The following is a 72,089-nucleotide window of genomic DNA, read 5'->3' on the forward strand; positions in this document are numbered from 1 at the left end:
TATAAATTCCACAGTTTTCATCACATGCACATCTACCCTCTGGCTAAAAAGCCCCTTCTTTCCCAAATGCACCTCATTCTGCTTCTTCTCCTCCTCCTCCTCTTCTTCACAAAGTGCCAGTAACATCTGCCCTAGCACACTCCATTTTTCTCCTTGTTTGTATTCACACTGATGATGAAGTCTGACTTCTCTTCCACCTCTCTAAAGTTCATTCCTACTTTCAGCTTTTCCCCCTGTACTTTGGAGAACAGTTATTGTTGTCTAAGACAGCCTCAGTCAAGCATGACTACATCTTGCCTTTCTTCAGCTGTTGATTTTTAAGAGTCTCTAAATTCCTTCCTCTGAGAGACAAGAGTGTGTCACTGATTCAGAAAAATTGAGCAAGCTAGCTTATTTAACTTTTCACCATGTCACTCTCTTTCATACAAAAAATAAAAACCCTTTTGAGAACATGAAATAAGAAGAATTGTACTGGAGAAATGTAATACTACTACATGATACATATATGTATCATATATGTATCATATATGATACATATACATATGATGTATGTATACATAACCTTTTAGCCAATATTAAAAAAAAAAAAAAAAAAAAAAAAAAAAAAAACCAAAAACACTTGTAATTGTTCCCTCAATAAATATGTGAGAAAATCAGAGTGTTTACTCTAATGGCTTTCCTTTATACAGTAAGATGACAGTAGTTCAATTTTGTGTTAAAGAATTAGGACTTACCAAGCCAACTTCATTATTTAAAACAAAGCTACAGAATTACTAATGCCTTTAAAACTACACTTCATATAAGCATTCCAAACTTTACTGGCAGCTATACAGGTCTGAGTCACTATACATTTCACATATCATTAGATGGGCATATAGCCATAGGACAATTGAACAAGTTAATTACAACTTCTTTTTTTTTTTTTTTTTTCCCCTACAGTTTTGTGAATCTAATAGATTATTGCAAAGTTTCATCAAGATATTTTTCCTGCACTTCACAGTATACATTATACATATAATAATACTACAATCCTGAATTGTGCAACAATTTAATTGACTTATAAAATCTCTGTATGACAAAGGAAATATTACTGTTTGTTCTAAATAAAGTATTAACAGATAGATTTCCTCTAATAAATCAGCTTTTAAATTATTGTAAACTACAGCCATAATTAAATATTAAGAATATAGTGATTTCATACAATACAAGAGATAACTGAAAAGGCTTCCTTTAAAATCAACATTTCCTAGACTGTACTTAATAGCAAAAATACTACAGTACGATGCATTGGTGAAGATCTGGTTGCTAGTAGTTGTACTATGATATTGAATATCATCTTACTGCTGTTATTTATTTTCTAGACAAGAAGAAGGCATTAATAATATTGTTAACAAAATTGTTGTCTTTTACATCTTTTACTTCCAGTTCTTACATCTACTTATCTGGATTTCTTGCCTAATTATGGTAAAGGTATTGGGTGTGTAAAAATTGTTAGAAACAAAAAATGCTACGACAACAGTATTTCAAACATGACCTAAAAATGTCATAAATAAATATTGCAATGAATGTAATCGCTGAAAAATGTGTTTTTCATAGGATCAAAGAATAGTTTGGGTTGGAAGGGACCTTTAAAGGTCGTCTTGTCCAAATCCCTGCCATGGGCAAGTACAACTTCAAATAGATTAGAAGACTCAGAACTGTGGCCAACTTGACGTTGAATGTTTCCAGGGATGAGACATTTACCTCTCTGGGCAACTAGTGCCAGTTTTTTACCACACTTATTGTAAAAAGCTTCTCCCTTATATGTAATCTAAATAAACCTTATTTTAGTTTAAAACTATTATCCTTTGTCCTATAGTAACACGCTCTCTTAAGAAGTTTGTTCCCTTCTTTCGTAAGAGGCCCCCATTTAATACTGAAATATGATCTATTCAGTGTTTTCTCTTCTGGCAGCTGAACAACCTCAACTCTCCCCTTTTCCTCACAGGAAGGAAGTTCCACCCCTCTAATCAGTTTTGCAGTCCTCTACTGGACCTGCCCAAATAAGTCCATGTATTTTACTGAGAATTCCAGAACTGGTTACAATAGTCCAGGTGCAATCTCACCAGAGAGGAGTAAAGAGGGAGAATCACTTCTCTCAACGTGCTAGTCACGCTTTTTTTCATGAAACCCAGAATGCAGATACACACTATTGGCTCATTTCCAGCTTCTCCTTGACCAGTACTCCCAAGTCCTTCTTGGTAGGGCTGCTTTCAATCCCTTCATCCCTAGCCTGTATCTATACCTGGGGTTTCCCCTGCTCAGGGACAGGATCTTGTACTTAGCCTTTTTAAAGGTTATAACATTCCCATAGATTCAATTCTCAAGCTTGTCCAAGTCCCACTGGATGCCAGGTGGAATGCATTACTGGACCTGATGGTCATCAACACCAGTGAGCTAATTGGTGACATCATCTATTGCCTGTCTTAAGTTTTCCTCCAGAATACCTTCTGGGTGCCTGTAGATAGCAGAATCCACTCCAGGAGTCTCATGGATTGCCTACAGCACTATGAAGATTTTTTTGGTAGAAGCCTCAGACAAGGTATTTTAACAACGTGAAGGTCTCCTGAAAAAGAGGCAAAGAAAAATCCCTGCTTCTATCATGCTGAGAAAGATAGTATATTGGAAATTAGTAAGAGTATGAAAATTACTGTTTCAATTAATGTTTCCATGGCATGGTGGCTGGAAATAAGGATCAGTAAGGTCCCTTCCAATCATAGCATCATTAGAATACTACCTTAACTAAAACTGTTAATATGAGTACAATTTTAAATATCTTAAACCTTGTGTACTTGTTAATTCAGAAGTGTTTTAAAGCCAACTTACTAGATAGGCTGCAATTTTTATCATGTAAGACAATTCTTTTTTCATCTGCAACACTTGGCTAATGCATCTGAAGAAAAAAAAAGTCAAAGAAAATCTAGAATTGTTTTCTTCTTTTTATCTCTTTATTTAACATTTAGGTTCAATTGTGATAGATTAACATACTTTGAAAGAACTTAATTTCAAACTCTTTCCAGTTTCTGTGTGAAAATTATTATTTTTGCATTGAAACTAATGTATTAGAAAAAATATTCCAAAACAATGTAATTGAGGAAACAACAATTATTAAGGACCAGTCAACACAATGTGGTTCAAATCATTTCAGTTCTAAAGGGCAAGTGGTGTTTTGATAAAATGCAATTTAAGATGAGCACATGTCTGAAATATTTTCATTCATTTTTGGCTTAACATGAAGTTTCACTTTAGAAATGACTGGCAAGGTCAACATTAGGGGTTGGACAATATATGTTAAATCTATCACCTGGATACGAAAAATGAGTATCAAACAAAATTCATTCAAACAAAATTCATTCAGTTCTGCCTTTGAAATGATCAGAAATTAATGTCAATTTGATTTAGGGTATTAGTACCTCAAACTATATGAAAAAAAGTATTTATCAGTGTCTAATGACAACAGGCAGCTTCTAAAAAATATGTAATTTTCAATCGCACTGATAAGTATCTCTTTGTTCTAAACATGAATTACAGAAAACAACATGGAAATTCACAACTCTTCAGATCTTGTACTTGATCTTCATACTGATGTCAGCAAAGAATAAGTCCTTCTATACCCCTTGCAAATCTTCTACCACATAGAAATATATTAAAACTCAGTTAAATGAATGGAAATGAATTTGTGAACACTGCAGCCTCTCCGAAGAGCACTAACAATCAACTTCATGAACATTTCAATAAAGAAAATACCAGATGATTTTCAAAGATAACTGACATATCCTTGCTTTAAAACAGAGAGGTGGAATGTAAAAGATGCAAGCTTTTATCTCTGAGAATACCTTTCTGAATTTAAGAGTGCTTATTATTCCCTGTGGAAAGTCAGACTCTTTCAATGTTCTCCATTGAATCACCAACAATTTAAGGCACGAAACCCATCTTGTCAGTAGAGTGCTAGTAACAAAATCTGTAATTTAGTTGTGCCTGTAGTTACTAGCAATCACAATTCACTAATTTCTGACTTTACTCCTGGTGATTTGTGATCCCTAATCATAGATTGGTTGTGTTCTGGAAATACTTTGTAAGTATTCTTGACTTTACACTGTCCAAAAATAACAGCATTGATTTGGTGCCTGGACCCATGCAGTTTGTCTGATTATTTTGGTGAAATTACATGTAACCATTAGAGACATATAAAAAAAGGTCAATACCCTCCAAAGAGCTAGTATGCCATTTCCTAAAGTGTGGATTCTGGACACTGAGATGACAGTTTTTAGAAAAGCTATTCTATCGGGGGAGATAGAAGTAGATCTCAAGCATAAGGTGTATACATTGCCGTGGCTTCAGGCACTCAGAGCATGCAAAATGTACAAGTTACCATATGTTCTATTGATCTACTGAGGAATAGGCTATGACTAGCTTTAATATCTCTTCAACTACCACTCTCCTCACAGTTCTATAGCTTGCCATTTCAAATATAAGTAATTTTGTTGTGGATAAGGATGAGGAACATGAGGATGTTCCACCATGTGCAATCATGCAATATATGCAATTTCCAGTAGAAGTCTTCTGAATCAGCAGAAAATGGAGTATAAAGAATATGTACACTCTCTTATTTCCTTTCTCTCATTTTCACTTGTAAACTTCTCCAGGGAAGTTTTACTTTAGGTGGATGATGTGCTGAAAGATGAGTAAGTCACACTGTTGAGAAGAGGCTTATTAATTATTGTTGTTTTAAACAATAAAGAATGTAATGATTTTACTGTGGGAATTTAGTAGGATGCTGTAATATAATTAGTCACTGTGTAAAAGATGATACGAAGTCCTCTTGTACCTGATTACATTTCCTACTTACCTCTCCAGGATAACCTGTTTTTAAAATCTTGAAGACTAAATCAAGTAGAAAACCAGTTTCTAGCATTCTGGATAACCAACAAGTTTTGAAAACCAAATCAGTTGAGTATCAGTTGATATTACTCTGGTATTTGATAGTGCTACAGACTGAGAATAACATGCTGACCTTTAGCTTTATGAATTAAGAAATTATGTTATAAAATGCTGCCACCTATCATTTGGATTATCATTTTTCCTCACAGTTCCTAGAGAATGGTGAATCTGGAAAATTTCAGTCCTTTAAACTCTAGGAAAGCACAATGACTTTGTAATCCAGCTTCACTGTGAAATATTTTGGGATGGAACTGCTAATAGCATGAGAGGCCAAAGGATGCCAGATTTAATGGCTGAGAAATAATTTCAAGGACTATGCATACTGAGGAAGACTAAAAACAAGAATTGTTCTTGTTAAACCCCACTGACGTTGCACAGTTCTGGTGACCCCAACAAAAGGAGGACATGGAACTGTTGGAGCAAGTTTAGAGGAAGGCTGTGGAGTTGATAAAGGGACAGGAGCACCTCCCCTATGAAGACAGGCTGGGGAAGTTGTATCTGTTTTGCCTGGAGAAGGCAGATGAAGACCTCATGGCAACCTTACAGTATCTGAAAGGGGCCTACAGGGAACTTGGAGAGGGACCCTTTAGCAGGAAGTATAGTGATGGGACAAGGACTAATGAGTACAAACTGAAAGAGGAGAAATTTAGGCTAGATATTAAAAAAAAAAATAAAAAAAAATCTCTAGGATTTTTTTTAAACCTAGGAGAGTGGATAGGCATGGAAACAGATTGCCAAGGAGGTTGTGGATATCCCAAGCATGGGAGTGTTGAGGGCCAGGCTGGAAAAGCCTTTGAGCAACCTATCGTAGTGGGTCAAACTACACATGGCAGAAGGGTTGAGTGAGAACAATCTTCACTTCTGATTGTTCTCTTGGAGAACAATCTAACCCAGTGATTCTATGTGTGAGAAAAGTCCTTTATAGTCTTCTTCCAGGTAAAAAGGAACAGGTCAAAAGAAAATGGACTCAGCTTTCACAAGGAAGGTTTATATTGGTTATCAATAAAATGTTGTTCACTGAAAGGGTGACCAGGCAGTGGCACAGGCTTCCAGGGAAAGTAGAATCACCATCCCTGGACTTGCTAAAAAAATATGTAGCTGTGACAGTTTGGAATATGCTTTAGCAGTAAACATGGCAATGTTGGGTTAAAAGTTGGACTTCATTCTCTTAGAGGTCTTTTCCAACCTCAACGAGTCTATGATTCAAAAAGTGATTTCTCATCACACATCCCAGCAAAGACCAGTTCTTTTGCCAAGCTCATGAGCTCACTGACAGCCTACATGTAGGCAAAGTATTCATAAACTGAAAAAGGGAAGACAAATATGGAGTGTTTGTCTGTATGGAACCGGTAAACAATAACAAAAGACAAATGATACCACTATGTATCAAGAAGCACACTTTAGGAGAGAAGTCTCACATGCATGAACTGAATGCTGATTACATCTCCCAGTAATCACAATGAAACATCATGTGGAGCTACTGACATTATCACAGAATCACAGAAAAACAGGAACATGGAATGGTTGAGATTGAAAGTAACCTCTGAAAGTCATCTGATCTAATATCTCTATTCAAGCAGGGCCACCTAGAGCCAGTTGGCCAGGCCCGTGATTTTTTGTTATCTCCAAGGTGAAAGACTACAACCTCTCTAGGCATCCAGTGCTCAGTCAACTCTCACTGTGAAGGCAATTTCTCAATTTCAGGGGAAACTCCCTGTGTTTCAGTTTGTGCCAATTACCTCTCATCCTGTCAGCAGGCACCTCTTAAAGCAGTCTAGCTTTACACTCACACTCAGGTATTTATATACATTAACAAGATCCCAGCTAAGGCTTCTAATCTTCAGGCTATGCAGCTTTAGCTCACTCAGCCTTTCTTTGGAGTGCTTGAGTCTACTACTTTTCTGGCCCTTCACTGGTCAGTCTCCAGAAGATCCATAGATTTTTTGTTCTGGGAAGTGCAGAATTCATCACATAACTACAGTTATAGCCTAAACAGTGCTGAATAAAGGCAATGCCCTCCCTTAACCTGCTGTCAATATTTTCCCTGTAAAAGACAAAAATGGTTCTAAAGACATCATTAGCCTTCTTTTTGACAAAGTCACATTAGTGACTAATGTCCACCAGGTCTCTGACAAAGTGCTCTGCCAAGCTTCTTTTTAGATCAGTGGGCCACAGAGAACCCTTTGATGTGTAAGACTCCATCCTCAGGTGCAGGACTTTGCATTTCCCCTTGTAAACCATCATGAGGTTCCAGAAAGCACATACCCTCAGCTGGTTGAAGTTTTTTGGGATGTCAGTATGACCCTATCAGCCGCTTCTTCCAGTTTTGCATCATCAGCAAATTTACTGAGGGTATAGTCTGCCCCATCATGTACATCGTTAGTGAAATTGTTAAATAATATTAGACCTAGTATGTACCTCTGATATATACCACTAATTGCAGGCCTCCAACTAGACTTTTTTACACTGATCAGAACCCTCCAGGCTCAGCCATTGCCAAGTTTTCATCTCACTTCACTTTCTGATTATCCAGCCCACACATAAACAGTTTGTCTATGAGGATCTTACAGGAGACGGCATCAAAGGTCTATAAAATGCCCTGCTCTCTCCCCTTGTCGACCAGGCCAGGCATTTCATTATAGCAGTTTATCAGGCTGGTCCAGTGTGACTTCCCCTTCAATCCATGCTGAGTATTCTTAGTCATCTTCTTGTTATACACAGGCCTAGAAATTTTTCTCATGTCTAGTTGTTCCATCTCCTTCCCAGCAACTGAGGTAAAGTTGATTGGTATGTTACTCCCTGGGTCCTCCTTCTTGCTCTTCTTCAAGATAGCAGAGACATTTGCTTTCTTTCAGTCTTCAGGCACTTATCTCAGGGCCATGATTGCCATGACTTATTAAAGACTATCAAGTGTGACCTCCCAATTCTGAGCAACTCCCTCAGCACTCATAGGTGCATCCCATAGTGGCCCATGGATTTATATATGTTCATTTTGTTTAAATATTACCTGACCTGAACCTAATCCATCAAGGGTGCATCTTTGCTCCAGGCTTTCCTCTAGTTTCTGAGTCTTTCTAGTAAAGATTGACACAAACATGACATTCAGTACCTCAGACTTTTTCATGTCTTATGTATCCAGGTCCCCTTTATCACTGAGCAACAGGTCCACACTTTTCCATCCTTCTTTTATTGCCTGTGTACTTGTAGAAGCCATTCTTGTTGTCTTTCCTGGCCAGATGCGATTTCATTTAGGCATTAGCTTTCCTGACTTTTGCTCTGGTTGCTTGAAAAATGTTCCTGCATTCCTCCTAGATCTAAAGGCACCCAACCTTGCTTTTGCCCCTTGCGTTCTTCTTTTTTTTTTTTTTTTTTTTTGTTTTGTTTTGTTTTGTTTTGTTTTGTTTAGGAGCTCTTTGTTCATCCATATCATTTTCCTGGTGTTTTTACCTAACTTCATGTTCATTGGGATGGTAGTCTCTTGAGCTGAACCTTGACAGGCTACTCTTCCCTCCAGGGCTTTATCTCATAAAACTTTTCTGAAGCTTCTCAGGCATGAGCTTGATATTGCCTACCTCACTGCCCCAGGAATCCTGAATTCCCACCATCTCATGGTCACTGCAACAAAGGCTGCCTGATCTTCGTATCCCAGATGAATACGTTCTTGTTAGTGATTATAAGGAGCAATAGACCACCTCTGCTTGTGTCACTCAAACAAGATTATCCTGAATGTAGTCCTGGGTTATCAGTGTCCTACTGTATTGTCACTCCACTAGATAGTGGGGTGTTTAAAGTCCCCCTTGAGTACCAAGGATTCCAGACATGAAGCTGTTCCTATATATCTATAGAGAGTCTCATCTGTCTTGTTCTTTTAGGTCATGCATCCTACAGCAGACAGACACTATAAAGCCATCTTTACCTGTCTTCTCTTCATAAATCCTCAACTGTAAATCCTAATTTGTCTCCTCACCCATTCCCAGGCAGCTTTCAGGACCTTTCAGTACCTTTCACCTGCTCTCATATATAGTACATTTTCCCTTTCCTATATTCACATTTTGGCCTTTGTAAAGAGTTTCTATCTCTCCATTGCAACACTCTGTTCATTAAATTCAATCCATTTCAAGTCCGTCACTGAAAGAGAAAGACTAACTGAAAGAGATGTCACAGACAGCCCAGAGCAGTTTCCAGGCATGACTAGTTTGTCTTGAATGTCAATAACTGATAACACACCACTGAGACCAGCGCAGACTTCCATGAACACTACTGGGATCGGGCATGAACAGCTGCAGTGCAGGAAAATGTCTGTACAGAAGATTTTATAAAATCAGTCTTCAGTTCTGAAAAAAAACCCCAAACAACCAAACTAAACAAATGAACAACAATAATAACAAAACTCACAACCCAAAGAAATGAAAGTACTGTAAAGTCAGTGTGGGTCAAGCTGCCAAGAGTGCAAGCTAAGCCTAACGATAAGAAAAGGAGTATTGCTGTGTATTATTTGGGTTTATATTGTATTTCATTTTTCTATTGGGTTTTGTAATGGTTTGTTCGGTATCCCCTGTTCCCCTGGAAAATATATCATCATGAGGTTTGTCCCTGCTCCTCTTCCCTTCCCATTCTCTCACACTGGAATATAATCCAACTCTGTTCCACTCCCACCTTATCCCTGACTGGGTAGTGGCTTGTCCCTGCCTCTAGCCCCTTCCCCCTGGATAAAAGCCAGGAAACCATGTAGAGTTTCCTCTTGGCTTAGGGAATGGGGAGTGGGACTGAGCTCTGGACCCTGCGGGGGCAGGACCACAGACTGAGTAAAGCCCTGATTCCCCCTGAATCAAGTGCAGACTCTTTCCTTTTGCCATCAACAGGGGCCTGCTCTCTCTAAAGGAAAATGTTCCCGCTGCTCTGGGATCTTTGGGACCCTAAGGAAAAAAAATCCTTCCAACTGTGATTTCTTTCTCAAGCTAGCTGAGGCAAAAATGGAGCCTGGGCTCCGAGAGAGAGAGAAAGAGAGAGAGATGCACCAAAGGAGAAGACCTATGAAGATTAATTTACCTAGGACCTATTAAAATGTGAGTCTGTGAAGACAGTTGTTAACTTCAGCACTATACCACTGATACTGGAATTTGTCCTGGCGGAATTACAGATGGGGACATTTGGAGAATGGCCAGCTCTGACAAGTGCTTAATTGCCATAAAAGTGTGATAACCATTATAAACCTGTTTGTACCTCACATGGCTAATAAGTCAGTACTTTTGTATGTGCTTGCACAAGAGAACAGTGTGTGGCGGAAACCAGTGCAAAAGAAAAAAATTAAAGACTTAAGGATATTTTAATCTTCACTTTCAGTTCAGGCACTTTCCTTTTAATGAAACCAGTTGTCTTGGACAATATGCCATTTTTATACAGTCTGGGAACTGCCTTGATTAAATTGGAGAGTAATAAAGTTATATCTACTTGTCTAGAAAAACCTTATGAGAGACCACTCACATATGTCAACAGTTTCAAGACTTGATTAGCAGCAGAGACTAGTTGACAGATTTTCTTGTCACAGTCCTTCACTATACTAGTAAAAAAATCAAAAGATGTTGTAGTGCATTAATTGGGGTTTTATTGTGTTTCATTTTTATATTGGGTTTTGTAAGGTTTTCTTCTGTATCCCCTGTTCCCCTTGGAAACTGTATCACGTGGTTTGTCCCTGCTCAGCTGTGCCCATCTTCCCACACTGGAATGTAACCCAACTCTGCTCCACTCCCACCTTGTCCCTGATTGGGCAGTGGCTCGTCTCTGCCTCTGGGCCCTGCCCCCTGGGTAAAAGCCCTGAGAGGAGGTGGGGCGGGCTCTTTGGCATCGGAATGTGGACCAGGATGGAGCTACTGGGCTCCGGACTCTGCAGGGGCAGGGCCCCTAAAAATAAAGCTGTGATTTCTCCCTGGAGCAAAGAGCAGACTCTCTGCCTTTTGCCATCGACGGTCGTCTGGATCTCTCAAAAGAACCACCACAAAAAGACATTTATGACAGGATGCTCTTAATATTTTTCATGCTAATACGTTCCACCAAGACACCTGCTGCTCAGGTGAGATGACCAAGAGCTAAGGAAATGGTGCTGTGTACGGAACTGATCATTATTTCATTAACTGTGATGGGTAAAATTTCAGTTTGTACTTCTTGATCTCCATGAACATAGTAAACACATCTGCAGCTTGCCATGTTCTGACAGAAAAGACCACTTTTCAGGATTACCTAATTACAAGTGTTTGTAAGAACACAAAGGCACTAGAATGCTGATCCAGATCTACATCTTGCTAAGTAGTATGATCACAGAGGTTTCATCTCTTCAAGGCCTGTAATATTGACACATGATGACACATGATGAACACATCCCAATACATGACACTTGTATTTTCTGTGTTGTCTGGTAGCCATATTTTCATCAGACTCCAAGAGTACGTCAAAGTGACTGCTTTTTCAAATCTTTGCTACTGCTACTCCTAAACCACTTTACATGACACTGTGAGCCAGGAATAGGTGGTACCTGATGAAACCTTATCAGGGACCAAATCTCCAAGCTATTCCATTTTCTTTAAACTGAAAGTCAGCTTTTTAAAATAAGAAAATGGATAATGTAAGGGTATGTGGAAAGAGTGTGTCTGCTCCTTGACCTATCCAGTCAGGGCCTTTCTCAGTACAATGAGAAGTAATGAGAAAGGGAGTCATGAGCAAGAACATACAGAGAAAAACCTGATGAAAAAATCATAAGGGAGGTAGTGATGAGAGCAAACCTGGGCAGCCACACTACTTGGTAAGGATATGTGAAGTGTGAGAATTCTCGTTTTTCAAGGTAACTTAGCACCTACTCCAATCTGGATCCTAAGAGCACAGAGAGACACAACATCCTGAGACAGAAAACCTGACCAGTTAGGATTATCAAAGACAATAATGAGAAATAAACCTGGTCAGTGGCATTTTTTGGTGGGCTGCCAAGACACTGCAGGTAAACTGTTGAAGACTAAACCTTAGGACCAGGATGTTGAAGGGGGATCTGAGGAATGATCCAAGTAAATGGATGAGGGGTAGGACAAGCAGGTAGGAACAAACCAGAGGGTAGAAGGAGATGTGTCCAAGTGGGTCAGCTGTAATATAGGCTTCATTCATATACTTGTCTGGCTGAACTCTGGGACTGATCAGCACAGTCTGTCCTATATTTTATATCTTCACATGAAATATTTTCTTCCTTCTCACTGAACTTTTTCTTTATCTCCCAGTGTAGAGATACTTACTTATATTCTGTAGGAATGTGTGGAGTAAGTGACCACAAGACTTGTATGTGTGAGTGAAATTTGGTACCAACTACTAGAGGCAGACTAGAGTCAGAGGCACGCAGGGGTTGTAGGCACACCTGGTCTGGTGTCTGCTACCAGAGCAAGTGGGAACTTTTAATCTCCAGCCACTGGGTGAGAATGCTATATGTTTCCTGAATGTCAGCAATGAGAGGACTGACATGAGTAGTAAGGTGGGTTGGAGGAGATGAGCTCCCAAGTTAGGTTTCCAACCCTAACTACTCTGTCATTCTGATTCTTTGAGGTTAGTAAGAGGTTCAATGCCAGCAGATGCTGTGGCACTACAGGCAAGCGTGCCAGGGGCTGGAACATGGTATCTTCCCCAAACTGTAAATGTACACTCACTGGCAAACCTCAAGTCAAACAGCCAATGGTCTGGAAGGCCACAGGTTTGGATCAGGGCTTCAGGCTGGTTGAGCTCTCTCCGAACACTCAAAACTACCTTTTCTGAAAAAGGTTATTACAGAGGTTGATTCAAATACCCATGCAGGTTAAGGTCTGCAAATAATTGAAATACATAAATAATTTAAAACATACAATAATGGCTCTTAATTTAAAGAATTACACAAGTGATTGTTTTACCTTTCAAAAATGTACAGTGCACATCTTTTGGGGAGGTCGGTTTTGCTTTTGAAATAGATAAGAACATGCACCTATGCTGAACCTTGATATTTTTCAAGTTCTTACAGAATCTTAGAATTAGATAGTACTTTGTGTATATGGCAGGGATATGGTAGCAAGGATATGTGTAGGGCTGCAAGGATGGTGTTGTGAAGGGACACCAGAAGCTTCCCCCATATCAGAGCTGACTGACTCCAGGGCTAGCCTGTGTCTGGCCAAAGGTGTGCTGATCTGTAGTGCTGACAGCTGGTGATAACATATTTAACATGGTGTGTCACAGTGTCCTAAAAGCGCTTACCAGCGCAGCCGCAGGCTAGCTCAGCGAGTTCCCACTGCGGCAACGTGGAATGGTCAGGGTGGCAGGCTAGGCAAGCCACCTCCTCCCTGTGGGGACTTGGATCCCCCACACCAGTGACGGGCACAGTGATGGTACGGCAACCACGGCAACCGAAGGAAAGACCAACTCTCCTGAGCAGGGTACAACTCGGTTTTATTGAGGGGAGAGGGAGCACGGAGCTCTGCACTCTCAGACCTGCTGCCCAGAAGAGCCCCCGAGAGCAGGCGTGCAGCAACTTTTAAGGGGGGGTGGAAACAGGGGTGGCGACAACCGGTCAGCCAATTACAGAACTTGGGGGTGTAACCGGGGGTGTAAACCACAGAACAGGGGACCAACCACAAAACGCTGGGAGGGGATTTCCAGGGCCCCAGCCTATCACTTGACGCCCTCCCTGGAGCTTTCCAGAAGCCAGGGAAGGGTCCTGGAGTGATAGACAGGGCGCCCAAGGGGGGAGAGAGGGGATTGACAACTTGGTATGAGGGGGAAGGGATGATTGACAGATAACGGACTGGGAGCACTTTCTGGTAAACAAGATTAAACCAATACAGAAATAGGGGGGTACAAGGAATGAACCATTACATAAAACGTGTATAAATTCACATAAAACAAATAAAACAAATTGCACACCACCACAATGGTGAAAACCACTGCAACAGCAGCTGTGAGAGAGGGCAGTGAATATATGTGACAGAAACAGCTTTGCAGACACCAAGCTCAGTGCAGAAGGAGGGGCATGTGGTGTAGATCCTGGGGAAGACTTTGCTGCAGCAGCTGTGCCCCTACAGCCAACAGAGATCCATGGGAGAGTAGAAATCTAACTGCAGCCCATGGAGGATTCTGTGGCAGAGTAAGTGCATACGATTCAAAGGAAGCATGCAGCTCAAGGAGAACTCAAGCTGGAGCATGATCTCCCGTGGAGAGGAGGCCATGCAGGAATAAGTTTTCTGGCAGGATCTGCGGTCCCATAAGGGACTCACATTAGAGCAGTCCAATGGCCTACGCTGGAGCAGTTCTTGAGGAACTGGAGCCTGCAAGAAGGACATATTGGAGAAGTCCATGAATACCTGTTTCCCATAGGTGGAACCCACAATGGAGCAGGGAAGAGAAGCAGACATGAAGTGTTATAAGCTGACTATAACCTGAATTCTGCATCCTCCTGCACAACTTCGGGTGGAAAATTTAAAAAGAAATAGTGGAACAAAGGCATTTTTAGATTGCTCATACTACTCATTATTCTACCTGGTTTCTTTTGAAGAAAATTAATTACCCCTAGTTAAGTCTGTTTCATTTATGACAGTTATTGCTGAATTTCCTCTCTGTCTTATCTTGATCTGTCACTCTGGTTTTTCTGAGTTTTTAAAAGCCTTTTGATTGTTCATAAAAATGGAGTCAGACCTTTTAGCTACTGTACAATATTAGGAGCAGTTTCTACCTTTTTCCTACATATGTAACATAAACAAATCTTTTGTTTTTCATTCTCTGTCCTTTGTTTGCATATTTCTAACTTGAAAACAATTGTAACTGATGGCTGGTCTGGCCAGTTGGCTAAGGGGTGATAACTCCAAAAGCCAATCCACTGCCAGACCCACAAATGTATAAAAAGTAAGAAATAAACAGGCAGAGAGCTCTCCACCTTGTTCTCAGCCTTGGCACAGCCCTGTGCTGGCACGGAGGAACTCTCTGCCCTGCGAAATTTCTCGTCTATGTGTGATTGCTTTGTGTATCCCTATCACACTTGATCCACAATTTTTTTTATTGTATTTTCTTCCTCTGTCCTCTTGAGAAGGGGGAATGATAGTGTTTATGGGCATGCAGCAAATAGCCAGGCTTAACTGACACAGCTGCTATTGCTGAGGCTTAAAGGGACCTCTAGAAATTCGCAGTCCAGCACTCTGGTCACTGAGATTGCACTACTCTCTGGATGTGTCAGGTTCTGTGTATCTCTAAGAATGAAGAATCCTCAGCTCCTCTGGATCATCAGTTCCAGTACTTGCCCATCAGGGGAAGAAAAAAAAAAAAACAAAAACAAAAACAAAAACAAAAACAAAACAAAACACCACCAAAAAACCAAAAAAAAAAAAAAAAAAAAAAACCCACAACCACACACACCACCCTAAACCAAACCAAACCAAACCAAAAATGGAAAAAAAAAATAAAATAAAAAAGTTTTCTTCTGTTTAGCTACAGTCCTGTATTTCAGTTTGTGTCCATTACCTGTGAAAAGTGTGTCCTTCTTCATTCCCTCCTATCAAATATTTTTACACATAGATAAGTGCCCAAGTCTTCTCTGCCCTGAGCACCTCCAGCTCCCACATTCTTGCATAATGCTTCAAGCCTTTAAAAGACACATAGATGTGTCTCATCAGGGCTGAATAGAGAGGACAAGATCACCCACCTTAACCTGCTGTCAATACTTTTCATAATGGAGCTCAGGACACTATTTGCCTTCACTGGCATATTATTTCCTGACATGGCATGACATTGCCAGCTTATGGTCAGTTTGTTATTGACCAAGACCTCAGGTTCTCTCCTGTATGGTGTCCTTTTTTCCCAGGAGAAAAGAAGACCACAACAGTTTCACAACCCTGTATAGACTGAAAAGCAATAGAATTTGGTCATTTGGATGATAAAAAAATTATGCTCAGAGATTCACTAAACTGGAAATTAAAGAGCAATATATTCATGTTGTCCTAGATAAAGCTCCCCATGCTCCATATTTTGTGTCCTTTTTTCTCCTTTCATAGGAGAAATTAGATTCATATTTAGGTTGTGTTTGCCAAGTGTCCACAAATATCTGTCAGAAAATGGTTTCAGCTTAGAAACCCAAAACAGACCCTTATAATATTATTTTTACAGTAGGTAGACTAAGTATTGAAGATAAAAATTCTATAATTGGACATGGCTAAATCTTTCCCTTGCAGACAGAAAAGAAGCCACTCATCATTGCCACGCATAAGGAACACAAATTGTTTTATGGCAAGAAATATAAAGGAAAAAAAAGAAAGAAGAAAGAGTGTCAGAAAAATAACTTTATTTGTGAATGAATGATTTAAACTTCACAGAGGTCAAACCATTTGTAACATGCCAGAAGAAATTTAACAGCCCTTCTCTCTTCTTTGTGACTTAATGTAAACTGACAGACACAGATGTGTCTGGAGTATGAGTCTTATGCCATTTACACCACGATATTCAGTAGCTGCTCTGCTTTAACCAAGGATTATACAGTGTGACAATATGAACATAGCCAAGATGCTGCTCTTTCCCAGGAAAGCCAAGAAGAGCAAAAGTGATTTTCTTTCTGTTACTTCAGGGAAAAAGGAGACATCTGTCAAGAAATGTGAATAGGCTTAGAGGGCTACAGAAACTGAAGGAATGGCTGCTTTTCGCCAGACATCTGCCTTTTAAGAGAGCATCACTTACTGAAAATGCAATGAGGCTGAATGAGTTTAGGGAGAAGACTTAATAAATGGTAATACTGCCTAGGTCAGGCTATAGTTCATATAATATCCTGCTACTTTCCCTTCAGACAGCCAGAAACCTGTAGAAATAAAACATTTAATGTATTTCACATCCCCTCTTGGGAATATCAGACATGTGGTTGCTATAGTGGAATAGAAGCAGAAACTGATATTTAGTGTAAGGATATTCCTCTTTTGCTTGTTGCACTTACTTTAAGTATGTGAGAGACATACGAGTACTCTATTATTATCTTTTGCATCATTTTCTCATTATAAATCCTGTTACACAGGATTTTTCTTTCAGGATCTTAATGGCCATAAGAACACACCTTTAGCAGATAAGCTTCAGTTTCTGGTTTAAATATTTTAAGCCCAGACTGCTTGATTCAAAAATGAAAATATCATTCCTGTCTCTGTATTTACCTTCAAAAAGTTTTAGCTGCCTCTTCATCCATACACAAACTGAAGTTAAATCAAGTCTGAACCTATCTTGTCTGCATAGCACCTGAAGCACTTCAGCTGTGCCATCCCACACGTTATTTTCAGTAACAACTTGACAACTTACTGATGTAAATAGACAATAAAATATTTATTGTCATGGTAAAGGAGTCTATGGCTGCATAGCTGGGACATAGGTGTTACTGTTGCAGCAATGCCCAGTATAAGGTCAATTTTTCTTTTTGTGACTATGACAAGAACAGACACAACAGTATGAAAAACATAATGGGGAAGTTCTTCTGTATTTTCTTGCAGTATGAAATCTGTTTATTATGTACTATTGAAAATCCCTATTTTATTGACAAGCACCATTTAAAGCAAGGTATGCTAAATTTCCTTATGAAAAGGAAATCTAGAGATTTTAAAAGTTTGTCTGCTAAGTGACCCCTAACTGACACAGGCAAAAAGAAAAACATTTAAACATTTTAAAAGAGTAATAGAGTAATGAATCGTGAACCTCATGACTACCTGTTGCAAAATGGTGTAGGCCTGAAAGGATTGCACCAAAACAGAGAGAGAAAAATAATACAGAATCAGAGAGACAGGGAAAGGGGGGGGGGGGGGGGATGACAAGCAAACAAACAACAACAAAGCGCTATTATATATGGGTTTTGTTTTTGTTTTTCTAGGGGATGACTAGTTTTGGAAACAAGGAAGGGCCATTACTACATTGAAAGCTTTCAAATCTCTCACACTATATCTGATTTATGTCTCACAGTTTTTAAAATTCTCCTGATTTTCTAAGATGCAGCTGTAAGTGGGTGGACAGTTGTTCTAGGGTTGATCTGGTTTTCTAAAAGTATTCTTCATTCTATACACTTTTGCTCAATAGCATAAAATTCTGACAAATTACTGGTAGATGTTCTGTGTACGTCATTGTCTGATCTTTGTTTCTGACACTCTTCCAAGGATGCTAATAGATGCTTTTTCTTTACATTGCATGCTTTAAAGTAAATTTGGACTTTTGGTATCTTATACAAATTGCATCACTCCAACTGGACTATTTAGTTTTTCTTCTCTGCTTTAGAAGTTCTCCTAAAACTCCTTTACTGAGTGCTCTGTATAATGATTTCTTCACCCACCTTATTTTGCTTCATTCCTCTATTACTTCTTATTAAATACATCAAACCAAACTTTTAATCTTGAGACCAAAAGGCTATCCTTTATACTGCATTTTTTTCATTTTCATTTGACCTAGCTTGATGTTACTTTTTAAAACCCTTCAAATATTTCACCTCCTCATATCTCAACACCTCTCTTCAAATGACTTCTTCACAGTACTGTAAGGCACTTCACCTGCTCATTCTAATTACTTTTCTTAAAACACTCTTCCATTCTGTTTCTTTTATCTCTTTTGACAAAGTCCCTAAAGAAAATCAACCTGAATATCCACTTTGCTTACACAGCTGTAGCACTTTTAACACCACAATATCTGAGCACATTCTAACAACTATTGCTTATTAAACAGAAGATTAATCTGTGGGATGCTGATTAGAAAATGAAAGAATGAAAAATGAATTCTAAGAAAACCTTAGAATTCACCTTCCCCCCTCTTCCCCCCCCCCCCCCCCCCCCCCCCATATCCCAGATCTTCGGCCATTCTGTGTTTAGACATGATATTCCTAATTTACTGTTCTTTTAGCAGTTTACCAGCACTAGAAAAAGTTAAATTTAGTTATAAGTCCCTAACTCAGAATAATGGATATTTTGCTTTCAAGAATACATAAGAGAAGAATTGGGTATCAGGTTGTAAAAATCTTGTTTAAAACACCATTAGTTGTTACTGTATCATAAATTATGTACACAAAGCTTAACCAAAGTATTTAACAGGACTTCAAAAATAATATTTTAAGCTGTGTCACAATTTTTTTCAGTCCTCTGTACACAGGAGTGAAAGAACAACTTTTACTGCATTTTAAATACTACACCTAATGCAAGAAGATGGAACATACAGTGTTTTCTGTCTCACAAAGAAGAGATTATATTGGAATATAACAGCATGTGTTATCAAAAGCCTTTCCATTTAAGAAAGTGCTTTTAAAAACTCTTGCTGTCCTCCAAGTCCCTTAGATTTCTTAGATTTAGGATTTTGGTGACTAGAATTCAACACGTAAACTTTATAATCCTGTGATTGTTTTTTTCTGAGATTGTTTATTACTATGCTGATGAAAATGATAATATTCTTGCAGAAAAAATTGTTTTCTGGTTTGATTATTACTACAGACAGTAACTTTTGTGACTTCAGCTTTAAAACACACTTTTGGGGCATGTGTGGGGGCAGCTGTTACAAATGAAACAGAAGCTTTGGAAAAGTTTTATCAGGCAGACTCTCTTGTTCAGTCGAGGATTTCAGAAAAGATCATATGACTTCAAAATTTCCTCTAAAGAGGAGCCCAGGTGTTGGAGTCCAGGGCATTCCTTTGGTTGCCCTGGAGGGTCAGGGACCTGGGCAGGGGGTCTGGGACCCCGGCCCAGAGCTCAGAGAGACACTGGCTTTGATCTCAGTCCATGGGAAAAACTTCCTACACTGAGAGAGGGTTTACAGGCCACAAGAGCGTGAAAAATAGTAGTTTAGCTTATCACAGGGTGAAAAAATAGTAATTTTAGATTCCTAGCATTGAAGTGAATGGAGGCAAGATGGAGAATCTGGGGCGTTGTCTCCTTCTTCTTCATTCTCCTTCCCTCACTCCATTTCAGCAATGACGTGGCACAAAGTAGTTAGTGAGGACTGGGTCAGAGTAAAGATGACCTTTTTAGTAATAGTGATAGACATCGGTAAGGAATTGTAAATAAGAAATACGTAGCAATTAGTATAAAAGATAAGGACAACCCAGCTCGGGGGGAGACGTGAGAAGTCCATGCAGCTGCGAACATCTTGTTGGACGCTGAGAGAATTGTAAGATAAGAAACAATAAACGAAGTATGCAACCTTGAAAAATCTAAACCTGAAGACTCCGTCTCTTCCTTCGTTTTGGCTCAGAGCTGTGCAGGGGGGCAAAAGACTCTGAAACCACCTGAAAAACAGGGAAAGCCCCCAACACCCAGGGGTGGCTGGACCCAATCCTAATCCCAGACATAGTCAACTGTTTATGTCTAAAGGATTATACAGCTCTAATGGAGACTTTATACAACTTTGTCCAGGATCAAGGATTGCACTCCAAATATATTTATATAAACAAAATTCATTAATTTTAAAATTTTATGTTAATGATAACAAGTAGACAGAAATGCTTTAATCAGCAGAATTTACTGCATGGTATATATAACTCCAACTACTAGTATAATGCACTATTTATTGAAAAATATTGAAGTAATGATATTAAAACTTGCAAAATAATTACTACATAGAAGCTGATGCTACTCACCTATACCAATGACCATTGGCACATCTCTTTAGCTCAGCCTCAAGAAGTAACATTTGGAGACATTCCCACTCAACCAAGGAAGCTACACACACACCCCCAGAAGGGGTGTGTTAGAAGTCCCTGCCATTGAAAAGTGGGCCTGGGCATTTCTGGAATAAAGTGATTGACTGTCAATCATACAGAATTACAGAATTACAGGATTACGGAATTTTTAGGTTGGAAGAGACCTTCAAGATCATCGAGTCCAACCCATCTCTAATACCTCAACTAGACCATGACACCAAGTGCCACATCCAGTCTTTTTTAAAATACTTCTAGGATGGTGACTTCACCACCCCCCCAGGCAAGCCATTCCAGTACTTTATCACTCTTTCAGTGAAAAACTTTTTCCTAATATCCAGCCTATATCTCTCTTGTTGCAGCTTGAGACTGTGTCCTCTTGTTCTGTCTGTTGTTGCCTGAAGAAAGAGACCAACCCCCAGCTGACCACAGCCACCCTTCAGGAAGTTGTAGAGTGTGATAAGGTCACCTCTGAGTCTCCTTTTCACCAGGCTAAACAACCCCAGCTCCTTCAGCCATTCTTCACAGGGTTTGTGCTCCAAGCCCCTCACCAGCCTCGTTGCCCTCCTCTGGACACACTCAAGCATCTCAACATCCTTCCTGAACTGAGGGGCCAAGAACTGGACACAGCACTCAAGGTGTGGCCTGAGCAGTGCAGAGTACAGGGACCTCCCTGCTCTTGCTGGCCACACCATTCCTGATCCAGGCCAGGATGCCATTGGCCCTCTTGGCCACCTGGGCACACTGCTGGCTCATGTCCAGCTGCTGCCACCAGTACCCCCAGGTCCCTTTCCTCCTGGGCACTGTCCAGCCACACTGTCCCCAGCCTATAACGTTGCAGGGAGTTATTGCGGCCAAAGTGCAGGACTCAGCACTTGGACTTACTAAACTTGTTAGACTCTGCCCATCTGTCCAACCATTCCAGGTCTTTCTGCAAAGCTCTTCGTCCTTCCAACAGGTCAACACACACTCCCAGCTTAGTGTCATCTGCAAATTTACTAATGAAAGACTCCATGCCTTCATCCACGTCGTCAATAAAAATATTGAACAGAGCTGTGTGGTGGTGCAAGAGTTGTTTTATTAAGTTATTTTTGTAAGTTTTATAAGAAGTTTTTGTAATGGTTCATTCCACTGTGCACCCCGTTTCCTGTAATGGTTTCCCCCCTATGAGTTGGTTATATAACCAGTTGTTTTATGTCAATCACCGCCTTATTCCACCTTCCTTTTCAATCCCCTCTCTCTCTTCTTGGTTGCCCTGTCTGTCACTTTGGGACCCTTCCCTGGCTTCTGGAAAGATCCAGGAAAGGCATCAAGTAATAGGCTGGTGCCTGGAAAATCCCCTTCTCCCCTCTTGTGATTCGTTTGTTGTTCAGAAGTTGACACCCCCTGTTATACCCCCATGTTCCCTGATTTGCTGACCTGTTGTCACCACCCCTGGATCCTCCCCCGTGTATAAGTTCATGCAGCCCGGTTCCCCATGTTCTCTCTGGGCAGCAAGTGTCTGAGGCGGAGCTCCTTGCCGGACTCCCCTTTAATAAACCACCATTTACCCTGCTCTGGAGAGAATCGACCCTTTTTCTGCCACCGTAGTCGTGACGCCATCAGGTCCATCCGCCAGTGTGGGGAACCAAGACCCACCAGGAGGAGGTTACTCGCCCAGCCTGTAACCCCGACCTATCCGCATTTGCCACAGTGCAGAACTGAGCCAGCCTGTGGTCAACGCCTGACAGGCGTGAGGGACACTGCAACAGAACTGGCCCCAGCACAGACCCCTGAGGGACACCACTAGTGACTGGCCACCAGCTGGATGCAGCACCATTCACCACCACTCTCTGGGCCTGGCCATCCAGCCAATTCCTAACAAGTGCTCTTGTCCAAGCCATGGGCTGCCAGCTTATCCAGGAGTCTGCTGTGGGAGACAGTGTCAAAGGCTCTGCTGAAGTCCAAATAGACAACTTCCACAGCCTTCCCTGCATCCACCAGGCGGGTCACCGGGTCATAAAAGGTGATCAGGTTGGTCAAACATGACCTACCCCTTCTAAACCCATGTTGGCTGGGTCTGATACCCTGGCCATCCTGTAAGTTCTGTGTGATGGCACTTAATATAAATGTTTCTAGGTTGGCTGTGTCAGCTCAGCCACTTTGGATAAGTTATCAGAACCTTCACTTGTTGGTTACCTTATCACATCTACCACACCTCCAAGTTGTTTATTTCTGAAATATTGTTCTTCCTAATAATGTTTAACTTTGCGATTGATGAGTGTCTTAGGCTACAATGTAAGATGTAACTAAAAGTATATATTTTATTACCATCTTCATAAGCTGTTAAGGCCTGGTATGGAAGTGTTCCTTATCTCCTCCTTGATTCATGCCTGATAACTACCTGTACGGGCTGTCTCTGCTAATGGGCCATCAAGTGTGACTGCATGACTCAAAAATTACATAATTCCATTGTGAGATGTTCTGCCCAGTGGCAGGAACCAGGCATTTCTACCTGGATATAATCTGAGGCCTGGAACACCACAAACAGACCTAACAACTGGATTCCCAGAGGACAAGAGCTACATAACCACCACTGGATCTTCAGAGGAAGACCAGACCATTCTACAGGATCACTGCTTCCACAGAATCACATCCACAATTTAATTGGACTCTTACCACCATCCTGACCAACAGTGTGTCAACTGATGACTCTGTCAGTTTAAGCCAGTGTTCTCTGCCTTTGTTTTAATTTTCCTATTAAATTGTAGTTCTGACTTGGAATTTCCCACTGGTTTGATTTCCACCTAGTACAATGAGTCAGTCTGGTTTCAGCATTCCTCAAGACCAAAAACAGTGTGACCCCCTTCTCCATTCATCATTGGTAACTTTCGTAAATAAGATTAAACTCAAATTCATTTATCCCAACTCCAGGCAAAGCCTTGCTACATGGTGAATATTGTCCCACAGATTAAGCAGATTGTGCTCTCAATCGTAAAGCCTGGCATGGAGAGTGTGTAGCTGGTAAAGAAGAGAGGAAGCAGCAATCACTGGACTCTAATGATTCAAATTTAAAGACGCTATGACAACTTAGTGTTATCCTACTAATATAATTGGCTTTAGTTGCCTTGAGAGAGATACTGAATTTCATGCTTGCCTTTCTACTGAAACTAGCAAAAAATGAAGCTGACAATATAAGACAGAAAGTATAACAAGGTAGAATATAAAGAAACTGCACAGCAAATATTTAAAAACAAACAAACCAATAAAAAGAAGTGCAATAAATGAGACATGAGAAATTTTGATTCCAAGCACACACCTAAAATCATGTCAGTGCTTCAGCTGTCAGATTTCTGTTTTGCCAGATGCTCTGTTTTTTGTTAAGCATGAAGATGGAATAAGGAAGAGATGAGGGGGCTTTCTACTACACTAAACTTGGGAAGGTTTCCCCAGAAGAGATAGTTGCTTGACTAGCTGCACAGACAAGACACAAAACCATCATATCCTCAAATTTTATGAATAAATATTCAGGCAACTTGAAAATTTTATCATCATGTATATCAGTACCTACTCAGCTTTACTGAGATCTAGAATAGAAATTGAATTTTAGAAATTAACATTTCATGAAGAACTAAAAAATTCTGTACAAAACACAAAACCTGTACTTTGTGAAATAAGTAACTTATATTTTAACCTCATAAAATACATATAAGATTATATTAAATAGTTATCAGTGTTAGTATCAGAAGGCAAAGGTGCTGCCATAGAAATGGTACCATGACACATGATTTTGCAGTGAGATATCAGTCTGTTTACAATCACCTTTGTGTACTGCAAAATCAGATTATTTCTCCTTTATTTTTCAGAAGTACTTTTAATTAAAACACTCTTGATCATTGTGGGATTTTTTTTTTCAAAATCAACATAGTCTCAAAAATGGTCATCTTTTGAATTTTGTTCAAAGTTTCTCTGAAAGGTAGAAGGCTAAAGACTGATTTAAATCTATTTAGAGTTATAGCTTAAAGCTGAAATTTGTTTCACTTTTTTTTTTTTTTTCCCAAGGAAAAAAAACATCAAAATTTATACTGTTTTACCTCCTTATATGCAAAGTATTTACACTTTTGTCTTAGGTTATGTAACCTAAAAATGTGTATTCTATTTCATCTGTTGAAAGCTGTTTTCTGGGAGTTGTTTTGTCCTTCTCTTGTAACTCCAGGGAGGAGGGGGGTGGATGCCTTCTGATAATGGCCCAGTTATTAAACCCAGGTGGGGCAGTGTTTCTTACCTCTTTCACCACCCTTCCATCCTCCAGGGTGATATCTTCTGATAATGGGCCATTTGGGACAATATCAGAAGACATGACACATTCCATCATCCCATTGTGAGATGCTCCACACAGTGGGGGAGGAGCCAGCTGTTCCTAGCTAGATAAAAACTGGGACTGAAGAACACAAGGGATCCGTTTTTTCCACTGAATTCCCAGAGGAAGACTGGGCCCATCTCATCAGCACTGGACTTTCTACAGGGCCATCTCTACTCCACAGAACCACATCTGTTACTCCAGGAGGACTTATTTGGACTGCTTCCAACACCCTGACCAACAGGGTGCCAGTTTGTATCCCTGTCAGGTTTTTTCCAGGGTTTTTTTTTTTTTTTTTTTTTTTTTTTTTTTTTTTGCTTCTTTGCTTGTTTTTTTGTACTACTACTTTTGGTTTTGGTTTTGATTTTTTGGTTGGTTGGTTGGTTGGTTGGTTGGTGTTTTTTTTTGTTTTGTTTTGTTTTGTTTTTTTTTGTTTTTTTTGTTGGTTGAGTTTTTTTGTGGTTTTGGGTTTTTTGTGTGTTTGTTGTGTGTGTGTGTTTGTTTTAAAATATATATTCCTAGTAAAGAACTGTTATTCTTATTCCCATATCTTTGCCTGAAAGCCCCAAATTGCAAAATTATAATCATTTGGAGGGAAGGGGGTTTATATTCTCCCTGCCAAGAGAGGCTCTAGCTTTCCTTGGCAAACAACTGTCTTTCAAAACCAAAACAAGTTTAAATGAAAAGGGATTAATCAATACAAGTGATTTATTCTAAGTTTTTAGATCTAAATTTTTAGATGCTCTCAGTAACAATGTTGTTTTATTGTCTGATAATTTATTTATTTTCTGACACATAGAGTAAGAAGGATGAAATTAGTGCAGGTTCTCTTCTTACCAATTAAGAATCCTAATACTTTGTTTAAATTATGCCAAAAATAGCTAGAGGTTAATAATGGGGTGAATTCTTAATTGCAATTCTTTCTTGCCTCTTGACATAGACAATATTCACTGTTAAACTTTAATTCGCTACATCAAATTAAATTATTTTTCTTGAATCCAGAACTGTCTTTATGTTTCCTTAATGCTGCTTTTTCTATCCAGAGATATTTGGCTTACATTAAGAAAAACTGTTATATAATTCACCCTGTGCTCCTTTAGTAACTATTTAGGTGCCTGTCAACATGAACACTCTGTACTCAGCTGGCATGTAGGTAAAATAAACCATGAGTCAGAGTCTCTTCTTGCTTACCTCGATGCAAATTGGGTATGTATTTGTTGAAATCAGTGAAATTACATTTCTGTAAAAACAAGCCATCTATAGGAGGAGAATTAGTCTGACATTATTTTAATATTATCAAAGTAATTTTTGCACACAGAATTATGTTTTAGAAGTAGATCTCTTCCATGGTTTCAGACTTTTCTCTTCAAAGGAATGTCTTAAACATATCTGTTCAAGACAAAATGTCTGCCTTAGTCATTATACGTCTGCACGGAGCATGGTATGTCAGAACTGTGTTCTCACCTGAAACCTTCAATGGTACTTTAATAGGCTTGCCAACAATAGCCTCAATGCAATCTATCAATAATAGAAGAAAAAAAACTTTACAACCTTTCAGGAGAACTTTGCCATTGCAGAAGTCTCAAAACATCCTACATCTGAGAATGCTTTCTGCTATTCAGAAGCTTTCAGAAAAATTGAATTATTTTTGTGGACTTAATTTCAGAGAACAAAAATAACTGCATCTATTTTTATATGTGTTTTCACAGTTCCATTAGGGGATATTAAGCAATTGGAACAGTTTCATCTTTTAACTAAGAAACTGTTAATGTCAATGTTATTATACAGGTTGGATTGGGGGGGGGGGGGGGCAGGCGGGGGCAGAGTTTAGAAAGCAGTACACTACACTGTCTTGCATTGAAGCAATTTGACTAAATTTTTTTAGCATTAATAATGAAAATAAATGCCTATAGGAACCTAGTAACCTAAACAAGAGTGGCATATAAAGGATTTTGGCCGTCTACAGACATGTGCCAGACCTAATGCCATTAGGGAAAAAGAGGTCAATTCAATTTTTATGCTTAATCTAAATTTGTTGGCAATTCATTGATACTCAGGAATACATCTGTCTTGGCATTTATGACAAAGTTGTGGAGATGCTTGTTTGCTCAAGGTTTACTGTGTGGTTACTGGGATACATATATTATAAGGAAGGTGACCAGGAAGCACAAGTTTGACTTACCCTGGATGAACGCAAAAACTATCTGGCATTTTGGGATGGAGAGAAATCCGTTTGCTCTAACTGATCATGAACAGAAACAACAGCTCTAGAAAAGACAGCATTAAGATGGCTCATAGAAGTGTAGGGCATTTCTGAAGCCAGCATGAAGTATGAGATTAAAAAAAAAGTTTCCTAGGAACTCAGTAGATGGGGTAGTTATCAACCAGGAAACCACCAAAAGATGCCAAACTGCACCACAAAGCAGAGGGGAGGTCAAGCCTGGAAAGACAGAACAGAACAGTAAGATGGGACTTCTTTTTAAGCCTCCTATTCAGACTTTTTCAAGGCAGTACATAAAGATTTACTATATTTCTAAGTAATTCAATTTTTATTTAGTATGAAATCACTCAAATAAAGCAGCCATTTAGCAACAGAGGCTTTTTCTCTGATGCATTTGCTTCGAAAAGGAAAAACTAAAAAGGAAGGTCAGCTCCAACTTGAGCATTACAGGGGTCTCATGACAGTATAGATCAAGAGATTTATAAAGAAATATATTTTTATAGTATAAAATGTAACAATTGGCTAAAGCCCAGGGGAGATATCCTCATATTTCTGTATCACTACAGATCTCTTTCATATCTAAGAACAAATCACAGAGATTTTTGTGCTTTAGGTCTACATAACACGAAGTAGTGGTTTCCCTTGCATAAGTTTGTTTCTGTAAGAGTTCGTGGATATTCCAGTGTAGTGGCTCTCTCCCTCCCTCAGAGCCCGTGCTCCATTTTGGCTAGCTTGAGAGAGAAACCACTTCAGAAGGAATCTTCCTTCAGGGTAAAAGCTACCCAGAGGCTGCAAATCTTCTCATTTAGAGAGAGCAGGCATCCATTGATGGCAAAAGGAAAGAGTCTGCTCTTTGTCTGGAGGGGGATCAGGGTTTTATTTTGGGGTCCTGCCCCTCCAGCTCCATCCAGTCCCTGCTCCCCGGTGGAAGAGAGGGTCCTCAGGAAGTTCCAGGGTTTTTTCCCAGGGGGGAAGGGCCTAGAGCCAGAGACAAGCCACTGCCCAATCCGGGACAAGGCAGGAGTGGAACGGAGTTGGGTTACATTCCAGTGTGGGGGATGGGCACACTCGAGCAGGGACAAACAGCTGACCCACTTGGACACAGCTCCTTCTACCCTCTGGTTTGTTCCTACCTGCTTGTCCTACCCCTCATCCATTTAACTGGATCATTCCTCAGATCCCCCTTCAACATCCTGGTCCTAAGGTTTAGTCTTCAACAGTTTACCTGCAGTGTCTTGGCAGCCCACCAAAAAATGCCACTGACCAGGTTTATTTCTCATTATTGTCTTTGATAATCCTAACTGGTCAGGTTTTCTGTCTCAGGATGTTGTGTCTCTCTGTGCTCTTAGGATCCAGATTGGAGTAGGTGCTAAGTTACCTTGAAAAACGAGAATTCTCACACTTCACATATCCTTACCAAGTAGTGTGGCTGCCCAGGTTTGCTCTCATCACTACCTCCCTTATGATTTTTTCATCAGGTTTTTCTCTGTATGTTCTTGCTCATGACTCCCTTTCTCATTACTTCTCATTGTACTGAGAAAGGCCCTGACTGGATAGGTCAAGGAGCAGACACACTCTTTCCACATACCCTTACATTATCCATTTTCTTATTTTAAAAAGCTGACTTTCAGTTTAAAGAAAATGGAATAGCTTGAAGATTTGGTCCCTGATAAGGTTTCATCAGGTACCACCTATTCCTGGCTCACAGTGTCATGTAAAGTGGTTTAGGAGTAGCAGTAGCAAAGATTTGAAAAAGCAGTCACTTTGACGTACTCTTGGAGTCTGATGAAAATATGGCTACCAGACAACACAGAAAATACAAGTGTCATGTATTGGGATGTGTTCATCATGTGTCATCATGTGTCAATATTACAGGCCTTGAAGAGATGAAACCTCTGTGATCATACTACTTAGCAAGATGTAGATCTGGATCAGCATTCTAGTGCCTTTGTGTTCTTACAAACACTTGTAATTAGGTAATCCTGAAAAGTGGTCTTTTCTGTCAGAACATGGCAAGCTGCAGATGTGTTTACTATGTTCATGGAGATCAAGAAGTACAAACTGAAATTTTACCCATCACAGTTAATGAAATAATGATCAGTTCCGTACACAGCACCATTTCCTTAGCTCTTGGTCATCTCACCTGAGCAGCAGGTGTCTTGGTGGAACGTATTAGCATGAAAAATATTAAGAGCATCCTGTCATAAATGTCTTTTTGTGGTGGTTCTTTTGAGAGATCCAGACGACCGTCGATGGCAAAAGGCAGAGAGTCTGCTCTTTGCTCCAGGGAGAAATCACAGCTTTATTTTTAGGGGCCCTGCCCCTGCAGAGTCCGGAGCCCAGTAGCTCCATCCTGGTCCACATTCCGATGCCAAAGAGCCCGCCCCACCTCCTCTCAGGGCTTTTACCCAGGGGGCAGGGCCCAGAGGCAGAGACGAGCCACTGCCCAATCAGGGACAAGGTGGGAGTGGAGCAGAGTTGGGTTACATTCCAGTGTGGGAAGATGGGCACAGCTGAGCAGGGACAAATCACATGATACAATTTCCAGGGAACAGAAGAAAACCTTACAAAACCCAGTATAAAAATGAAACACAATAAAAACCCAAGTAATGCACTACAACAATCCAGCAATGGTGTCCAAGTTTATTGCATAAAATGGGCAGGGAAAGAGAGTTGCAGTTGAAATTGAAGAGATTGGGTGGGGTTTTAGAAAGCAAGCAAAGAAATGGACTGACTAAGAGGCCATAGGCCTTTAAAAATTATCTTGTCTGTCTAGTGATGATTAAGTTTTGGGCAAATAGCTTCAGGGTCAAAACTTATAAAGTGAAATTTTGCACAGGAAATGGGTTGATTTTACAAATGACTGAGAGAAGCTATTTTAATTTAGAAATGGTGTGAACAACATAAATATGGCTATTCTCCCAGACTATTCTATGCTATCACATCCCACTTGTTAGTATTCTGCCAAACAAGATGTGCTATAATAGAGAGAAAAATAGTAAGTCCACATTAAGTTTTCTTTAAGAAATAAAGTTCCTGACTGTCCCCTGGGAACGTCTTTGTTCAGTCACTTAACTGACAATATCTCCCTCAGTGTACATTGGCCAAATATTATTATTCACAATTTGTACTATTGTAGAGTGAATGTTTCCCGTCAAAGATTACTACCTCATCAAACTAAGTATTACACATGCATTTCCAAAAAGATTCCCTAAAGAGCTTCCATTCTAAACATCAAATCAGAAACAAGGGATCCACCTATTTAGTTTGCAGAAAATTTCAGTTCACTCTCAAAAGAAACTGCTTAGAATCTGTAGGCAAGGGAAAAACAAGTCATGGACAGTAGGAGAAAAGAAAAAAGAAAAAGGAGAAGACAGAATGAGTATCCTCTGGGAATTGTTCCTTTCAGCTCTGCCATTTTGGGAGTCATTACAAAAATTATTTTAATGTGCATAATTACCACAGAAGGTGATCATTGCAGGTGTTAGAGAACCTTTTATGTGCTTGCAATGTAATTTTATTATGGATATGAAAAATGGTATTAAAGCAACCTGTCCGGTATGATAACATTTAAGCTAGTTTTAAAAAGATGCAGAGACTCATTCACATCAATATTGAACAAAGAACCCGTATTTCATAAACACTGAACTATGGGGAGCTCAGCCCCACAGAGAGATGTGTAACAGACTGATGGAGTCTGCAGCCAGCAGGTCTAGCTGCTTCTTCAAGAAAATACTAATGAACCTCTGCTAAGGCTGCAGGAAACACCAGGAATAAGAAAGGAAATATTCATGTGGTCTTTTCCTTTAGGTATTAATGTCTCTGTCTGCTATTTATATTTTGCCAACAGAATATATGTGTCATCATTTTACATAATCTCTGAAAGGAAAATTATATAAATAGGCAGACCTTCTGAACAATTACATTAAACACATAGATTTTGAGTGGACTGAGCTAATCATTCAATGAGAATTGAGTGATTCCTCCCTCTCAGACTTTCAATGAAGGGAAATGGGAAGAGTGAGAGGGGATTTTAAGGGCATTTATCTTATGGTCTGTTAAATAAGATGTATCTCAAAGAAATCCTGATAAGAGACTGCACAGCAATTCTTTTAGGAAACTAGTTCATTAGGAGTAAAATTTCATTTACTAACAAAGGCTCCCTGATGTCTGAGGTTAGGAGCCTTCTGAAGCTGAAAAAGATATCCTAGGATGTCTAAACTAGAAAGCATATAATCACCAGCATTCCACTTAAGAAATCCAAAGCATTAAATTCTGCCTTCTGTAAACTAAGTATTAATCACCTGTATCAAATACTCTCATTACAGTAGTTCAGCACCACTATTTTAAAGGCACTCATAAATTCATAGACTTTAGTGTATCAATTTGTCTACCAATCCTTCAAGTACACAGTACCATCCCTCACCTAGAGAAGAAAATAATTTTACCACTTGACATAAACTGATGACAGAATCACTTGGAGATTTTGATACAGTTCCATACTGCAACAGTAATATCATCTGGTGCTTAGATTTCTCTTCCATGGATCTTTGGCATAAAACACAAGCTAGTCTGTCTCTCTGTACAACTCGGAGAATAAGTGAACATAAACTTAAAAAGTGAAATCCAAATGTGATGTTCCCAGATGGGTGTTTCAAACATAAGGATTTGGATGAAACACTGCTTATCCTGGCTACTGCCAAACCTTTCAATAATGAAATTTTCCATTTGAAAAGCAGGGAAAATATTAACAATCTTTCTTTGCAAAGAACAGTTGAAATTAAAAATAAGAAGATACTAAATAATAACTGCAAATTACCTCAACACTACAAAAAGAATATATAGGGAGGATGACATTGATAACCTCCAGCCAGAAAAATGTTTTTCATCATTATTTTTCCTTCAAATTGTAATAACAATAAAATCACTGAAAATAGTGTTCATAGGTGTAACTTTTTTTTTTTTTTTTTTTTTTTTAATAAATCCTACAAATTCTAAATCAAAAATGTTTTGATTTAGGAAAAGTGAGCACTGCTCCAGAATATTTAATCTTAGAATTACTCCCATACATCTGTGAAAGAAAACAGCTCCACGTAAAGTATGTAGCACATCACAAGAACTTTGTAAGAATGAATATTATATGCATTAAAAAAGAGTTGTCCAATAAATGGCTCACCATCAACAAATCTAGAATTATTCACAGAGATTTTTTTTTTTTTTTTTTTCCCTTAAAATTTGCTCATGGGCTAGGTGAGCTCACTGAAAGACATTTAAGTCAATTATTCACTTAACTCTAGTTTCTCAGATGGGCATTGCTGTTTGGGTAATGATTGTAATGCCATTAGTCAGATATAAATAAGAGTTTATTTTTCTGAAATTTTCCCACTGGAAAAGTAAATGACAGGTTATTTCATCTGAAGGAGACAGCTCAGAACTATGCTTTTTCTGGAAAATGTTATTACACAGTAGAATGAAATATCTGTAAAATTATTTGGAAATATAGAATCCCTGAAACTACATTTTTCAAGCAAACTTTCTGCACTGAACTGAGGGATAGTGCCTAAATCTACCTGCACAAAGGTAGTACAAAACAGTTGATATGCAAATACTCACAGGTGGCAGATTTTCACATTCTGATTTCCAGAAGACAGAGAAATAAAATTGCATCATACTGTCTAAAGAAGCATACCTTATGGATAAAGATATGTATTTTTTGTCCAACAAGTAATTTATTGTGTTTGAACTGAATTTTGTAATAAGCATCTGCCTCTTTTGTTTATTTGATTTTTATTGTTTTATCTGAAATGTAAACAGAGCATCTTCATTACTATTCTGTTTATGAGTAGGTTTTGAGCTGAATTATCTCCATTACCTCTCTTTGGAATACAACATGTTGGAAGATTGTAGCTGGCAAACTGGATTCAATTGGTATTAAGGGAAATCAGAAAATAGTCTGCATCTGCTAACTAAAATTCAAAGCTTGGAAGCAATCTAGAATCAGTCAGAAGTACATTCATTAAGACACTATAGGTGTCAATTCTCAGCATTAGTCTGCTTTACTCTACTGGTTTAACCTAATTTGTGTTGTGGTCCTTGGTAATCTAGTGTAATGGTTTCATGTTCACCAATTTAGTTTCCCACCAATTCATCATTTGTAATGGTTTGAGTGTCCACAATAATCATTCACTCCTTCTCTACTCTGAGTTAAGATTAGGAGAAAAAGCAAAGCAGGCTCAAACTTAAAAGACATAAAGATATATTTATTAACACACACTAAAAGAGAATGAGAATCAAAATGAAACCTTCAAAAAACACTTCTCCCTTGTTGCATTGTGTTCTGTGTTATTTATTTTTGTAATAATGGTTTCTTCTGCACCTCCCTTTTCTCCTGAAGAAATGTAGGTTTTTCCCTACCCCTCTTCCCTGTCAATCCTCCCATATTCCTCCCAGTCCCCTCCTTTGAGCCCTGCCTGTCATTTGATCGTTCCTCCCGGCTTCTAGAAAACTCGAGTAAGGGCATCGAGTGATAGGGCAGGAGCAGAGGAAGTTCCTCCCTTGATATTCTCACTGGTTTCTTTGAATGTCACTCCCTCCAACCCTGTTCCACTCCCACCTTGTCTTTCATTGGACAATGGACTCCCCTGCATTTAAGCCCATGTCTCCTTGCCTGAGGTGGCTCTGCTGGAGTTGCGACCCTGAGGCTCAGACATCCCGGCTGGGACCAAATAAAGACCTTGGACTTTGCCCTCCAGTTAAGTCAGACTCCTTCCTCCGCTGTCAGTGTGGTCCTCTCCTGTGACAAGAGTAAAAAATGGTCTCCCTTAGCCACCCCTCTGGTTCCCAGGATCTGGAGGAGTGTCCCCCCCATGACTGCAGTGTCAGGCTAGCTCGGGTGGATGGGAGACGCTGCTCTGTGGGGGACACCACGTCACTCCCTCCCCGCAAACTGTTCACTTTATCTCTGACAACATAAAGAGACAAAACCTGTGATTTTCAACATTTAAAATAGTCTTTCATCAGTTCTTAGGGAGAGGAGCCTCTCTTAGAACTCCCATGGAGACATCATCACAAGAAAACAGTTCTCTGGTGGCTCCCATGTCATGAATCTGCAGCCACCCAGAGGAAATTCTGCAAACTGTGAAGTCCCTCCCATTTAGCAGCTTTCCTGTTAGCTGCACTCATGGGCCATATCAGCTTATTTCGGGTACCATTTAAGGATGACTATTCCAGTATAAAATAAAGATTCTCTTCATCTATCTCCAAAATCATCTCAAGAAGCAGAGGTCTCTTTTCCCCTATCACTTTCTCTTGATCTTCCTCTGTTCAAAATTCTCCATTAAATCTCAGTTATATCAGTCCACAGCCATGATTAGAACACTGCATTCCCTAAGAAGCATTCTATAAGTTACAGGGAAATTTTAGTCCATTCTCCATGGCCTTAAAAGAGAAATCCAGCCAAACTAGGCAACTCCTCAATCTCCTTCCAGCTTAGGACTTTTACTGTCTCTTCACTGACTTCTGTCGTGTAAGGTGTCTCTCTTTAATTCACTCTGGCTGTTCTCTCAGTCAGAAAGAGGATTTAAAGTTTTGCAAGTTTCATCTATGAAGGAAAGAGTTAACATCTCCCAGGCCTGTAGAGGGCATGATGGCTCTCTGTCAGATGGCGGCTGCTAAGAGTTCAAAGCCACGGGGATGGGAGGAGGTGCTCAGGAACGGCAGCCAGGATCTCTTGAGTGGCTGGGCTTTCCCTCCCCTCCACCCCTAAGTCTCATGGCATGGGCCTGGCCCAGCCCGGGCTTGGCACTGCTCCTGGGCCCTGGGAGACATCTCCCTTGGCCTGGCCAGCAGCGTGGGGCAGGCCTTAGGGTTGGTTGGATGTTAACAGCTGTGGGTTCCCCTTCCCCACCAGCAGCTGCTGGGCCCAGGGGCCCAGCTTGGCCCCACCAGGGCTGCAGCAGCGGCAGACCCCGGCCAGGCTGCACCAGGCCCGGGGGAGCCAGCGGCAGAGCAGAGCCAGCCCGCTGCTCCTGTTACCTCTCTCAAATCCCGGAAGAAAGAGAGAGTGGCTCTGCTCACTATATATGTGCATTCACAAAGATGTATCCAGCTTCCTCAGTGGTCACACAATATGTCAGCATATAAAAATTGGCCTCTGATAGGTCTCTGTCCTTTCCACGGGAAATTAACGGGTCCTTACAGGGAACTAAAAACCAAGCTGTGTTAACCCATGTAGACATGTAGACATACCAGAGACTGCCTCCTTTAGAAGAGGCTTAACCTAGAAATAGTTTAGAATGAGAAGCAACAACTACTTTTTTATCTGCATGTCAATTTCTTTATCTAGAGAATTCATCTAATCTGGCATAGAGACATAATTCAAAGCTGTCACTCAGTAAAGCAGGATTGTTGGCGCCCAAAGGAAAAAAAAAAAATTAGAGAAGTGATCAATGTTACTTTCCAGACAAACAAGTTATGAATTTTTTATTGGGAGAATTCTTGGATGTATACATGCGTTGTGTATTAGTCTTCTGAAGATAACATGATTGCATGGGAACCAAATTATATATTTTTAATTTATTTTTCATAAATGTCTAAGTTCTTGAACAAAAATGAGGAGTCATTATTTCTGAATTTGCTGGACTGTTTACACATTACAGAAAGACTGGACTCACAAGGACTGCTCAAATAATACAGATGTGGCAAATTTCAGCTACTAAATACAAAGAAGGCAGTATTTAATTTTCCAGCCTTTAGCTGCCCCTCTACTCAGACTCCATCCCAATGGCAGGAGAATATTCCAGTCCAAATCCAGATGAAATATGTGATATAAAGTATGGTTGAGCAGATTTCTTCCTAGTGATATTGTTGATTCTGTGTTCACTCAGCTCATTTAATCAGAAGCCTCTTTTTGTGACAGACTGACATTGCTTCAGTCCTTATGGATATGGGATAGAACTGAACAAATTTCTTAAGAAATTAATTTGTTTCTTTCCATAGATCTGACATAATGGAGTATTCTGGAAATAACACAAATGGTAAGTAGGAATTATAAATTAAGTGGTGCATTTCAAAACTCTCTTAACCTATGCGTTACTACATTTTGGTGTTCTCTCTCCTTGTAACTCTTGTAGAACACAGATGTGAGAAAGCATGAGAATTTTCAATTTTTCTTGAGGCAATACAGGCAAACCCTGTAGTATGTCTGGAAGTAATGCTTGAATAATTCTATTCCTGTATCAGTTTTACCTTCCAGTGTGCTGTTCCAGGTAGCATGGCTTCCACGCTGTGGTTACTAATACTCATGCATTAAATACACAAGAATACACCGACAACGCAAAGATTTTGCCCAAACAGTGTTTGGATGGGTTCCACCACTCTGTCTTCCAACATACAACTTCAAAATAAGTGGAAAAGGAGCTATAGGTTTCAAGTAAGTAACTACGTAATTTAAGCGAAAGGCTAGAGTACATCTAGCACTTTGGCATCTCTGCCTAACACTTCCTTTCCTTTCTTCCTTTCTTCCTTTCTTCCTTTCTTCCTTTCTTCTCAGGTGTAATTTTTTAAATTATGAAATATTTTTGTGTTTTAATAGACCACTTAAGCATACTTCATAAAAGAGTTATTGTGAGCAGATATGCTGTGAGTCAATGATACCATGCCTGACCTAAAGTACTGTATCATACTCCTTTAGTTTCTAATGCATGAGAAAATTTAGTTACCATGGCTATAATTACCATAATTTTACATCTATTAATTTTTTCTGCAGCATTCATTTCCATAATCTAGAATTTGAAACAAAAACATGATCTTCACTTTGTTGCTGGCAAGAACAGAATTATTATGAATCTCTTAAATGTCTTTTTTTCTCCTTTTCCGCTGAATCTCTCCAGACAATTTCCTTCTTATTAAATTCAAACATCTGTGAAATGGTCAGACAGCAAGAAGATAAAAGCAAATGTGAAGCAACCTTCATCCATGCTGACCAAATTGTACATTATACACAGGTTTTTCAGTTGAAGTTACGGAGCAAATTAAGAAAGACCTAAGGCTATAATTTGCTAAAAACATGTTTCTTAAATTTCTGACAGCTTCATTTAGCTGACTAATTAAATTGGTTTTTAGGCATTTCAGTAATCTAGTCTTATAACTGCAGTATCATTTGGAAAGAAAGTGTAGGTGCCTTTTCTGTGGAAACATGTTAGCTATTTTCTGTCTCCTCCACTGAATATTTGATCAGTATCTACTGGTCATACTTTATTGTATCAAATGAGAATGTGAAGCCTTAAAGTAATTTTTAAAATGCACATGCTAATATTCATGTGAGATAAAACATCAAAACTCATGTTGCCAAGGAAAGTAAGTATTCAGGATTTCATATTTTTCTTTAGAAGTGTATTTTCCAGGACTAGTAAAAAAGCTAGCATAATAAAAGTCAATATTCTCACTGAAATCCATCCAGTATCACCTAACATTCAATACAATCAAACTATATTATCATAGTTTATTTTTTCTTTAAATTGGAAGTTTAAAATATTTTAAAGGCTGTGTTATGTCTATATGATAAATAGTTTCTGTAAACAAAGGCTTTTCCAACTTCCAGCTAAGAAAGTTGTCTTGGATGAAAATTAAAAAAGAACCCTTTCATGTATGCATTACCTCACACAAAGAAACACAAGAAGTGAAATAATTTCTAGAATAGTGAAATTTATTATTCCTTCCCGCTTTTGAGGGTAAATAAAATAGAGCACCTTCATCATTCCACTGAAGTCATGACAGCTACTTCCAAAAAAGTTTGCAAGCATGCAATCTACTGCTGCCTCAGAAAAAATGTACCATGAAGCATTCTACTATTTTGTAAAAGTGTAATATAAATTAAATCCTTGATAATGGTCAAAACAATGATATATTCTCTTTATTTCTTTGAAAACAGCTTAGTATATTGCCATATAAAAGAAAAAAAAACACCTGACAAGTTTTACTAATGGTTTTCTTTCACTATAACTGTGTTTTGGCTTTCAGGAAAAAAAAAAAAAAAAAAAAAAAAGGAAAGAAAAGAAAAAAAGACAATGAAAGATAAAATGTTAAGAGCTGCAATTATGTGATTATTTTACAAAACAGTAGGGAATTTTTACAGGGTATCATTGAAACAGAATTGTGTATCAAAGGCAGATCACAACAAACCAGAAAAAGAGCAAATTATATTTTTGTGTGAGTAATAAAGTGAGCAATAAAGCCTTGAGGGTTTTCTTCATTAAAATAAATAAATACATAAAATAAAATAGCAAAAAGTTCTATTCCTGGATAAGATAATATTGTAGGCTTTACAGGAAAATACAGCAAACATTTGATATGATACAAATGTGATCAAATGATACGCATTTGTGTATCAACTGAGTTAATCAACTGATTTAAGCAACACTTCTTTGCAGGATAACTATTTAAAATCCATTAACTAGATTAATGGATTTTTACCTTCCATTAAGGAAAGTAAAATGAACATCTTTTATTTAGCTATGTCCACGATTATGTTAAAATCATTGGGATTCTGTGATTAGTGGTAAAAACATACTGCAATTTCTCTTCCCCAATCCAAAATTTTCCTACACTATCACGCCACTGTTTCAGTAGCCACAACGTTTTCAATATTTTGTAATATAATGTTATAATACTATTTATTCTCCAGCAACAGCCACTCAGTTTCAAGCCTTCCAGACTGCACATGACATATTTTATTCCTCTTGAGCTGCAGTTCAGTGTGAGGGGAGGAAAAACCTGCAATGATTGCTATTATGGCTGCCACCACAGAAGATCACAGGAGACGTAAGGTCAGTTCAGCTTAAGGGAATTGTGCAGAAAGCAGCTCCAAGTCATCTTTGCTCTCCCTACTCCAAACTTTGAGAGCAGACAGTGTAGGTTAACACTTTGGGGTGTTTGAAATCTCACCAGCCAAATACCTGAGGACAGGGAGAGAACAGAGAATGGCTGCTCTGCCTGGGCTGGGGCCTTCTCCCTACTCTGCTGTACTTGCCTGAATTACCTCTATATTCAAATATGAACTTGGTTAGGGTCATTGATCTTTTCATGTCATATACTCACTATGAGTCAAGTTGACTCCACTCTCCTAAAATGGCTTATTTAGTGAGGATGAAGATCTCATTTTCTATAGGAAGATAGTCTCTAGCATAGCAACCTTTGAATATTATATCAGATGTGATTTTCAAAGTATTGGCTTAGAGAGGAGGCTCCTATAGGCTTGTGGTATTAATTCAATTAGATTTGTCTAGAAAGGTTCTTTTGGAACGTCTCGTTAGAAGACTGGAAGAACTGAAAGATACTAGACTAGACTGGACTAGAAGAGTTACGTTCATTTGGAAGGGGCCTTCAATGATCATCTAATTCAATAGCCTGACTATTTCAAGTTGAGCACAAGTTGGAGAACTAAAGGTGTTGTCTGACTGCCTGTTAAACAGTGACAGGCATAAGGCATCAACCACCTCTCCCAGAAGCCTGCTCCAGTGTTTGCAATTCTCTTGGCAAAGAATTGATTCCTAATTGTTGGTTCTAAACCTCCTCTGATCCCTCTGTGAATCCTCCCCAGGCATCCTATCACAAGATGTCGGAGAGGAGTGACTGGCACCTCCCTCTCCACTTCCCTTCCTCAGTAAGCTGCAGAGAGCAAAGAGTTCACCTCCTCAGTCTCCACAAACCCAGATGAATCTGTCATGGGAATGTATGTCCTCTGAGATTGCCCAATGATTCAATTTGCATGCAAGCTCATAATCTAATAGACTTGGGTTTCATTATCTAAAGGGGGGTTTGATGGTTGATTGAGGGAGCTTTGGTTTTTGGGGGCTTGATTTGACTAGGAAGCAGCAATTCATTATGTCATTTGCACTAGTTCTGTGATCACTGAGCTAATAAAGATTTCTACTTCTTCAAAATCCTAGCTCTGGAAATGCCTAAGCTTCAAAATCTAGTGCCTTCAGAATTTTGAGACATCTGTTTGGAGCCTGTGAGTTTGACAGGATTTCCACCTCACTCCAAGAGACATCTAGAGAGTGGTGGGATCTGTTAGTGTTGAAGTGGGGGAAAAAGATCCATTGCTGCATAAGCTACAAAGCTCTGAAGCTTTACCATCAAAGGTTTACTCTTCCCATCACTGGGAGCTATTTGCTCCCCTCAGACATCTACTGGCAGAGCTATTTCCAAGCACACCTTGAAGCAGGCAGTGGAAAACTTGGCTGGAAGACTCAAAATCATCCTAAACACACAGTTATGTAAACATCTGTCATGGAGTTCATGACCACTAAGTGCACAAGGGAACTAAAATAACAGGGCAGTTACTTCAAAAGTAATAGAAACTTTCCATGTCCCAAGCAGATCACCCTAGTGAAAAGGCAGTAAGTATGTAAGAACTTTGACAATATTTTATCAATATTTGGTTCTATACAATATTCTTATTTCTAGTGTATTTATTCAAATTATAGATCTACAAACTGTAATGACACTGTGAGATTACATGTGTCCAGAATATCCAACAAATGGGAGTTAAAATACAGTGAGAGCTATCACATAAAACAAGTCTTCATTGTGAAAGCCACAAGTAACTGGAAAGAGAGGAAATGCTTTGAGTAAAATCTCATCACACTACCCTTTTCTTACTCTCTCTCAAAGTTATTTATTACAGACATAATTCTAGGGCACAGATTTTTGATCTGATCCAGTAGGGTATTTCTTGCACATTGTATTAAATCAATATAGTCTAAAGACAGATGCTTCAGAAGTGAGAATATCTGTATTTGAATGCACAGCATCTTTATGATACCTGATTACTAATTACGCATTATTTAGCTCTGATCATCTGATCATCTCTTTGCTGTCCTGATTTCTTAAATTTCACATAATCTTTGTGCAGTCGTTCTTTACTGTTTGTATTATTGTAACTCCTTGTTTTATAATCATTAATGCTAAAATTTGCTATAATCCCATCTGGAAGTAGCTTAATTAAGCCATAGATCTTAAATAAATAATAAATCCTTAAAACAAAACAAATTTAAACAAAACATGAGAACCACCCCCCCCCACACACACAAAAACCAACTAGAAAAAAAAAAAAAGGCACCTTCTGTCTCTCTCTCTTTTATGTTTGTTTTGTTTTGTTTTGTTGGTTTTGTGTTGTTTTGTTTTGGTGTTGTTTTGTTTGGGGTTTTTTTTGTGTGTGTGTGTGTGTGTTGGTTTTTTTTGTTTTGTTTCGGGGTTTTTTTTGTTTTGTTTTGTTTTTTTTTGTCAAATCATGACAGGTACAACCTGCTAAAATACCCATATTACTATTGATTTTTTTTAAAATGGTTTTGGTTCTTTCTTATGTTATGAATCAAATATTTCAAGCAAAAAATGATAAGACTTACGTGTCTTTTAGTCTTGAAACGTATTTGAACAACTAATTTATTAAAACTTTTTTTAAAATTATTGACAGTCAGATATATTGCTTAAAACATAGTCTGCTCTTTATAAGTAATTTTTCTAGGGAAATGTCTTTAAAATATATTATGAAAGAGAGAAATCCTACTTTAAGGGTAGGATTTCTACAAAATGTGTCTGAAAACTTTCAGAAAGAATAGTTATACATGGAAGAATTAAATGTGGTAAGACATTAATGCCCTGATCTAGTCATTTTGGGGAGAGGTTGCAAAAAAGAAGCAACTCACTTTCCTGTCACTGTAACTAGATACAAAGAAAAGAAAGATAAAATTAAAAGGTGTGTAGTAAATAAATGCACTGACTTCAACAGTTTCCATCACTATAATCTCTTAAAATATGAGTGCCATTGCTGTTTTTCAGTATAGAATTTCTTCTGCTATGCCCTGTGAAGCTGCTGGCCTCCTCAGCTGTTGAGCCTGGAGAACCAAATTAACTTTGAAACAACTTTTTTTAGTACTCTCCAGTTAAGAAAATAAAGCTAGTACTGCTAGAAACTACCCTGTATCCTGTCTTGATAACAATATTAATCAACAATTGATGAATATTGTTATTCATCAATATTATTATGTGGGAGGGAACCCACATAAGACTTCTCACACAAAACAGATGAATCCTGAGGATAATTATGTCATATAGATATTGATCACAATGCTTCATATAAACCACAGAAAGGTTTCCAAAAGTTTATGATCTCAGAACTCTGACAAACACATAGAACAACTGACGTATAAAAATCCATAGGGACAGGAATTAGAACGAGCCTTAAAAAAAAAGCCATTTTCTTAAGAGAGTTTTAAAATCTCCCAGTGACGGAATCTGCATGGTGCCAGAATGTTACTAGCTTCGTGGACGTGCGTCACCTCTGAGGGTTGCCTGCAGCCTCAGAAATGCCTTACAAAAATAGCGAGATGGCGTGATTGGAGGTGTTTGAAAAAGCAAAAGGTTTTAATAAAGACTAAAATAACCAACCATACAAACAAGAGAAATAAGATGTGCAAGGTGCTGGGAGGACCCTTATACCTGCTACAACACCCTGAAAATGCCCCAAGAATCTCAGTGCTCTCCTTTACATATGTAACGCTTGAGGAAGGTTTTTTTGGCATCCTGCCCAATAGAAAACCAACAGGTGCCTCTGTGATGGAACCCAGCCAATTATGGTGAGAAGAGCATCAAAGCTTCTGGTTCTTTGCTTTATAAGTAAGACAAGGGGTGAAACTCAAGTCCTTTCCTAGTATGGGAGCACCTGCTAGTGTGGGGGTGCATTGCTACATCCCAGAGAAGCTAATTGCATGGAATTGGAATACTGTTATCACTTACTCCATGTTCGGGACTAAATGAAATGATGATCAGTCTGGCGTGCTGCAGAACCTGTTTTTCAAAAGCCAACTGACAAGGTATGTGCCACATCTGCATATGCTATTCTGATACTCTCTCATTTGGTCAGATTCTTGCTACTACGCCTCACTCCTTATTTATGGCAGTTTCTGCTCTCATTCTCAGTTTATAATGGACAAAAGGAACTATTTTTGACTGTTATATTACGTTCTCATTTAATGTATTTAACTTTTTTTAAAAAAAAATCTGTAAACAGAAACAGGGACATTCATTGTCTGAATACTGGATTATAATATTTATATTTATAATTAATAATACATATTTTTCACATTTTGTAAAAGTTCATGTACATACACACATATATTTGTGCCCATACATACAAACACACACACACATTGTTTTCACATGAATACACAAACACTGCATATCTGAGTAAATACTGAGGAGCTGCTTTATCTCCAAAAAACGAGGCTTTTTTGTTTGTTTTTGGGGGGTGATTTGCAGAAGTATAGGTAAAATGTGTCTCTGGAAGTAAAGGTGACTGATGAAAAGAGGTGAGAGAAGTTGGGAAACTCATCCAACTATGAGTCTGCTTAGGGCAGATACTGAATAGCAGGCCAGGTGAAGGACCTCAGAGTCTTTCAAGCTCAGTTTTAGGTCATTCCATTCCAATGCTGCAGAGACTGATAATGAGAATATCACACAATGAGGGAAACTGCATTTTGAACATGTATTTTATCTTCATAACAGGAAAATGGATATTTTGAAGAAAAATATAATTAAGAGCACTTTATAAAATATATCAAAGAGATGATAAGAAGAATACATACTGTGTACATCTCAAGTGAGTTTGGAAAATTATGATCATTTTAACAGTGAGAAGATCCATGTGAATGCAGCTTTTAATATATTTTACCTGCTGCTTATACTTTTCTAGTTCATTCCAAAAGAATAGCAGTCAGTTGCTAAAGCAGTTCAAAACGCCAAGTGAGCTGTAACTAAATTGGCAATGAAGAATGACTTTGAGTCACTTCCACAAATGTCTGAACCCTCCTTTTAAAATTTAGCCACAAATAGAAGGAGGAAACCAACATAAGGCTTCTGACACAAAGCAGATGAACCCCAGGGATGTCTGCCATAGAGACTTTGATCACAACACTTCACATAAAGCACAGAAAAGTTTCCAAAAGTTCACGATCTCAGAACTCTTGCAAACACATAGAACAACTGAAAAAGAAAAAAAAGAAAAAAAAAAAAAAAGTAATTGACTACAAGTGGTCTGAAAAGAGCTAGAAAAGAGTGGATAGAGAAATCCATGTCACAAGCCTCCACCCTGGCATTCATCCCTCACCAATACATTGGGAAACACCCAAGGCACCAGCACTTACACAGACACTGTCACAAAAAATGAGTAAAACAGAGCCAATGCTTGTTCAGTTGCATAATTCCTGTAGACTTTGAGACTTTGAATGTTTGCAAAATTTGTTCCTAAGAGCCTTTCCTATTGCAGATAAAACCTTTCAAAAGGAGTCTTTGGGGATTTCCTGAGGATGCAGTTGAGTCCTTTTTTTGAGGGCAACTAGCTTGTAAGTATATACAGAGGCAAAAGTATCTAAAGGTACTTAAAAGGAGAGCTTTAAATTAGACTTACTGGGGGAAAAGGGTGGAATTTTGAGTAATAGAAAAGAGACAGGGGCTGCTGATGCACTAGGCATTAAGCAGGTGATGCCTTAAGTTTTAGTTTTCATATTTTCCAGATTCTGTACTGCATTAGTATATAACTCTGAACTTCATATAAAGTGTCAGCTAGTTCTCTTCACAGTTTAGTTAGACAAAACAATCCTTTTCCAGCCCAACAACCAAGGACACCTTTACAGCTTCAGGCCCAAAAAGTATAACAACAACAAACTGAGGAGAGAAATCTGGAGGATGGGAGTTCATAACCTGAAGCTGTAATTGAACAATTAACCCTGTTGTAATGCATTAATTGGGTTTATATTTCATCGGATTTGTAATGTTTTTTCTGTGTATCACGTGATCTGTCCTTGCCCATCAGTGCCCATCCCCCACACTGAAACATAACCTAACTCTCTTCCACTGCCACTTCTCTCTTATTGGGTAGTGTCTTGTCCCTGCCTCTGGGCCCTGCCCCCTGGGGAAAAAGCCCCGATGGGGAGTGGCGAGCTCTCTCTGGCACCAGAAAGCGATCGGGGAAGATCTCCAGCCAAGGCAGGGCAGGACTGGAGGATAAAGCAGTATTTTCCCCCCAGACAAAGAACAGGTTCTTTATTTTGCCATCGGCGGTTGTCTAGTCTCATGGAGAGCTCCCACATAACCCCAATATATAAATGGGCCAAAACTTACAAAAGTGTGAAAAACGTGATGTGACCCATCACCCATCTTGGGTGTAGCCTCAGCCAAGCTCTTGTACTACCCAAGGTGTATCCTTTGAAGGCTTTTTTAATAAATACCTATTTTGTTCCTTTAAAAGTGTCTAGACTCTGTTCTAGGTAGCCGCTGAAGGCATCAAGGGGAACACCTGTGATATAGCTCTATTGTATTTTCACAGCAAGGTTTTCATGGGAAGGGTTTCTACGAGAAGACACCAGGAGCTGTCCCCTTGTCTGAGAGCCAATTCTAGCTGTCTCCGAGAGATGCCAGCACAGAGGTTCCATTGCAATCTGTGTAGGACCATGGTGCTGCAGATATCCACCCTGCAGTCTGTGGACTCCATGCTAGAGCAGGTATAGGTGCCCTGAAAGAAGCCGTAGCATAAGCTCAAGCTGAAGCAGGCTCCTGGCAGGAACTGCAATCCATGGAGAAGCCCGTGGAGAAGCAGGTTTTCTGGCAGAAACTTTGGTCTGTGAGGGAGACACATTCTTCCCGAAGAACTGCAGTCCAAGATCTATACTGGAGATATTTGTGAAGGACTGTATTCTGTTGAAGAGACACTACAGAAGGATAAAAGTGTGAGGAGGAAGAAGCAGTGGAGACAGACTGTGCTTATGTTTAGGAGGACAAAAAAGTCATGACTTAAGCTGAGGTTGGATGGAAAGGAGGATGAAGGTGAAGGTGGTTTTAGTCTTGATTTTATTTTTCACAATCTTATTCTCATGTTAGTTGGCAATAAATTAAATTAATTTTCCTGAAGTCAAGTCTGGTTTGCCTGTGCCAGTAATGGGTGATTTCCCTGTCCATACCATGACCCATGATCTTATCCTTTTTATTTTCATCCCTTCTCCTGCTGGAGAGGGAGACCAAGTGAATGAATTGGTGGCTCAGAGTGTGGCCAGGGGCTCAAACATGGTGTATTTCTCTAAAAGAGTGACAGTCAATAGCTCTACCAAATTTTCTCTATACCAGTGTACATAGCATGGAGTCCTAATTTCAAATAGGTTAGAGTTTAGTTTTTTCAGTAGCTGATACAATGCTGTGTTTTGGATTCAGTATAGGAATACTGGTGATAACACCTTTAGTCAGGGATTTTTTCAGTGTCTTGTGTTCTGCCTGTAAGAGAGCACACAAAATGCTGGGAGGGAGCATGGTCAGGGGGGAGTGACTAAAACTCTACAGAATATCATGCTCAGTATCTAAACTGAGGGAGCTACCTGAAGGAGGGGCTAATCACCATGCACTGTGGGAGTTTGGCATCAGTCAGCAGGTAGTGAGCAACTGTATTGTGCATCACTTGGGTTTTCTTTTTTTTAACTAATTAATTATCATCATCATCATTGGTATTATTATATTCCACTTTTTTCAATTATTAAGCTGCTTGTATCTCAACCTACAAGTCTTACTTCTGATTGTCATCTGCATTACACTGGGGTCAGAGTGTGAGTGAGTGGTTGTGTGCCACTGGGCTTAAACCATGACACATAGGTAACAAAAAATTGCTATATACCACTCAGTGGGAACAAGCAAAGAAAGAGAGGTAGAGAGGCTGCCCTGTCTGTAAACAATGGATTGAATGCACAAAGCTGCCTTTGAAAAGCAGCAGTGGATGGGTTGAGAGTTACAGGTAAAAATTTGAAGGCCAAGCTAACAAAGGAAATCTAGTGGTAGGTGTTTACTGGCAGGCTGTGTGATAGAAGGGAGTATGGTGATGTAGCATTCTTATGTCAGGAAGAAACATATTCACAGGCTCTGATCCCATTGTGGGACTTCAGTCATCCTGACATCTGCTGGAACAGTACACCAAGTACACCAAGACATAAGCCATCCAGGAGATTCTTGAGATATAGCAAGGGTATCTTCTTAATTCAGTAATATGTTACTAGAAAAGAAGTATTACTGGACATAAATCTACCTTCTTTTGATTGATAAGACATGACCCTTGTCCTGTCACTACAGGCCTTTGTAGAAAGTCTTTCTCCATCTTTCTTATAAAGCCTCTTTAAGGGTTTAAATATTGCCATAAGTTCTATCTTAAGTCTTCTCTTCTCCAGACTGAACAACCCCAATGATTCCATCACTGGAAGGGGGCCTACAAGAAAGTCAGTGAGGGCTTTTTTACAAGGGCCTGTAGTGACAGGACAAGGGTCAATAGTTTTAAAAAGGGGCAATAGTTTTAAAATGAAAGTATAGTTTTAGACTGAGCATAAGGAAGACATTTTTTACTATGTTGATAATGAGACACAGAAACAGACTACCCAGACAAGCTGTGGATGCCCCATCACTGGAAATGTTAAAGTTCTGTCTGGCTCAGACTTTGAGCAATCTAGTCTAGTGGAAGGTATTTCTTCCCATGGCAGGGGTGTTGGATAAGCTAATTATAGACTCCTCCCAACCCAAACTGCTCTATGCTTCTAAGACTGGCATCTTGCACTGGCTAGCCTGAGTCAACACATTCCATGTCACTTCACATGGAATCAAAAATGAATCACACATGAAACATATTTGAAGTTCTAGAAACTGTGATAACACCTTCAGCTGTAATATCTGCAAGACCAAGGGAAAAGCAACAATACAGACACGTGCTTCTGCAGTTGAATTTCACACTGTTAGGCAAGTCTGAACACTATCAGTAGTTATTAATCACTCAGAAACACTGCTGTGAAGACAAGTAGAGGAATATAGACCAAAATATAAATTAAGATAAACCACTCTATATTAAACAATAGATACTACCAGTATGTTCCATCAGTAATTTTTAATTGAATTCCCTACAGCTATTTGTTCTTTGATCTAAGCAAAATTATAAAGTCATTGTGATTTTTAATTGAATTGTGTTGGTGTTATGCTAAATTCACATACAAGACATAGGCACATTGAAGACATAATTTTTATGCATAAGGATCACTCCTTGTGAACTTGCTTCTTGTAAGATGCACTAAATCACTGTGTTGTGTAATATAAGGAACTAGGCTGTTTAAATTAGAATTGCAGGAGGGAATTAATTAGTAAATATTTCATCCATGAAAAGTACGTAACTATCAGGCCCTTAGCCTGAAGAAATGATAAGCATTTCTAAGGACGGAATCTGGACTTTTACAGCAGATTGTGGTGGGGATAAGTAGCCAAAAAAAATTATATTTGTAACAGTATATTTCTGTTATTTTCCATAAAAATACAAAAAATGTATATTCCTGCTATTTATAAATAAATACTAAACATTTAATCAAAAGACTGGACTAACCTAATTTGCATAAACCCAAAGCAACTAATTTTATTTTTTTTTTTAAATTAATTTGTATGTCTTTGAGGAGAAAATCTCTCCCTTCTAATCAAAGATGGTGATAGCCTTTTTTACACTTAACACAACACTGTAGTTTCTATGAAGTTCTTGCATTTAGAGTCCCAGATAAAGGATAACTCTGTTCTTCACAAAACTTGGCCAAAGATTTACACCTGTTTATACATGCTTCTTTTATGATACATCACTGCTAAGATGAATGATGCTACTCACAGTTCCACTGAGATGTTCACAGGTCTTTATAATGTGTCTCTGCATCAAGATATATCCACCTCTAAAGTAAAAAGAAAATATATATATTTTCTTGAAGTAGGTTATTTCTGTGAGTGGCCTTGTAAAAGGAACTAATAAATAAATAAATAAATTGCTAAGCAAAAAAAAAAAAATTAAATATCTGAAGAAAAATTTACAAGTAGAATTGTATATGATATTGTTAAAATCATAAAGCTGTCTACTCATTTAGAAAAGCAATTGGGTTTTATCACCAATTCACTGCTTTTATCACAGAATCATAAGATAGATGAAATTGGAAAGGGCTGCTGAAGACCATCTTGTCCAACCACCCCTGCATATTAAGATCACCTAGAAAATGTTGTCCAGGACAAAGTCCAGATGCCTTTTGAATACTCCTAAGGTAAGTGATTTCACAACTGCTTTGGGCAACCTGTGCTAGTAATTAGTCACCCTTCCAGTGAAAAAGTACTTTCTGACATTCAGATGGAACTTCCTGTGTTTAAGGAGTTGTCTCCTGTCCTGTCACTAGGCACCGCTGAAAAGAGCCTGGTGCTGTCTTCTCTGCAGCCCCTCTTGAGGTATTTGAGCACATTGACAATATTTCCCCTGAATCGTCACTTCTCCAGCCTAAACAGCCCAGCTATCTCAAACTTTGCTCAGATGAGACAGTCTAGTCCCTTTACCATCTTAGAGCGGAGTAGAGACTTCCTCAGCCACTGTCAACACTTTTCCTATTGCAGAACAGGATACCATTAGCTTTCTTTGCCACAACAGCATAATGTTGGCTCCTGTTAGACAGGGAGCCCACCTTGGAAAGGTAATCTAATAAAAGACACAGCCCACAGACCTTCTCCATAGTTTAGGAAACTTAGATTTAAAAGGGACCTAAACTTTCAGTATTGATATTTCCTGGTAAGACTGATTCAGAAAAAGATTTTGTTTTCTTTATCTGCTTTGTAAAGACATGTTAAGTTCATTCACTATTCTTCTTTATGGATATGCTTTTTCATACATAATGTATCATGCTTTTATTCCATCATCTTTGCATTTTAGTTTACCATGCTTATATTATCTCAAATTTGAATGTTTTGTTTGATCTTGGTTTAATATTAAAACAGTCAAAAAATATTCTTAGCAGCTTTTGAAGATGTGCAACTTTTTAAACAATTTATCAAATTTTATTGCAATGAATACTAGTGTTATTGAAATCTGCCATCAGCAACTTCTTTATGTACTTAAGCACTTCCTGGTATATTCTGTCACTTCTACAATGGTTCCCATGATTTCCTCTGATCAGTTTTACCCAACCTTAAACTTTAGTTGAACTGTCTGGATTTGGGTAATTATTCCCTATTGGAATAGGCTGGTGGCACAAATCTAAACCTGAGTTCCTACTAAATTCTTGTTCCTTACTATGCACCACAAAATTACCAGAAAAATAAGGTCAATAAAAATCTGACCTAAATATCTCACCCACTGACAAGGAATAAATCTTATATTAAGATATTTGTTTATGCATACTTTTTTCTTTTATTTTTTTTCTTTTTTTTTTTCTTTTTTTTCCCTTTTCTTCATTAGTATTTAGTTTGAGATTTTATTATTCTGTTCCTTGTGTCTATTATTTTCCATTAACTGTGGTAGGTATAAATCAAAAAGGCATGGACAAACTGCAGGTACCTTGAAGTAAGGCAGCAGGAGATACAGAGAGAGACAGATTACATTAAAAAAGCTGCTAGCTACTTAATTAAAACAAGAGGTGTTATTCTTTGAGATTTTGTAGTTGCCTGTCTAAATTTACTTCAAGTAAATAAAACTTCTTCCAAGACACAAGTAATCTTAATGATGGTAAAACTGGATATAGTGCTCTAGACCTGATCTCATGTGTCAAGATCAAGGAAGATAAGCACCTTCCTCAATCTGCTTTCTCCCTGTATTTCTGATTTGGTTTCTGTCCATTGGTATCTCCAGGACCTGTTCAACAGTTATTTATCAGTCAGTCACTGCTTAGGCAATACAAAGGGCTAGTCTTTGTACCATTAGAAGGGCTAGTTAGTCCATACACAGACATTTACACTTATCCTTGTTTAATTTAATAGCATTCATTTTGGTCCATTCCTTCAAGTTTTCCATGGACCATTAAAAAGCTGCTATCAACTACATCCTAGTTTGGTTCATCCACAAATTTTGTGAGGACACGACCACAGATGAATAGAATAGGATAGGTTCAAGACAGAACCCCAAGAAATTCCCTATAAGTGGCCTCCAAGTGGAGTATGACAAAAACAACCCTTTGTCTTCAAAACCCTCCAGTCTTTTTGTCCATTTAGTAGGTCAGCTACTCAAGCCATAGTATTCTAGACTAAATCACTGAAACACAGAACGACAGAATTGCCTCGATTGGAAGGAACCTCAAAGATCACCTAGTTTAAGTCCCTAGACTAGGTTACTCAAAGACACATCCAGCCTGGTCTTGAAGGTGGGGTGTGGGCATACAAGCTTGGAAGCAGGACTCAAAGTACTGTTGAACTCATTAGAGAAGTAGATGTGCTAGAGTGCTACAAGCCCTGGCCAGTCGAGGCAAGACCCTGAAGAAGGAAGAGATCAAGGTGTATGTATGTATGTTTTTGTGCCAGACAGTACAGCCCTGTACAAGTCTGTACTAGCCCACAGTTAAGCAATGTTACTAAGAAACATAGATATGGTTGGTTTTTTAGCCAATGTTTGAAAGGTATATAAACCAGCCGTGTGTTTAATAAAAATTGGCTTCATGATGCAAACCATGGAGACCCTGTCTCTTAAATCGCCCAACTATGGGGCACCCGTAACTTTTCTGGGCAGCCTGTTCCAGTGCCTTAAAAACCTCAAATGATTTCTGTTTCTAATATCTAATCTAAACCTACACTCTTTCAGTTGGATAGTTCCTCTCCATCTTTCTTGTAGGCTACATTCAGGAATGGGAGGTACTACCTTTCCCCACCCATCTCCACAACCTTTCAGTAATGACCAAAAGCAAACTAGCAGTATCCTCAGAGAGCTCTCTCCACAAGAAGAGTTTTCTCATGGTTTAACCCCAGATGGAAACTAAGCTTCACACAGCTGCTCATTCACTCCTGCAATGGGATGGAGGGAGAAAACTGGAAGAGTAAACTTGAGTAAACCCATGGGCTTAGATAAAGACATTTTAATAGGTAAATCAAAAGTCATGCATGCAAACGAATAAAAATATTTAGTTCATTCACCACCTCCTGTGGGCAGGCAAGTGTCCAGCTGTCTCTAGGAGAGTAGGGCTCCGTCATAAATAATGGTGACTCGGGATGACAAAAGCCATTGCTTCAAATATCTCTCTTTTTCTTCTCTCCTCAGTTTATATGCTGAGCATAATGCCATGGGTATGAAATATCCCTTTGGTCAGCTGGGGCCAACTGTCCTCTCCCAACTGCTTGTGAACTTCGAACCTACTCTGTGTAAGCACTGCTCAGCAGAAATAAAAACATCCCTGTACTATCAACATTCTTTTCAACACAAATCCATAACACAGCACCAAAGCTGCTAGTATGAAGAAAAGCAAGTCCACCCAAACCAGCTTTGGTTGTTTTTATATAACTTTCTATATAGAATTACTCATTTTGAATGAGATCATTTTATGATTAGTTTGACCTCATATACCAAAAGGATATCCTAGCACAGGGCTATGGGTCTAAGCACACAATCAATGTAAATTATTTTAGAAAATTAAAATTCACAGGAAAAAGAATATATAAAAATTCTACCTTGATGAATTCTTCTCTACCTTCCACACACACATCTGTGCTGGAGGTGTAGAGGAGGAAGATACTGTGCAGAAGTGTTCTGATTTTTAATATAATTCAATAAAATCAGGTTTCACAGAATTCAGAGAGAAATTAGTTTCTATGCACAGATTTGCCAAAGTACAGGTGTAGCTTTCATTTAATACTCTTATAGCCATATCAGGTACAATGACATTGCTAAGCTCAGATAAATCTCTCCTGGCGGCTCATTCAGACTAATATTAGCACTGAGAACATAATACAGGGGATTTTATTTCTATTTTATTCTCCTAAAATTAATAGAATTTCATATAAGAAATATATAATGTTAATATTTAAGCCAACCAAATGCTTTTGCATAAACAGATATTATTTATTTGCTTGACTGTCATTAACCCTATAGATTCCCAATGAATTCAGGATTGAGTGGATTTTTTTTTCTTTTAGATATTCCAGCAATTTTGTCTTTCATTTTAAAATATGCTGTATCTCCAACCACATCACAGCCTACACTGATAATAGTTTATAAATAAACATTGTTATTCATTTGCATTTTGCAATTCCTGTAAAAGATGCATTAGCCTTTATTATTCTGTTCATGAACCTGATAATAATTTCTACATTGTCTTTTTTAATTGCTTTCTGAGTTCACAGCACTTCTTCTACATAATAATCTTACATTTACATTGAATTCTTTATCCGTAAAGATACCAAAGCCCTTCAAAAACTCTGAGCTGAATTCTATCCTCTGTTTTATCCAAGCGCCCACCAGCTGCAAAGAAATTGAAAATCTCTGAGGAGATAATTTGATAACTTGAATAAAAGAAAATTGATCACTTCAGCAGAAAATACAGAACTAGTTCAAACTGGTAAGAAGTGGCTTCCAGTAATTTAATTTGTTTTTCTTCTGTGATTGCTCATTTTTTCATAAACAGACCTCCCTAGACAGCTGGAAGTTCATATTTACGTAAAAGATTGTCATTATCAAAGGCTGATTTTTCTTCTAATTTTATGCCAGTTTTCACTGAGTTGCTTTATCTCTGTTCTTATATCATGTTCTGCATTTTTGCTCACTCTGAGTTTTTCAAAAGCTGTTAAGGAGATCCAACAGTATCACAGTTCCAGGTAATTTGCAATTCACCATATATATGGTGGATCCATCATATTAGTCATAATATTACAGGTCTTTGCCTGATCAGAGTATTCAGTAGCTTTCACCAAAAATATTCACGAGCTCTCTAACAGTATTTTAGCACCATGTAACATGCATGCTCTAAGTTTCTATTTTCAGACCCTGGTATCTGTATCCTATGCAACCTATATATTTGCATGAAAATGATAATTCTATTACCATCCAAATCAGAGATTTTGGACAATGTTTTTTAATAATCAAGTGAATCAAGTCAGATAAAATAAAAATAAAACAAAGGGGATTTTCAATACTATAGGATACAGTGAGGAATGCAAAACAGGCATTTGTTTTCTGGGTATTTTCAGGATACAGATTGCTTATGGATTTTTTTTTTTTTTTTTTTAATAAGACTGTTTTATCAACAGCTTCGTCAAACCCTATATTTCTTCCTATGTCTAAGAAACAAAAAAGCACTCCTTGCATACATATTTTTGCCTGCAAAAGGAAGAGAATGAAGACTAAATAAGTGTTGAAGATGGCCTAATGAAGCCATGTTATTAAAGTGATGGTCAAAAATAAATGTCAAAGATATTTCTAAAACCAACCTGCTTTTTCAGCAAATATTTTTCATCTAATTTTTGTACTGATTCCAGACTTCTGCTTTTCCATACTTGCAGATCTACCATGTAACATAAATTTGAAAAAAGCTCTATAAAGTATACATGAATGTGTCCCTGTTTCTTAAAATCTTGCAGTGATCTCTATTCCTGGTCTGCCAAGATTTGTTTACAAACAATTCACATTGAGCACAAAGACATGGCAAATCAAACAAATAAAAAAGTATTCTTTAGAAAGTTAATGCTCTGATTTGTATGCATTTTCTTAGTTTCCTTCAGAAACAAACTTAATAATCACTTTTTAAAAAAATGTGCTTTATAACATATTTGTTTGGTCTGATAACAAAAGACCACAAGCCCCAGATGACTGCAATGCAATTGCCAGTTGAATAATGGCAAAGCAAAACTTTTCATGCACATATCACATATCCATATATCAAATGGGGGAGGATATTTTTTTTCCTAATGTAAAAGTTCTAAGAGAAGTAGTGTTTTAATTTCTGAGAATGTTAATGGTTATCTATCTTAATGCTCTTCTTTTGTGAGGTTTCTGAATCTCCTCCTAGGGCATATAGAACAAACTCCTTGCTTTTTTGCACACTTTTCTCCTCTCACTACCACTGAATCCACAAAACAGGAGTCAAAGGAAAATCACAAGACCAAGGTGCTCATTCAAGTTTTGTTTCTAAACTGACTGGAAGCTTTATTAACAAACATGTTCATAAGTGACTACAAATATTAATACAGCTTCTAGATATTCTCAAGGTAGCTCAGTATATCCTGTCTCCAGATCTGCATATCTACCTTCTCTCACATATATTTATTTTAATTCTCAGGGTAGCTCAGTATATCCCCTGTCTTCAGATTTGGGTACCTATCTTCTCTCAGATACATTTATATTAATTCTAGAAGTCCGTTCATTTCAAATATTTTTCTTAGCAGGAGGAACACATAAATTCCGACACCTTTTATTGTATATGCTGCTCCCAATGTTCTTTCTTATATCACTGAATGACTAACTACTAGTTTCCACTGGTGTTTAATAATTATGGGTTATAAATGTATACCATCAAGGTAGGAGAAAAAAACCCAGTATTTGTGTTACTAACTAATGTCTTACTCATCTCTGGATGTTTTTTTGATTTTTCCAGGATGAATTATTATAACTTTTTGCATGAGAAATAATCCTGTACTTGAATGCGCAGCTGTTGTTCATCTGGGCAATCTCATTTCTGATACTCAGGAGAGACCTGCCACAGATCGTCAGCTGTGTAATGCCTTGAGGGGCCGCACATGCCAAAAAGAGAAAATGTAATTGCAATTCATGTGGGACTGTGAAGTGCTAGTATAAAAGGTCACAGCACATTGTCATTTATTCCTCAGTAGATGAAGTCTGGAAGGAGAATCCTCCGTAGAAATGTAGATACGGTTACACCTTAAAACAAGAAAAGAATGCAGAGGTCACAGTTAGAAGAAGAAGCATCTCAGAGGTGCAGAATGGAAAACTCTGTAGGAACTTAATTAGTATTCACCATTACTGGAGAGGTCTTAAAAAACCTCTGAGAAAAAGAAAAGCCAGCCCAGACACAGATGTCCAAGACATTGTCTAATTTATTGAGCAACAGGATCCAAAATAATTTCTCTGTTAGGGCAGTCCCCGCACCCATTTGTGCTAGGGCAAATAGCCAGTTGAAATTGCACAAGAAACAGTAGGAAACTTCCACTCTATTTCACTCACCTTTTATGATGATAAGCCCTTTTATACATTTTTCTTTGTTCCTATTCACCTTTTCCACAGCTTCTTCCACTTCGCTAGGGAACCATTACACTGTCCATTTTTAACTTCGGGCACTTGTTATTTCCTCTGGATGTAAATGCACAAGTCCTAATGGGTTTGGAGTGCCATGAGAGTGCCAGATATCAGACTGCTTTTCAAATGCAGAAATCATTTAACAGATTAGGTTTCAGGCAACTAAGTTACAGACAGTTTAAAAGGACTGGAAATATATATAGCTTTTACCTTTTGTAATGGAAAATGAATCAGATTGCTTTTAATGGTTTTAAGAGGATGTGTAAAATACCCTGCCAAAAAAAGGGTAAAGTTTGGAGAGGGTAGGAAAAAATATTAAAGAAAATATATTAGACTCTAAAGTTTATTACATATATATTTTTTTAGTTGCATATTGTCAGCAGCTGGATTAAAATAGATTTTAGAGCATCTGCTTTCTGAAAAAAATATTTTAAATGTGCATGTGTGCAGAAGCATTAAAGGAGTTACAGGAATGAGACAATCCTGGGCAGGAGAAAGCAATAAAAAGGTTTGCCTCAATGCAATATTTAAAAGCTGGAACAGGCCATTTCTCCCCTACAAGGCAATTGATTATTGCCTTCTTGCAATCAGAACTTCTATTTGCTGTCTTCCTACCTAAACTTTCGAATGCCAAGATAAATGGGGAATCAGAAACTACAGAAATGTCATTCCCCCTTCCGTTTCTACAGATGCAATGTGAAACATTTTAAGTGCCTCCTTTGAAGGTACTATGAAGGTTTTCTTGATACTTTTCAAACTACTTTTGACTGAGGCTCTGCCATCACATTCCAAACTTTTATAAAGGTGTCAGGAATAAATTTCAAAATTTAAAGGAATAGCTAGACTTCTCTGTGTGACTCAGACACTTATAAGTTTGTTTTCACAATCATAAGGGCTAGAACTTCTTTTTTTTCCCAAACAAACCCAAAACCTGTAATACTTACACTTCTATAGCAAATTTTAATTATTAGGTTTATCAGAAGTTTTTTCTTAACCCTATTCTGAATCTGACAATGACAGTATTATCAACAAGAGCAAACTGTTAAAGACATACCTGTTCCCACATATAACCTCCTTCCACACAACACCAACAAATAATGTAATACCAAAATCACAAAGCTTCTGACCATGACAGAAGAAAATATTAAGAAATATAAAGCTGCCTTTGCATGCCAAAACCCATCTCAAACTCTCCTACATAACTGACTAAATGACTAAATTGATTAAACTACTTCATACTGCTATTGTACAGAGAGTGTTTGTTGAAAGCAAAACTAATTTACTGTGGTGTTGACATAGGACTGCATTTATGTAAGTAGTCAAAACAGACAGAACAGTCAGTCACTCTGTGCTAGCAAGGGGCGTCTGCTGTAAGGGTTATTGAAATGGCATGTTCAACTCGACTGCTCCACTGACCACTCCTGTACTGTTTTTATAATCTAGCTGCCCCTGGTTTTACACATCCCTATCAACAAAAATATAAACCAAGACCATAGTATAGGAACATGGATGGACCTTAGGCTGACGGAAACCTGATGACATCTCCAGTTCAACCTCCTTCTAGTTGTCCTGGATATGAGGTCAAACTAGATTGGCAACATAAATTTTCTGGCCTGCTTTGCTCTGCTGCTTAACTGTTCTCTGGATGATTCAGTCTGAGTCTCTCTTGTTTCACCTGCACAGTGCTTCTCAGCCTTTCCCCATACCTTAACATGAACAGACTGGCTGATGCCTCCTCAATTGCCTGTCAGTGCCAAAGAGCTGCTGTTAGGTTCCCCTAAAGCCACCTCTTCTCCAGGCTAAATGGTCCCTAGTCCATAGAAACCCACTATCTTCACAGAGTTGCTGGCCTTCTTTGCTTCCAGGACACACCACTGACTCCTACCATCCACCACATCCTACAAGCCTGTTACAGAAGAGCTGCTTGTCAGGTGGTGAGTCTCCAGCATGTACAGTTATAAGCGGATATATTCCTTCCCAGATGTATGAGTTTGCATTTATATTTGTTGACTATGATTAATTTCATGTCAATCCATTCCTCCAACTTCTCCAGATCTCCCTGGACAACAGCCATGCTTTCAAGCATATCAGCTGATAGCCCCGTGTCTGCTGTTTACAGAACACCTTATATGCAACCATTCCATAAACATCTCCATGTTAAAAATCAAGGTGCTAAGCAGGGTCAGTCCCTTTATTGCTCTACTTGTTACCAGCAACCTGAAAAAGGACAACTCATTCCAACTCAACCTGCAAAGCCGAACCATCAAGGGAGTTTTGTACACATCTGGTTTTTCTCCCATTCAGACTCTATCACCCTAACTTGGATAGAGTATTTTGGAACATTGTCAAAAGCCTTGCTGAAGTAAAGGACACCCATTTCTCTCCTGATGATAAAATTGCCTAGTTATTTTTTAACATAAGGAAATCCAATGGGTCAAGGATGTTTTCCTCTTGCTCTAAATCAAGGTTAACAATCACAGGCACAGAAATATTTTTCAGTAAGACCCACTCTGCCTCAATTGAGTCTTTTTGGTAAGGAAAAGGAACTGATCTCCCCTGTGGAAACAGAACAGTTTCCTCTGTGACAGAAACAATAACCATTTAGAATCGTCCTATGAATCCATATCTTTAAGAAGAGTTGGAAAAGCTCTCTCGTTTCTGGCTTTTGAAGACAAAAGCTCCACACACACCACCCCCCCCCCCCGCCCCTCCCCTGGCACGGTGGCCGGGCCAGGGAGAGGAGGGCGCCGGGTGCGGCTGAGGCAGGGCTGGGCCGCAGCTGCCAATATCTTTAATACCTTGCTGACACTAAGCCCTGTCCTGCCGCCAGCCTGGGCCAAGTTAGGGTCTGCCAGACCCCAGGAGTAGCTCCTGGCTGGGCTGGGCTGAGCCGCAGCACAGGCTGCTGAGATTGTGGCCTGGCCATTTCCTGCAACCGCTGGGTTCCTACACAGCCCCTCAGCGTAGCAGCCAGAATCATGCTGCTGAAAGAACCATCCGGGTGTCTTGGGAAATTATGCAGCTGAAATCAACGCTGTGAGAGCCTCTGTGGCCACTGCCCAGCAGAGACCATGTGATCAACAGCAAAAGGTCATTTAACTATTCGTGAAAATTAAAACCACGAGAGAATTGTTGCTTGTGGAAAGGTCTCCATGGCATCAGGAGAGACTCCTCTCCCTAAGTGAACTGAAGAAAGACTGTTTCAGAGGTTGCAAACTGGCTGAAAGCCCCAGATTTTTTCTCTCTACACTGTCAGTGGGAAAGAAGAGAGGAGGTGGGGGGAGAAGTGTTCTGAAGGTTTATTCTGATTCTTATTATTCTTTTTTTTTAGTTCTGTTTATAAAATTTTCTTTATACTCTTTAAGTTTTGAGCCTGCTTTTTCTCTTCTCCTATTCTAATCTTGTGGCAGTGCAAGTTTTGTTTTTATGTTTAATATGTTTTGTATGAACTTTTATAATGGACTGTTCCTCTGTACCCCCCGGTTTTCTCCAGTGGTTTCTCCCCTCCCTTGTTATTTGTTATATAACTGACTGTTATCTGTCAATCATTCCTTCCCTCACCTGCCCCTGTCAATCCTCTCTCTCTCCTCTTGGGCACCCTGTCTGTCACTTTGGGGCCCTTCCCTGAGTTCTGGAAAGTTCCAGGGTGGGCATCGAGTGATAGGCTGGGGCCCGGGAGACCCCCCACCCACATCTAGTGATTTGTCCCCAGTTATGAGGTTGACTCCCCCGTGACGCCCCTCTGACACCCCCACTGGCTGATCGGTTGTTGCCACCCCTTGGTCCTCCCCCGTTTATAAGCTTGGGTCAGAGCCCTGATTGGGGCTCTCCTGAGCGGGTGTGGAAAGGTGCAGAGCTCCTTACCAGACTCCCCCTCAATAAACCATCAGTTTTACACCCTCAAGAGAGTCAGTTCTTTTCTGGTTGCTGTCATCCTGCGTGATATCAAGTCCCTTTGCCGATGTGGGGATCCAAGGCCCCACAGGGAGGAGGCTGCTTGCTCAGTCCTGCAGCTCCGACCTCATATGCATCAGCTGCAGTGAACAACTGAGCTAGCCTGCAGCCTGCACCACACAATTCCTGGGACACTGGAACATTATCTCACAGCCAAAAATGAGTAAATAATTTTAGTGGGTATACTGGCATCTGGCCAGCACTTAACCCACCACATTAATTGATGCCATGACTTGGACTGGTGAAGCAAAACTACTACACTACCCTAGTATCAAAGTTGGTTGACTAGTTTGTACTTTCTCAGATAGTTATTTTAGTACTTTTTGATTAGAAGTTGTCAAGGTCTGACACTGGCCAAACACTCGGCACCCACAGAAGTTGCTCACTCACCCTCCCCTGCCACAGCTGGGCAGAGGAGAAAAAAAATTAACAAAGGTTTCAAGAATTGAGATCAGGACCAGGAGAAAATACTCCAAGGGCAAAACAGGCTCAGCTTAGAAGTACAAAGTGAATTTATTACTATCAGAATTAGAGGAGAATAATGAGAAGCAAAATAAGCCCTTAAAAAACCCCTTTTTCCTCCAACCCCTCCCTTCTTCCCACCAAAAGCTCAAGGAGACAGGGGGCAGGGGTTTGGTCTTTTTACCACCTGAGATTTTCTTCCACTGCTCAGGGAGAGGAGTCCTTCCCCTGTGAGACTGTGGGGTATAGAAGGTATGTTGATGAAGCATGTTTGGACAACAGGCGGCTCTTCAGAATGCTGTTCATTGTATAGAAGATCTTACAGCAGTCTTGGGTCGTGGGTAACAGCCAAGCCTAAAGCTGCCAGCTACAGCTTATAGGCAAGCCTGAAGCCAAGTTAGTATTGGTTACAATGCATTATATACTGGTTTTTGCTGAGCATCTTAATACATAAGAACCAATCAGCATTATACACAATACCTTTACCATTATCTACAGCCTTTCATAACTACTATATTGAGTTAGCATGTTTCAGTTTAAGCTTAAAGTTGTTTTTCTATATTCTTGCAGTGGAAAATTATTAGACCTTTTTTTTTTACTTGGTAAAAACAAAGTTTGTTTGCCTATGGTATCTTCTGCTTTTCCTAAGACCTATTTCTGCTTGTAAAAAGACATATCCTTTGCTCTAGCCATAAAACCTCCTTCCAGCTCAATTTAACTTTTGCCTTCTTAGTTGTCTAACTACTGGCTCAGCAATTCTTAATGTAGACATCTTTTATTCTATATCAAAACTTGCTTCCATCTCTATTCCTCTCCCAGGTTCCACATTCAGAGAGTTTTCTGCTAAACATACATATCTGTGAAACTTTCTTGTCCAACTTTCATCTTTCCCAACAGTGGGGTCCCTCCCACAGGAGACAGTTCTCCATGAACTTCTCCAAAGTGGTCCCAATCTCATAAGCAACAGTCCTCCAAAACTGCTGCAACATGAGTCCCTCCCACAGGCACGCAGTCTCCCCAAAACTGTGGTGTGGGTCACACTTCCATGGGGTGCAGTCCTCCAAAGACAGGCTGCTCCAGCCTGGAAGCAGGAGCCCCCCCTGGATCCTGGATCCCAGCCTCCCCCAGACATCCACTTGCTCCAGCATGGACACCTCCCCCACAAGCTGTGAGGGATCTTTGCATCTCCTGTGAATCCCCATGGGCTGCAGGGGCACAGCTGCTTCACTGTGGTCATCACCATGACCTGCAGAGGAATCTCAGCTCCGGCACTTGGAGCACCTCCTGCCCCTCCTTTTCCACTGACCTTGGTGTTGCCATGTTGTTTCCCTCATATGGTCTCACCTCCTCCTCTTCTCTAGCTAGAAGAAAAAACCTGTGTCCCCCTAGTGTTTTGATTTTCTTCTTAAATACATTATCACAGACATGTTACCAGCCTCTCTCATAGGCCCACCTTTGGCCACCAGCATGTCCCTCTTCAGAGCCATCAGGGATTGGCTCTGCCAGACATGGAAGCTTCGACAGTTTCTCAAAGAAGCCACCTCTGTGGCCCCTCCATTACCAAACACCAGGCCATGTAAAACCAACAAAGAAGTGTAATATTGTTTTCCCTCATTCATCTCAGACATTCTCCAATTCAAATTTTTTAAAAGATGCTAAAGAGCGGCTCTATGAAGATATTGATCAGTTGTCTCAGAAACCTTCAAAGAAGCTTGTCCATAGATACACCATGGGTCAAGTTCACCCAAATAAACTCGGGTTTGATCTGCATCCACTTTCTTCTCCTTGAATCTCTTCCCCAGTCTTTGAAGGCACCAAGTACCTCTGCTTTATTTGTATCTACTGTCATTAAATCACTTCCCCTATGGAGAGACAAAAAGAAAGTGCCCCTCTAAACTGAATGGCCCACTCAAGCAAGTATGAGGATGAAGATCCAATCCAACAACATGACAGTAATTGCCTCCAAAGCACCTCCCACCCCTGGAAAGGATATGATTGGTCTTGCAATGGGAAGCTGGAAGTTCCACCCCCAATAAGTGGGCTAGGGCAGGGACAGTGTGTCCAGGTATAGGTATCAAATGTCAGCACTTTGTGTGGACATCACTAACCACAATGGCATATACAAATATGTGTCGTTTCCCCCATGAGATTAGATGGCCGCCGATGGCAAAGGAAGAGTCTGACTCTCTGGCTCCGGGTTGGATATTACAGCTTTTATTCTTAAGTCCTGCTCAGCTTGGTAGAGACCTTTACCGATGGCTCGCGGATGCCAGAGAGTGCTGGCCCCTCCCCCACCGTGGCTTTTTCCCCTAGGGGGCAGGGCCCAGAGGCACCACCCAATCAGTGATAAGTGGGAGGGAACAGGATTAGGTTACATCTCAGTGAGGGGGATGAGCACTGCTGGGCAAGGACAGATAGAAAAGAACATTACAAATCCGATGAAATATAAACCCAATTAATGCATTACAACATTTCCCCTTTTCTTATTAACTTAAGAAGGAGGAAGGCTCAGTTTGTGGTAGATGCTCGGAGTTCAGACCTTGACTACCTTTAAAGTTGCAAAAGAAAAATGACCTTTAGTGCAAACTGTTCAGAAAGACACTGTCAAGAAATAATGATAATTAGAAGGAGAAGGTTTGGCGCCTTCTCCTCCTCCAGGCAGCACTGGCCACTTGTGGGCCCTCTGCCGGGGGTTTTGCAGTTTTGGGGATGAAGGGTTTCACCCACTCAACTGGCACCCACTTGAGATCTGGGGGAGTGGACACATAGACGTACCCACAACCCCAGGTGTCATAGTTTTAATTTTAAACTGGGCAGAAACACTAATTAAGGTAGTGGTTTCATGCTCACTAAATTTTGGTCTTGATACTTACTCTTTCTGTGGGAGAGAGACTAGGAGAAAAACAAAGCAGGCTTAACCTTAAAATGAACAAATAGTTTATTAACATATACTAAAAGAATAGAAAAGAAAAAGAAGTTGGGAAAAAAAAAAAAAAAAAAAAACTAAAACAGAATGAAACTTCAAAAACACTTCCCTCCCTTTACAAACTGTTCACTTTCTTACAAAACAACATAAAGAGACAAAACTTGTAATTTTCAGTCAGTTTCACCATCTGATAATAGTCTTTCATCAATTCATTAGGGGAAGAGTATCTCTTAGAGTCATGGATCCCACTGACGACTTAGAACAGTTCTCTTCTGGGTTTTAAACTGTCACAAAAACAACTGCCCAGAGAAACCTGCCTTTGTGACCCCTCCCAGGAGCAGTTTCCCAAGCTGCTGATGGGTCATGGGTCTTAGACTTTTGCATACTGGGGTGTCACCTTTTAAAGATGAATAACTCCAAAGCAAACGATTCTTCACCTCAAGGTACAGAGATACCTTCTCACTTCTTCACTGGCGCAGGGGGCTTCTCATCTTTATCTCTGTTCAAGCATCTTATAGGCTATTACTTAGTTTATCACAAACACCTTTGCTTAAATCCACACACAAATTAAAACAATCATCTCCTCAAATGCATATCTTTCTCATGATTTAAAGGAATGACCTAGAGTTCATTTCCATGGCTCAAGTAAGAATAGAACAACCAACTCTTCAACCCTCTGTCCCAATAGTCTTTTCACTCTTGCTCTACTGACTTCATGCTGTTGTTCTTTATGTTCACTCTGTCTTACTCTCTCAGAGAAGGGCTAAGCTCTGGAAGCTCCATGTTGCTAAAAAAGAGTTAAATTTGCTCGGAGTTTTTGTCTCTCTTTCTGTAGCTTGTGGTGTTAGATGTTCGAGGCTGAACTGATGAGGGAGGAAGAACTCACAGAAACATAGAAATTGGAGCACTCAAGCAGTCCGGAATCACAAAAAAAACTAGGCAAGATCATAAATGCCTTCTCAGCCCACCTCTCGGTGTAAATTGGGGTGGCCTCAGCCCAAATGGTGCCCATAGCTCTTATCAGGGCCTAGCAGAGATCTCTCCCTGCTCCAGGGAGGTCTGAAGAAAGTAGCTGTTGTAAAGCAGCAACCTCTCCTTCCCCCCTGCTTCACCTGGGAGCCGATGGAATCCGGCCAGGCCTCAGGCCAGCTCCCCCCCACAAAAGGAGAGGAGCAGCAGGCCCAACTCGATGTTACCTGTCTCTCTCTGGCCAAAGGAAGAAGAAAAAAGGACCCACCTATAGGAAATTCACGGGGTTTTATATGGTACTTCCCAAAGTCGCAGCCAACAATTTTAATGGTCAGAATAGACGTCAACATTCCAACTAACTCTCTGAAAAGTCCCTGTCTCTTCTAAAGCAATTCCCAGGTCCTGACCTGGAGAATTATTTTACATTTTTCTATAACTAAAAAACCAAACTGTACTAACCCATGACACCAGGTGACCTGATCATGAGGACTTTTTGTTTCTCTGGTCGCTGGATCCTTTCCTATCATATCTGGTGACTTTTGCTGAAAGGAAGAACTGGTTAAAGCAGGATTATTTAGTTTAAAATTTACATTTTCTAGTTTCCTTGAAAAATTCCCTTTGGACCTTTGAGACCTCCCACCCCCATTGTCCCAAAAGTCCAGAAATGGCTTCTTTAAAGGGCACTGAGATACCCAATGTCCAGCCTGATCGCACAGGAGACACGTTGTTCTTCTCTTGGGCGGTGGCCGTGGCACAGGCACAGGAGGCACAGTGTCTGCAGCAGCAGCTTTTTGTGGTGGCTTGACTCTGGAATTGTGGTTTTGATGAACTTTTATGAAGGGAACTTTCCTGGCACACATCTGGAGCATGTCATGTAAAGTTGGAGCCGGTTCTATAGACAGGCTGAGGATAGCTGCCTTGCACTGTTGGTCTGCATCGGCCAGAACCATCTCCTCCAGGACTTGTTCCTGGGTTCCCTTATTCTTAGCCTGTAACTCGATATCTCGTGTTAAACGCTCCACAAATATTACTAAAGGTTCTGATGGAAGCTGCTTTATTTTACTATAAGGTCGGAAAGACTTTATCGGGCTGAGTTGCTAATTGAATTGGCAGATTCTTATTACCAACAGCCGTTTCAGGATTTTGCCAAAGCTCCAGAAGTAAATCTTTTTGGAGGTCAAAGGGAACTGTAGTATTTCTTGCTAAATTTGCTTTTAAATGTTTGCAAAAGTATTCTCTTTCATATTTAAATTTGGCCTGAGCTTTGCATAAACCCTGAATCGCTTGTTGGGTGAAGGGGTCCCAATTACTGTGGGCAGCACCCCCTCTTTTTGATTGTTGATATGCGAAAGAGGTGGCAGAAAAGTCGGGATCGCCACCTGCTTCCGGGTTCCTGGCTCCCCCCACCCCTCCCCCCACTCTGGGGCATGGGAACTGGGACTGTGGGTGGGGAAACCGTGGGAACCAGGGGCAGGGAGGGGCTGGAGGCTTGAGTCACACGGGGAGGAGTCGGAGGGCAGAGGTTTGAAGGTAGGGGGCAGAGTCAGAGGAGAGGGCAGTGCCAGGGGCGGCACTGAAGGGAAGGAGGTGTCTGGGGAGAAGAAGGAATTGCGGGAAGGAGGGACAGACAAAGGAAGAGACTCCTCATGGCTCGGGAGCACATGGCTTTGGCCATTTTGGACAAAGGAATCCCCTCCATCTTGTGACCCCCCCACCTGGGGATTACCGAGAGGGGAGGTTTGAGCACTCGGACTGCCTGCAAAGGTACAAGGTGGGGAAAATTCACAAAGAACTGGCCTTTTTTCCTTTTTATTTTGCTTTTGCAATGCAAACTTAATTTTTAAGCTATAAAAAGCAAAATTTGCATCTTCTTTATTGTTAGAGGAGCCAGATTCAACTTTTTTTTTTTTTTTGTTATAGCCTCCCTGTATTCTGGAGAGCTTATTTGCTCTAATGATACGTGTGGAAACTGAGAAAATGACCACAGAGTTAATTTTTTCAGCTGTTTCTTTGAATAATGGGTCTTGTCATTATTCAAGGTATATAAAATGTGGTAATAGACTCTTTTGTGAGGAACAGACAATCTTAGCCCCCATTTTTGGCTCAGATTTTGAGTTTCTGTGTCCTCTCTAATGTGACTGAGAAACTGAAAGGAAAAAAACTTGCTGGAGAGAAAAAAACCCAAAAGGGGACACAGTTTCCTTTTCCACCCCCCAGGCTGCAAAAGAAGTGTGCTATTGAAGCACTTTGAAGGTTTCCTCTGAAAGCAAAACCTTTCCCGATTAAAAAAACCCTTTTCCCTGAGGAATCCCACCTCTGAAAGAGATTTTCCCTTTGAAAACCGAAAGTGGTACTCACCAAAATTCCATCGTTCCTTTCCTTTCTTTCCCAACCACTCCTTTTGCCTGAGACTGACCCATTTTGGTGCAAAAAGAGCTTCCAGTCTCAGTTCCCAGGGGTCATATTTCCACGAAGATGTGGTCACCTTCTCTGGGAGCTGCTTGGCATTCCGGGGGCTTCTTTGCAGCGCTCCAATGGGGTTTTGAGTCCAAGGGAGAAAACTGCAGCCCTGGCCTGTAGAATCCTGTGTTTTGGAGACTCCACAGTGAATGCCAAGCCTGACGGGTCTGTCTCTGTGTGGGTGGGCTACGTTTCATGACTCACGTACCAGCCTGAGATTCCTTGGCCACGTGCTCCCCGAGTGGTTCCTCCAGCTTTTTGGGAACCTTTTGTGGCTTCAAGTCCCACGTTTAGGCACCAGTTGTAGTTTTCCCCATGAGATTAAATGGCCGCCAATGGTAAAGGAGGAGTCTGACTCTCTGGCTCCGGGTTGGATATTACAGCTTTTATTCTTAAGTCCTGCTCAGCTTGGTAGAGACCTTTACCGATGGCTCACTGATGCCAGAGAGTGCTGGCCCCTCCCCCACCGTGGCTTTTTCCCGCAGGGGGCAGGGCCCATAGGCAAGACCCAGAGGCACCACCCAATCAGTGATAAGCGGGAGGAAATAGGATTAGGTTTGAGGGGGATGGGCACTGCTGGGCAAGGACAGATCGAAAAGAACATTACAAATCCGATGAAATAGAAACCCTATTAAGGCATTACAACAAATATGCTTATTTTTAATAGTGATATTTATTGTCATTATGTTTAATGATGGTGACAAAACCAACAAAAAGCAACTTTATTCTTACTTGTTCTTGTTAGTTCATATTTGATGAATCACAGTAAAGGCACTTGATTTCTGAATACCTTCTGACAATGAGTAAAAAACCTAGAATAGTCAGTATTATTTGAATCTGTATAAAAGTTATATTTAATATTTTTTTCACAATTACTTGGCTTGTATGTATAGTACTGCTATACTGCAATAATTAGAGTGTGAAAGAACTGCTCACCTGTACAAAGACTCCTAGTTGCTTACAGAGTGATGGACTCAAACTCCTCTGCCACTATGAAATTCCAAGTGACTGTTTTGTGCAGAAGAGTGATACTAGCAGTGGCACACTTGTGAACTGCTTACTTTTTACAGCATTGTGTCTTTATTATTCCTTCAAATTACATCTATGCTATCACAGATAACCTACTTTTTCAAGGGGTTGTGTGTTTTCATTTCATCTCAAGCACCACTAATGTCTTCAAGAAAGCAAAAAATTAATTTGTTCTTTGGGCACTGGTTTATAGCTAAACACTCCTCAAACTATGAGAAATTTGTAAAGGGAAGAGCTCTTAAAACTTATATGAGTCCACAAGAAAATCTCCAGTTTACAGTTTTAATACCTGTGCTAATTTGGAAAACAGCAGGTCAGTAGCGGGCCACAGAAAGCAGGCACTTGTATATTAACAAATACCATGTAATGATTCTATGCACACAATTATTTTCAAGAATTCTTACTCATTGGTTTGATTTATCAAGTTCCCATCTGATGCTTATCTGTGTCTCCAGAAACTACCATTTAAACACAAATTAGACTGTTATGTTTTATTACTGGAATCACATGCAAGTTTGCCTCTTTATAATGTTTTTAATTTTGTCTAAAACCTGAGCTTTAATGCTTTAATGCTTTAATGCTTTAATGCATATGTCTTCAGCCCACATTCTAAAACTGGAGTGCTTCTATCTTCTGTGTAAACTTTTGTATTGCTTTCATCATGTCTTTATTACTTTATATGTTATTTACTTATGAACCATAGGCTTCCCTGTTCTAATTTATTAACTGTTGAAAGAATTATGCTAGTGCTAGCTCTGCAAGATTAGGTTCTGTGTTTTAACAAATCTCCCTTATAATTTATATCTCCTTGCAGTTCTTATACAAGAATTGCAGGTTCTTTATAAATGAAGGCCAACCCCTTACTCGATTAAAAACATTGGCAAAATTCCTGCTGAATTTAGTGTGAATAGATTTAAACTCTCATATCTCAGCTGTCAAGTAATAGCTAGCACCTACAGTGATAAACACCTACTGTTTATTTTTTAACCTTGACAACATAAACATGTTAATGTCAAAGTAAAACCTAATGGCAGTTTAGTCTGATGACACCACCACATCACTTTGATTTATAACTGTTTCAAGATTTCTGGTTTTTTAATTTTGCTCTTTCCACATATCATATATTCCAGAAATTAAGAAAATTCAGAAATTAACCTATGGAAGATGGAAGATGAATGTTGCACTTCCGTGAAATTCTGCAGTGTTACACAGTTAAAAAGCATGGTACCAGCAATTGTTTTACCCTTTGAGAATAATTTTTTCTCTGTGGCAGTGCCTAACACATTATGGCCTGGTCCTGCAAAGTTCTAACTACAATAAGGTTTTCAGCATGTTCATCACCAAGTGAAATCAGTCAAACATTTGCTGCCAATCACAATTAATTTAGAGGTACTGGCCTTCATACAAAATTTTATTCTATGAGTGAGTTTCATAATATTAGCATTTGATAAGCAAAACAGTGATGAATGTCTGCTAAGGTGACGACTGGCTAGGTGGAGAGCAGTGGTTATGTTTATCTTGACTGTATCAAGGCTTTCAACACTATCTTTCATAGTATCCTCATAAACAAGCTGATTAAGTATCAGGTAGATAAAAGGACAGTGAGGTGGATTTAAAACAGGACTGCCAGTGTTGGATCTGGTTTTCTAAATAACAGGATGGGACTGATGGGAGATGTTCCTTGACTTTTATTGCAACATCAGCCCTAGTACAGGGTGAGACACGAAAGATGGCAACAACTCACATCTTGCCAACAGCAGCCAAAATTGTCTGTGTTACAAGGACTGTTAAAAGTTTTCTAACCAATAGCAAATTAAGAGCTTACAGGTATCTGCATAAACCAATCATTAAACTACATATATCCAACAATAGGTGCTTGTTTCATATTTTTTGCTACTCAGGAACTTCTTACACTCTTCTATAAACAAAACACAGAGCCTTATTATTAAACTTTTCTATTATCTTGCTTAACATATTTTTCTACTTGCTAAGACCTAACTCTACACGGCACAAAAACACAGTCTTATTGTTCTATGTCCTCATTCTTGTACCTTTTTAACTTTAGGCCTATATCTACACTGCTATGAAAGCTTTCTGCTTTTCTATTTCCCACAATTCCTCCTCTCAGTACAACCACAAAAAAACCCTCATAGCTTTGCCAATTCTTAACTATCCTACATTGCAGAGCTCTACTACAGTGCATAGAGTGCATCCTTTTTTAATGTATTTCTTTCTGCTTATCTAAAGCACCTCTTTGGCTTGCTTTAAGTGCTTCAACTTTAGATCACAGCAATTCTAATGCTGCAAAAGATCTGGTCTATTCCAAGGACGTAAGTCAAATCCGGTAGTAATAGCTATTTCTTGTTTTGATTACTCTCATCTGTTCCAGGGTCTCAATTAAAAGCCTTTGTCTATGTCTACATTTGCATATACTACTTCGGAGTCAGCAGGCAACTGCACAAGACCCTGCAATCTCTCTGTAAGATTTTGAGAATTCTCTGTAACTTCATTTTCCACATCTCTCTCTTGAATGATAAAGGCTTATTTGATTATGCTGTCCATCATCCATTGCACACACCAAAGTATACAAGGTACTACTACTAATACCAGCACTAAAATAACTAATACATATAAACCTATTTTACAAAGTTACCTTAACTAAGGTGCAAAGCTCCATTCTTCAAACAAATCTACTAACCATGACTGATTGATTGTCTTCTTTGATTTGAGCTGTTAAATATTTCAGCTTTTGTATGCTTTTGTGGATGGATTTGGAATGGTCAGACAGGTTCATAAAGCCGAATTCTTCAAACTCCACACAACCATGTCCATGTGCCAGTAAAAGAAAATCAATTGCTGCTCTATTTTGTAGGGTGGCATGTCTAACACTGCTGACGATGCAGTGCATTGCATATGCAATCAGCATATCACTGATTGCAATGGATGTGGCATTAGTTTGTTTATTCGGCCAACACCCTAACTGACCTAATTGTTTCAATACCATGGCTGAAGCAAGCTGGGGTAGAAACAAACCTGCTGAAACTCTTTTCACAGCTTTCTAGGGCATAAAATCACTCTTACAATTTTATTCATATTGATAGGCAATAAGTTTTTTTCTTAATGACTGCTTTAGGACTAGGTGCTATCACAATGAGCTATCCAATGCTGCATGAACCACATTCAAGGCATGATATGATGCCTTGCCAAGCCATATCTCCACTAATGAACCAGTGTCCTTTTGTAATTGTCATGGATATTGGTCAACCCCAGAAAGTCCACCCCAACAATCTGAGTAATTACACAAAAAACTTGAGTTTCTATATGCAAATAACACTGTAGTTTGAGGAACTGCTTTCTCACCAATCACTAGCTGAAAATGTAAGGCAGAAATCCATTGTTGGAGAAACAAGAATTTTCAATTCTTGGAGTTCAGATATTGCTTTGGGAAGTTCTTTGGTCCAAGTGTCTCAGTCACTCACAGGATTGTTCCCATTAGCAACCTTGCCTGGTTTAATATTAAGTTGCTTTTTGGACAAAGGATCATAATATATATGTATTGGCCAATCTTTTACTGGCACACTGACTAGACAAATTGAAAAAGGCTTTTCTGGGTTTGAATTGGACAGGCATATGGTATCTGAGCCTGCAGCTTTGGCTAAGGCAACTCAAACATTTGCTTTTGCTTGTTCCACAGGCAAATCTGTACTGCATAAGACAAGCAAGACTAGCAAGCACCAGCATAGCACTCAGTTTTGCTCCATACCTTTCATGAGCTGGTTTTTTGGCAAAATACTTCTCCATGTATCTCAATTCCCAAATTCTGCTTTTGTACTTCCCCATATTTGTTTGGGGGCTAGTCAACTATAGCAAGAAGGGATAATTTCACCTTTGCAAATTCAGTGAGGGAAAGTACATTGCAAATTCAATTCCTCACTCTTGTATCTTTTTAACTTTAGGTCCACATCTGCACTCCTATGAAAGCTTTCT

This window comes from Hirundo rustica, chromosome Z (assembly GCF_015227805.2).
Source record: "Hirundo rustica isolate bHirRus1 chromosome Z, bHirRus1.pri.v3, whole genome shotgun sequence".
NCBI classification, from domain to species: domain Eukaryota; kingdom Metazoa; phylum Chordata; class Aves; order Passeriformes; family Hirundinidae; genus Hirundo; species Hirundo rustica.